At 40.2% G+C, this 54,810-nt stretch overlaps 3 protein-coding genes across 4 annotated transcripts; 2 read left to right on the top strand and 1 right to left on the bottom strand.

The window, feature by feature from the left end:
• The first annotated feature begins 7,177 nt into the window (after positions 1-7,177).
• Positions 7,178-22,755, top strand: LOC124060506 (tetraspanin-1). Its single transcript, XM_046391569.1, has 7 exons — positions 7,178-8,210; positions 12,854-13,060; positions 14,591-14,665; positions 19,835-19,933; positions 21,420-21,563; positions 22,035-22,118; positions 22,493-22,755. Exons 1-7 carry the CDS (start codon positions 8,154-8,156, stop codon positions 22,550-22,552), a joined length of 726 nt encoding a protein of 241 aa, XP_046247525.1. The 5' UTR covers positions 7,178-8,153; the 3' UTR covers positions 22,553-22,755.
• Positions 22,756-26,604: 3,849 nt separating this feature from the next.
• On the bottom strand, positions 26,605-43,205 carry pomgnt1 (protein O-linked mannose N-acetylglucosaminyltransferase 1 (beta 1,2-)). 2 transcript variants are annotated; one of them, XM_046391567.1, is made up of 22 exons: positions 43,066-43,205; positions 42,668-42,885; positions 41,692-41,794; positions 39,380-39,495; positions 38,769-38,834; positions 38,399-38,512; positions 38,164-38,281; positions 37,255-37,353; positions 37,006-37,133; positions 36,249-36,319; positions 35,712-35,787; positions 34,366-34,449; positions 34,169-34,210; positions 33,876-33,934; positions 32,716-32,788; positions 32,100-32,228; positions 30,750-30,875; positions 30,323-30,387; positions 30,195-30,239; positions 29,970-30,105; positions 29,424-29,533; positions 26,605-27,622 (listed from the first exon to the last, which is right to left on the bottom strand). In XM_046391567.1, exons 2-22 carry the CDS (start codon positions 42,785-42,787, stop codon positions 27,541-27,543), a joined length of 1,962 nt encoding a protein of 653 aa, XP_046247523.1. In that variant the 5' UTR covers positions 42,788-42,885; positions 43,066-43,205; the 3' UTR covers positions 26,605-27,540. The 2 variants fall into 2 exon arrangements, with proteins under 2 accessions (XP_046247523.1, XP_046247524.1); XM_046391568.1 differs by having other exon boundaries at positions 42,971-43,093.
• Positions 43,206-48,360: 5,155 nt separating this feature from the next.
• Positions 48,361-51,656, top strand: LOC124060665 (interferon-induced protein with tetratricopeptide repeats 5-like; the record flags this gene model as incomplete). Its single annotated transcript, XM_046391899.1, has 1 exon — positions 48,361-51,656. A coding segment is annotated over one exon (1,332 nt), but the record flags the coding sequence as incomplete, so codon positions are not given.
• Between the last annotated feature and the right edge of the window lie 3,154 nt (positions 51,657-54,810).

The raw sequence follows: 54,810 nt of genomic DNA, 5'->3' as shown, positions 1-54,810 counted from the left end.
GGCAGTGAGAGCTGTGGTGTTGTGTCATTTCAGATCCCTGTTGTATAGTTATAGCAGGCTGCATTTGGTTTCCTATTCAGTTTCCATACATTTAATAAATAAACCTGCAGAGCTAATGGTCGTGCAAGGAAATATCATCTCAAGAGTCCAAAATGAATTCTCACCAGGCACCTCTGAAGACATGTATGACTTCACAGTCATTCTAAATGGATTGCTGTGGGGGTTTATGAGCACTGTGATAAATATCCAAGTAGGTGATGAATGAGACGGCTGATACCAATCCCTCTGCTGAACTAACAACATACTCCAGAACATACTGATGGTGCTGACTTTTGATGGAATGAGTCACATAGTCCACAGTGGAGAAAATTGTACCATTTCATTTTAAATAACCGTGCATGTCTTTGGTCAGTTATGAAACAGGACTTATCTTTTGAACTGTGGGGATTTGTATTGTCTTGTTCTATTAATGGCCAACCTGCCAGATCAACAAACAGTCCTGCAAATGTCACAATGACATCAAGCTTCAGTCAGCCTGCTTCAAGAGGACACACATGAATTTCTTTTTGCCACTTTCTGATTTCTGCAAGATTAACACACAGTTTTGTTGTCAGACCATCCTGCCTTTGGAAATAGCAATGACCACTAAGGGTATTCCAACATGAACAACAAAGCAGATGAGTTTTTCTCTAAGCTTGCTCGATATTATTGCCAAAGGTTAGTTGACTTCTGGCTCTTTGTACTGCATTGCTTATATGAGAATGTTCTGTCATGTCAAATTTTTAAAGTAATCTATTGCTTTGAAATACATATTTATATAAATATAGAAATAAAATCTTTTATATACGTATGAGTTCCTTGCTTATTTTGTCCTCTCTGTTCGGCTGTCCTCATTTTTAGCTGTATGACAGTTTCCTCTTGTAAGTTGTTCTGTGTAGTAAGCTGCTAGTTAGCTACAGTCACTAATGGGTGTTGTACTCAGCCATCGTGTCGGGTTTGGGGTCAATGATTGAACATGAAAAGACTTGATAAATAAGTCAAACAGCTGCCAAAGCAAGAGGCCTTAACCTTTCACCTTTGTGTCAACAAAATCAGGTATTTTAATCCAAAACGTGATCTTTTCCTAATCAAATGATTTTGTGCCCAAACCTAACCAGACCTGAAGCACACTGTAATTTCTTTAGTTCCCTGTAAATGGAAAGAAACATTAAGTTTTGACATGTCCATGGTTTGAAGAAATGCTAACATTTGGTCATTTGGTCTTGTATCTGGGTTTCTAATAATCTTGTCAGAGAAGGCAATACAGAACACTGTCTGTCCAAAACCAGCCGGCACAAACACAGCTTCTTTCCTCAAGCAGTCACTCTGTTGAACACTCTGAAATAGCCCCCCATCCTTACACTGGACTATGACAATCACAAATGTCCTGCTCATCTATCTCATTTATTTAACCATTGTTGGGATCTCTGGCCATGCGCTCTGGAGAACAATAGAGAGGCCTACATGTAACCCATAAAGCCTGAGTTGTCTGAGACTGTTATTTCCTGTTAATTAATTTGGCTATTGGTCCCTGGTGACAGGGTGGTGTGTATAAAGCATACACTGATTTTTGCTTTAATGATTATTTCCCATAATCATTGTCTCTTTTGCCAATAACCAAATTGCTCCTACTAGTGCAGAACACCATAGAATATCATTATTGTCTGTCTATTGCACTGCATTGCCTTTCACTTTAACTTATTTATTTGTTTTTAAAATCTTAGTCTATCTACACTGTCTTTGCACTATTCCACAGATTCACTATTATTGTATATAGTATTTTTTATGTTTATCTTTATCTTATTCTATATAGTAACTTTTATGTTTCTTACTGCCCTTGTGTACTGTTTAACTGCCCTGAGAGCAAAGACTAACCGGGGTCAAATTCCTTGTTTGTATATGTAAACTTGGCCAATAAAGCTGATTCTGATTGTGATTCTGAACAAACCTTCACTCCAGTTCAGAGAAACAGAAACGTTGGCCCCAGAACCACCCAGATGTCACCAGTCTTATTGGTCTGGGTTTTGAGGGGTCATTGCTGTATGGAGGGAAACATGAAGATGCTGTCTTCTCCAGCCGGGACTTATGATGTCCATGAAAGCACATGAGAGCCATTCTTCTCTCCTTTGGCCAGCCAAGAGGATTTACCACTGTAGTCCCAGCTGTAAACTGTGGTAGAACATATAGAGAGAGGGAGTTTCTTGAAACCTCTCCCCAATGTAGGACAAAACCTTAGAGGACACAAGGAGGAGATTTCAGTATCATCACCTCTGAACTCATGTTTGGGTAATAAAAGGGAAAAGTGCAAAATGAATATAAAATGAACTGCAGAGGCGAAGGGGGACTGAAAAAACGAGGACAGCAGAGATGGAAAGAAAAAGAAAATTAGAATGATTGAAGTAAGTGACAGGGGATGCTCCAGATGAGAGAGGTGGAGGAGGAAGAGGAGGGAGGCAGCCGATCAAATTTTATGGTTGACTTGTCCCTTTCACAGCCCCCTGAAATGGCCAAACAATTTACAATCATCCAAAGCATTAACCTTTCATGAGCCAGAGGGACTCAGTGTCCATGAGGCCATGATGAGACGCTTTACATGCCTGATGAAATGATGCAGGGAAATAACTCGTTCAGCCTGCAAAACAAAGAAATAGAGAGGCAGGGAAAGGGAGACAAAACAAAAGAGAGGTAGATTAGAGGAGAAGGTGAAAAAGAGAAGAGGAGGGAGAACAAGGAATGATGTTGAGGAGAGCCTTTTGTTGGGGGTGGCACATTGGCTTGTGCATCAGGGTGAAGGATGGCAGGGAGGCTTTGCAGTGGCTTCACTGCCCTCCATATTTACAGTTTTTTCAAATGAAGAAGAGGAGGTGGGAGGAGGTTGACAGTTACAGTGAAAGAGGGGAGAAGAGGGGAGGTAAGAGCACAAGAAGCAGGCTTTATTCCCATTTCCTGGCAGGGGGCCAATGTCCCCGCTATTTACTGCATGACAGCCCCCCATATCTCCATCAATCCCCTGCACAAGGCAGGACACAGAAAGGGGGAGGCTGAAGGACTCAGAGGGGCCAAGTGTGTTTATTGGTGTATATAAAAAAGGGAAAGGGAAAGAAAGGAGGGGAAAAAAAGAAAACACAAAATGAAGTAGTCTAAAAACCCTCTCAAACCTATGGTGCACAGGTTTGGGTTTGAATCTGTTTTTATTAAAAGAGTTAGACTTATCCTGACTTCGGTCCCAGGTCAAGTCTTAGTTGCTAGGAGCTGAGTGAACCTAAAGCACCTGTGTATAGTAACTTAAGAAATATGTGTGTGTGTGTGTGTGTGTGTAGAAACTTAAGAGGCACTAAAATGATTAAATCATGTCTGTGTATTTCTGTAAGTACTTTAGAATCACTGAGGGAGAGGAAATGAAAGTTTCTCTGATCTGTTAGCACTAATAGCCAACTTATAAAATTTGAGTAACACTAATCATTAGAGCAGACATTACAATTACATTACAGTTGCAGAGACAAAATGAGAGAAGGATGGGGGGGTGATTGATAACTGAGAGAGAAACAGAGAAAGAGCAGGCGGTAAAGAGAAGCTGCATGCAAATGACCCCTTTTAGGTAATTAGCAGCACTGCTAAGAGTCCTGAGAGAGTTGGCCCCGTATGCTGTGGCTGCAAGGTGGCCCTAAAGGTGGTAAAATTGGACCCATAAGCCTGAGGGCCCGTAAGCAAAATGTGTCCACAGTTATATAGCATCAGTTACAGAACAAAGGAGGCACATGGGTCAAAGGCTGTTGCTTGGCTTCTCTTCCTCCTCTTTTTTCTGTCCTTGAGTTAATTTTCCATTAACTCCTTCCTCCTCATCGCCTGTTTCCCCATGCCCACCCCACCCCTCCTCCTGTCTCCTCTCACCTTTCTTAAGATGTCCTGTTCCTTTGTGTGTGAGTCAATTAGCCAGCCTTTTAGTTTTGATTTATAGACTGTGGACCTCCTCTGGTCTAATGGATTGCTGTGAATTAATATGCAATGCTTATGCGTGTATGTGTGTGTGTTTGTGTGGTGTGTGATAAATTAAAGAGCAGGAGACACAATAGAGGTCACAGAGGTAAGACATTCTATAGTGATGGTGTTGAAATTGGTGCAATTTTCATTCCTCACTTGAAAAAAAGATGCTCAATTTATAATGTTAAGAAAATGGATTAAAAACAATAATAAAGCAACTGTGCTGCTCGTTTAGACAAAGACTCTCAATATTGTTTGCCATGTGGAAATAATTAATTATTTCAAGACTGGGGCCCGCAATTGCTTTTTGTGAACAAAAGGTATTTTTGGATGTCAGAGTAAAGCATTTAGAGGTGATTCATCAGCTCACATTTTCTGTCCTTTGGTTGACTGAGAACAACAACACGGAGATTAGAGACACAACGTGCCGGGGGAACGTGCAGAGAGAGGTCAGGACAGGTGCATGTATACATCATCACCATCATAATCATCATTATCTTCATCTGACTTGTGTGACAAACACACTCTGTGACCAGAGGTCCTGTACTGGTGGTCTATGGTTCACAGGGTCATGAACTCTGTGGTCTCTTTCAGAAACCATCTGACTGAGTGCAAACACACACACACACACCCACACACACACACAGTCATGTTTCCATCACATTTGAGGACATTACATAGACTTCTATTCATTTCCTGAAGGCTTATCTCCTATCTTTGATGAGCTGCAGCATCAAATTCATAATTTCTGCTTTCAAAAAATCTAGAGAATGAACCATTAAAATTTAATTTGATTAAAAAATAAATATAATTTTCCCTGAACATAACCAGTGTTTTTCGTATCTTAAACACAGAGACTCACAAATGTTTCTTTATGTGACCCCTTAATGTCTGTGGTGCCAGCAGTTCACTAATATTCCCTTCTCAGAGTCACACAGTGTTGTTTTTCTGAGTTAATCTTTTTCTTATTTCTTACCTGTTAATAATTTTGTAACCCTAACTCCCCAAACCTAACTACATGTGGGTGTTAAAGTCCTGTGCTTCATACACCCACCGTCCAGTCTCAGTGACTTCCTGTTACTTGTGTTTGACCCAATCCAACTTGACCCAGAAATTGTAAACTGTAAAACAAAAGAAACATAAAATATGCAGCATTTAGATTCCATCTAAATTGTACAAGTCAGAACCAGTCAGAAGAACATAAACATTTTAAGGAGACAGGAGAGAGAGACAAGTCTGACATAAAATCACCACTAGCACTCAGGTTAAAGTAGTCATGATGTGTGGTCTCCATCCATGCACTTTAGCTAAAGGATGTAACCGTGGACTACAGCTTTGCCCTGTGTCCTTCTCCATCTCTGTGCTACTGACACTTCTAAATAATAACAATAAATTAACAATACTTGAAAATTCAAAGACACTAATCTTGAAGGATGAAATTGGAGAATGTACTGTTTGCACAGTTTGGGAATTTGAGGGTATTATATAGACTTTTTGTGTATGAATTAAAGTGCTGAATAATTATTTTATCACAAATGTTTTATTGACATTTCCCAAAACTTTATTGTCAGTAAAGTTCTGGTCAAATGGAGTGCAGTGAACAAAAACAATCAGTTATTTTCATGTGCCAAAAACAAAATATAGCTGCTGAGTTATGAACTAAAATGATTCCTCATTTCCAGGCTGATTACCACAAGTTGCAGAATGTAACCATTAAAACTGCTGGGCACACACTGGTTGATCTTATATCAACCTTAAAATCAAGTTCAAGAATGAATCAATGCTCACATGGGATTTACAAGATATACACATAGTGGCAACAGCCCAGCAGTAGTAGATGTATAACTGTGGCAGCTTCCTTGGAGGGCCACTGATACTCAATACTCAATCTAACAGACCTCATTAAGGGACCCTTGTTTTTTACCTCCTCCATCTCACCAGAGATCTCCATGACCTGTCAAAGCTTTCATCAAAGGTGATGAAAAAGCACCCGTCTAATCATTTCTTTTTCCATGCGTTGTGGCCGCTGCGCTTATGCATGTGCGCACATGTGCACGCGTGCAGAGATTATTAACGTTTAATGGCTAACGAAGCCTGACAGGTGGTCCTCTTGCTGAGATTAAGAACCAGTGGGTTAATGACGGTGTGGGAGAGATTGTCATAACTCACAATCAGGCCATTAAAGTGATATTACTGAGAAAGACTTCAGCTGATATGGGCTCAACTATCCAACAAGGTGGCAATGGACGGAGGGCTTCTGCCATTTTTCAATTTTTTTTTTCTTTCCCTTTTGCCTGCAGCTCATTGTAAGTCAGAATCAGAATCAGAATTAATAAATGGGCTTTAACTCAAAAAGAATCAAGAAGAAACAAGTGAAAACAATGTGGACTCCCACTGCTCGATTCACCCATAAAATACTGTCAAGATCAGTTTTTGCTTCATTTCTATCCTTTGCTCCTGGACAAAGAGGACCACATTCCAGCAGCCAGAGTGACACTGATCACCAGTTGAAGGTGCATGACAACAATGAAGACAGTAAATTCTGACAGCCATCCATGCAGTACACTACTACCCCCTGGTGGGCAGCCGGGGCCACTGCAGTAAAGGAAACAAAGGAACAAAGGACGATGAACAATAGGAGTGACTGCAGAAAGACGCAAAGGTCTGCTCTGTTCTTGTGAGCAGATTTAAGGGCATAAATTTGTTTTACAGAAATCTTGGTTGGCTCTTATGTTTATCCTCCTAAGCTGCAGTTATTGTTGTTATATCTCCATGGAGTACCTCAAACATTTCAGTCAACATTTGTTGTTCCTTTTGTAACTTAACATAAAACATGAGACACTAAGGATGCCTAAGACCTGTGGTCAAACTTCAATACATTATATACATTTATGATTATATCAAGTATCTAATATCAAGTAAACTGAAGGAATCAGCAAAAGACCATATGTGACAATAATCTGTTGTATTTTATATCTCAGTAATCAACAAAACACTTAAGATGTTATTTATATTACAGGTCTAAATAAATAATAAATGGAAAAACATGCAGTATACAGAATATAATTAAATTTTTTTATGTTAATGTAAATTTTTTTTATTATTTTTTTTATTTATTTTATTTATTTTATTATTATTATTATAATTAAAATTTTTTTTTATTTGAACATGGTGTTTGTTATGGCCAGCCCATAACTACAGATGTCTAAAAAAAAAAAAAAACACACCACTCAGGTTCAGGTCAGGCCAGCTGTTCCTCCCAATCACCCCCATGCAGGTTCCTTGAAGACCTACAATGAAGACTTATTGTTGTGTTTATGACACCACTGTAAGACATGACAAACTTGGCTGACTCAAGCTAAGAAGCTGTGACAACATCTTTACAGATACTGTGCGACATATTGTATCACCTCTCAGTCTTCAGGTGACTCTCCCATCTCATGTTTTGAGCATTATTTTTTGTCTTTTCAGTGTCTCACAGCTCCATAGCGGAGACACCATAGACGTCCTAAAGAGATGATCTTATGCTGTGAATCTGTGTCACTAAGTACCTGCAGGGGTCAGAAATGCCATTCAACCCTCTGTACCTGAACAGCATTCACCTGAATCCTCCAGGACCACACCCAGTCCTAAGCTCACTCCACCAGCAAGCCTGAGGAAAAGCATTCATCAAATTTATGATCGTTGCTATCACATTGGCTCACCTGGAAACACTTGAACCACAGGAATAGAAAACTACTGCATCTTTATTTATTTTTGTTTAAGTGTTGTCTTGCTTGTTTTAGATCAGTTTTACTTTCCAAAAGCCAGGACACAAGCTGCTCATCTGGTTTAAATAGGCTCTGTTTTGGATATAAAGAAATATTAGCACATTAAAGAGGTAAGACTTGTATTCTCTCCCACATGTAAATACTCAGCTGCTATGGAGCTCACATTAACAGAAATCTTTACTGTTTCTCACAGCTGTGTGTCTTATCATTAGGACTCATTGTGATAGCACAGCATGAATGAGAAGACTGGTCAGACTTCATAGCCCTGTGTGTGTGTGTGTGTGTGTGAATAAGAGATAGAAGGTTCCTGTTGATGAAAGGAGAAATGCCATAATTTATCTTCTCCTTTTATTACAGATTAAAATGGGCTGCTTCACATTCATCAAATTGATGATGGTCGTGTTCAACTTGCTTATCTTTGTGAGTATGTTTCCCCCTTGGTTTCATATATGAGGAGGAGGTTGGGTAGGCGAGAGGAGAGGATTTTCACTTTTTTGTGTTAACAAGAAAAGTCATATTTCAGACAACTGAGCCAGAAGACCAAAGTATTGCTCTTTTCACTTCTACTTTCTCTCCACAGCTGCATTTTTCATCTCATTAATTTCAAAAGCTTTAATTTTGCCACCTACATCTTCAGCTAAATGTTGATAACTAAATGTGGTTTGTGAAATGAACGGAAACTTTGGCATAGTAAGTTGAATTTGTGGGTGATTTGGACCCACCTGGGCTCCCACTGTCACAGATGAAGCTCCCAGCCCAAGTCATCATTTTCCTCACATTTCCCATTTCTGCCTGAGTGCTGCTGCTTGATAAATCTGGAATGGCTGCTCTAAAAGTCACAGCAACACATTGATTATGATGTCCTCTCTTTGAAATATTAGCCAGCAGAGTAGAATGATGAAATGATTCTCTTAATCTCATAAAAATTATGCTTTACTGTGAATACTAAAAGACTTTAGAAACTTTATCGTGTTCTCTTCATCAGTCAACAATCATCTCTGGTGGAGATCTGTGTTTAGACAATTTAACTTTCGAGTAAATATATTTTTAGATATATTTATGTAAGAATCAAATCTGAGTCAATTCCTTGTCATGGTTTGTGTGCCAATAGAACAAAAGAAAATGTAGCTGCTAACTGTGATGTCTGAGTAGTTTCCTGGTGCATCAGTTTTTCATTTCCCATCAATTTGTGATGTTTTTTTCCTTATATTAAATGTACTCATAAGCAAAAGGTTCAGATGTTTTCATGTCTAACAATAGCTTAGTAAAATAATGTTGAAAAATCTCTTGTAAACCCAGCTTTGTCCAAACCTCCAACCACAGTTTATCACAAAACCAGAGAATTTACTCATGAGGAGACCACATGTAAGTAACTTAAATTAGAAGAAGCCACGAGAGGGTGACAGATTGTCCGACTGCAACAGACTGTGTTGCAGTCAAACCAGGTGAGCTGAATTCTCCCTCATGACTACAGACTGGAGTTTTAGCCTTCTGCATTTTGAGACCAAAATGTTACGTTGAAATCCCTTATACACTGTGTGACTTTAGACTGTCCCAAAAGTTGACAAAAAAGTTGATCTTTAATTATCAATCGAAGATGAGTCCCCAATGTGATGCTCACCTTAAAGTTCATTAAACAGCCCACAACAAAATTCCACAGGTCAAAAAATTGGGACTAAATTCTACTGCTGCTACAACCCAAATCGACAAATCGTAATATAAAATGAAACAATGCAACAATAATGTTACTGCAAAGAAAATTGTTAATCTACAATTTTGCAAAGTCAGTATTTTAAATTGCCCCTTTTCCCTGGATGTGTGTTCACAATCCTCTGTCTCTTTTAAAGATTTATGATGCACTTTACTCGTACAGCCAAAGCTTGTTTATTGTGTTGCTTCATTTTCATTTTTTCTTGGTCATTGTTTGAAACACTAACAAATAAAGCAAAAAAGCATGCACATTCCATCCAAACAAGTTGAGGAAGCTGTGGTTATTTACTACATGTACTGTTAGCATTGGCACAAATTGTACAGTACTCTGATTCTCTGACTGAAAAACAATTTTGAGACATATGGAAAGTGAATATATCTCAGTAGAGACTAGGCAGCATTTTGTTGACAGGCTTTAGTTTTCTGTTTCCTTAGAACCAGTCTAAATCCATTTGAAATTAGAAGTGTCTCTGTGGGTGCAGATCCATATTCGATTGTGAGGACTTAATCAACAGTAATATGACCAATGAAGATGGGTTTTATACTCAGCTGACATATTTTTCCTTTTCAGAGAGGACCAGTTCCATTTCAGCTGGGGTTGTTCTCTTTTCTGTTTTCTCTGTTTCCACCATTTCTTCCCATTCACCTCCCCCTCTCTAGCGGCTGTGGCCTCCTTTTCTGTAGCACAATTATTCATTCACTCTCCTCAAACCATAATAGGTTATCTTTCCCTTCTCCAAAGAGGAGGCATACTTTCTTCTTTCACCCCTACTAGTTTAAAAACCTGATTTACTTCCAGTCCTTGTTCCATGTGGATGTTCACTGACATTCACCTGCACATGGCACACCATCAAAAGGATTAGCCATCTTTAAAAAAGGTGTAATTATACCTGGTAAGGGATGATGGTGGCTCAGATGGAGTTAGAAAGGGAATATGCTTGTCGTATCACATTTAGCTAATGCTTCAATGACAGCACTGAATTGGTTCAAGACACAAGAAAAGAAACCCTGCAGTGAAAGGTGGATAGAGGCAGAAAGAATGAGGAAGAGTGGTAAAATAGACAGGAAAAGAGGGGGCAGATGATTCCCATGAGGGAGATGTCATTGTCTGACAGGAGACGTGGAGTGTTGGGGCCCGATGGGGAGCAAAGGGCATGTTTTTTGAAGAGAAGCAGGAAAGAAGAAATCACTCAATGTGAGTTTGGGTGAAATAAACAGATGAGACAGAGGAGGAGGAGAAGGTCGAAGGTAGACAGATGAGGAGGGAGTTGAAGGCAGAGAGAGAAGAGAGATAATAATAGTGGGGTTATCTGATATCTGGTTCTTTGAGCAGGTTTTAAATATTTATATTGATTATATTGGAGAACAATCTTTAACTTTACTTTACATTTCTGCTGCACTAATTCAGTCAACAGTGAGGTCACCTCTATGCAAACATATGTGATATTAAAACTATTGTGTGGCACAGTTCTTTTCCTTAAACTTTAAGTTCTGCATTAAAATATATGACTAGGCGCTTGCTCTGTTTTGTTGAGTTGTGTACTTACATTAACCCAAATGTTTAATACAGTGTCAGCTTCACCAAGAATTAAGAACTAATTCAATAAAACTTTAGAACATCACCTCATCTGTCTGAGAAATGTCAGATAGGGTTGATCAGCAAGAGTGAAGACAACATCTCCCTGATCCCATGCTACTTCAATTCATCATCAAACTACATTTATAGTTTTCATTGTTTAAAAAAAAAAAAACAGTAAAAAACAAATGTCACCAGCTGTATCATTACAACAGTATTGCACACATCTCATGAAAAAACATTCCACATACCACATATTGCACATACCTCAGAGTGGAAACAAATAGTAAAACCGTAGCAGAGTTTACAGTAGGAAACTGCCACAGGGCCAGAGCTCATATTCTGTGTGGAGAATATAGGTCAGTCACTATCCTCTGAGCTTGTCCAAGAGCACTTTGCTCATAGATGGACTGGAGGGTCTGGTAATCACTCTTCCCCATCATCTCTCATACAGCTTGATCAAATGAAAACATTATACCATGGTCATTCCAGCTGAACATGAATGAATTCCAAGATACTTGACGGGTGTGTCGTGTATGTCCACGAGACTGTGATTCTCCACTGTTCTCAGGTTCAGGACAACGTCTAGTTTTCTTAACATTTAAGATGAGACCACACCACTGCACAAAAAAATTCTATTTCAGAGAAATAGGCTGAAGGGCCTGTGTCTTTGTGCAGTAGGCAGAGGACGTATGGCGAGAGCTTACACAGCTATGCAGGACACTTGTGCTTATTGATCTGCATTCTTAGAAGGTGTTATTAACTCTTACCTGCTGACTTTCAATGGTTAAAAAGAAAAGTACCACTTAATTAAAAAAGGGTTGATGCTCATCTGCTTCAGTTTTGAACAGAACATACCTTTAAGACTAGTGGAGAAATGCCATTTGGGACAATAGATTTTTTGGTACTCAACCAAAAAACAAAGATAAAGAGCTTGTTGTGATAAAGAGCTGGTTGACAGGGTCAGTTCTCCTATTCACACCTTCCCTGCTCACCCTACCTACAATGCCAGTATGTCTGGCGGTGACATCTTCTGGTGAACAGCTCATTTGAGAATGAGGGGGTCATTGATCCGGGTTTTCCCGGTAGTGCCCAGTTAATTTATCTTGATTAGCGAGCTTTATTCAATTATTGAATAATTAATAATTATCCTTGATAAGTAGTAATTATTTGTGGTGACCAAAAATGCTCTTACACTACACAACACATTTATTTCATAATAAAACAATCTGTCTCTATTACCTCCTGAATGAAAGAAAGACTCCTGTGTTCTTAGAGAAAGGTAGATAGATAGATAGATAGATAGATAGATAGATAGATAGATAGATATACTTTATTGATCCCAGGCTGGGAAATTGTAGTGCAGCAGCAGCAATACACACAACAAGCTATACAAAAGTTAAAAAGTTAAAATAACAATAGAACAATATAAAAAAAGTGGCAATATGAAATATGAAAAAAAGAAGTAAAGCTTTAGGCAACACCTCTCTATCTCACAAAGGAATCCTCCTTTGAATGGTCTGAACAATAATGAGGTGTCATACTGTTATAAAGAGGTAACAGTAAGAGAGGGTTAGTGATGTAAGATGACCTCTAATTTCCACAACCTATCACCACCTCAAAAACTATAGTCAAAAACATGATTGATGTATGTAACATGTATCGCCATACTGGGTGTTCATGACATGCTATGAAAGGCTAACTGGTCAGTGTGAAACTTTCATATGTGACTTGCAGAGACTGTGTGTTGATCTTGTTTTCCTGGATCCTCCTGCAGCTGAGCGGCCTCACCCTGCTAGTCATGGGTATCTGGGTGAGCATAGATGGGAGCTCCTTTCTCCAGCTGCTGGGCCCTTTCTCCAGCCAAGGCATGCAGTTTGTCAATGTGGGATTTTTCTCCATCACCATTGGCACCTTGCTGGTGCTGTTGGGGCTCCTTGGCTGTTGTGGTGCCCACAAGGAGAGCAAGTGTCTGCTGCTCACGGTAGGTGAGGCAAGGTGATGGTGTAGTGAAGGTTGACTTCAGCAACCCTCCCTAAACAGCAGAAAAGCGCTATTGTTTACTTCCTGTTTTTTTCACACAGCAGGTTTGGTCATGTTGTACTGCTCTGACAAATCTGCAACTAAACAGCCTTTCCTTTCCTCCAGTCCCTTTCAGGTAAAATTACAGCCATGATCTCATTGGATGTTTAAAGGCCACAACAATCTCTTAAAAGTTGAACTTGAATGAACATTGACATAAAGTGAATTTTAGAGACCAACTTCCATGGGCAGTCTTATTGAATCCTTTCAAGAGAGACAAACAAAACCTGAGCAAATGATTTTCTTCAGGTGGCAGTAGAGACCAAGGTGCAGCTGAATGGAGAGTGAATACTGAGCCCTGTCTCATTCCCAGTTTTGTCACAGCTCTTAGAGTGGACTTTAACATACCTCCACTGCAAATGCGCATATTATATCTATATAATATTTCAGTTATCTCCTCATTGTGTCTCACTCAGTTCAAGTGGTGACAAATCATCATGTATGGGTTCATTTATGCATTTGTGCATTCATTTTGGGTGCTTTTACATTCAGTTTCTCAACACTCAGTGTCTCATTCGTTACTGCATTTACACTGACCCAGTTGATATCTACATCTACCCCTCCCGCCTCATTCATATCAGCATCGGCACAGTGTACACTGTTATGCTCATTAACCACAGGGCTAAATGCCTCTTAGCCCACTGCAGTGGGCCCACAGCAGGCGGCTCATTTTCCCCCACTGAGGCTGTCGTGTGACTGACAGTACAGCACGCTCACCTGAGAGGGAGCTTTAACGGACTAAATAAAAAGAAAGGATGAGCTTATAGAACAGACCATTCTGGCTCTATGTCTCCTTATTGTCCCTGTGTGTAATTTTGCATTGTCTTTGTTACATACACCAGTAGCTGTTTGACTGGACTCTGGATTATTTATTTATTTATTTTGTACTCTTTGTTTTTTGCATACGATATCTTGTAAAACTTTTCTCCCATGGACTTCCATTATTTTGCCAGTACTGACACTAATAATCAATGATCAGTAAACAGTTACAGCCTTAATGTTATCATCACTGAGGGAAATGATGACCAACATTCATAAATTAAAACCCAAGCTGTAATAGAGTTAGTGTGTGTGTTAGAGTTATGTTGTCTAAATAATCTAATCTAATCTAATCTAAATGTTTTTTCGAATTGAGTATTCTGCTGACTATTATCTCCACCTGTGATGAATTGTTGTCAGAAAAAAGTGAAATGGAGGACAATATTGAAAAATTGCCAAATATTATGTATTAAAATTAAAATTGATAAAATAGTCCAAAAGCCAAAGATATTCAGTTTACTGTTGGGTATGATGAATAAGAAAGCATCAACTCTCCACCTTTATTTATTTATTTGATCAGCTAATCAATCAACAAATTGTCATAATTTTTCTAGTTTTGGAAATTAGAAAGAAACAAATTACACCCTTGTCTCCTCTTTTTCCCTCCCTACAGTTCTTCTCTGTCATCCTCATCATCTTCATTGCTGAAGTGGCAGCTGGAGTCGTGGCTCTGGCCTACTCATCATTAGTAAGTTCCCTTCTTCACCTCTTCCTTTTTCTTTCCATTCATTCCACCCTCCCTTCTCCTCTTCACTTCCTTTGTCTCTTCATGCTTCTCAGCCCTCCCTGTATTCTTCTGTCACCCTCTCACCTCCTCGTGCCACTCTCTGGGTTTTATCTCCATGTAAATTCTCCATTATGGCTGCAGCTATCATTGAATTACTGGCTTTATGTCCGCCTCACTACATTCAGCAACTTAATGACTATGGGATCGCCCAGGGCCATGTGCGCTGTCTCCAACTTTGAGCAATTTATTATTCTGGAATGTTGAAGCTAAAGCATTTTATATGCAAAACAGGCTATTTACATATGTGACCCTCCCCTACACACACACACGCACACACACACACACACACACACACAGACACACAGACACACACATCCACAGAAGTCCCCCACTTCCATTTAATGCCACATATAATAATTACAAGGATTTCAAATGAGCTAAAAGCAGGTTAGGGAAGGCTTGGATCTTAATAAGGAAAAAAAGTGGAGATTTTTTTTATGCAATTCGGGAGTAAGGAGCAGGAGAGGTAATCTAAAAACATCCATCTGCTGGGAGGAGCTGATCACAGGAGGAGAGTTGACTGACTGGTAATGTTATTTGTCTCTGTTGGTAATGTCAGTATTGAGCAATTTTAAAAATCTAACACATCTGTGAAAGCTTTTAAGGTTCACCTGGCTTGCTTCATCACGATCCAGTTCATTCAAGTCCCTCTTTCTTGTGGATGTTAGGATAACAGTTGAATCAGACGAAACTGAAGAAGCAGGTGATGCTGAAGGGTCAGGCAATACTGATGAAGACAATTCATCTGCTACTATCTGAATGTCCAGATCTTCAAAATGGTCCACAGAGAAATAAAAAATACCACAACATACTAATCAGTGAAAGCTGAATACAAATAAACATGACAAATTAAATCATTTATAAGCATCTTTAGTAAAAACATCTAAAAGTAATTCTCATAAAATTAATATTAATATATCTTAATGACTCAAAATTATGGAAAAATACACCAGCCCTGGAATATCAGCCATGTACCAATAGTAATAGTTATGCATAGCACATTAGCTAATACACATATGCCTTTAGTATCTTTACCTGCTACTGGACACCGGCCGCTTATAACTTTGAAGTTCAGGACACCAGACTTAACCAGCTCATCAAATATGTCTGCATCGACTTCAGTGCCCGCTTCATCAGTTAAGACGAGCTCATCTGTACTCAAGCCACTGGCTTGCAGACTAAATTTTTCTGTTACTGGAAGGAAAAAAAGCCAAATAAAACCTTAGCACATGTGATACAACATCCCATTTTTCTCCTTTGTTAATTTGTTATTGAAGACAAAACACAGAAAGAAATTGTTTAGCACAGTTCAAATATTTACAATATTTATGCTGATAATTTGGTGTATCAGTGTATACAAACCCTCATGAAGAAATTGGAGGTAATCACAGTTTTCATTTCTCTGTGGAACTTTGATGTACTTCTGGACTCCTCCGTATTGCACCTTTGCCACCATTTTCTGTATAAATCATAATATATATATATATATATATATATATATATATATATATATATATATATATATATATACGTTATATATACGTTGGAAATATTGCAACACCGCATTTATGACAAAAAACGTGATAGAATACTGTAGCTACAACAAAACGTGACCCCTGAGATTTCAACTTGAGACAACAGCAGGAGACTAGAAGTTGTTTTACGTCAGCAGTCATACACTGGCGATGTTTACTATCTGCTACAGAATGCATATAATACTTTGTGTAGTACAACAAACAGAGGAGAGCAGTGTAGCTGCAGTACAGGAGCTAACTTGAACCGGCGGGCGGCAACACATAGCGCTAACTGTTCATCGTCTTGCTAGCGCCACTAGTCTATGCCAGCTTTGCCAATGTCCTGTATTTCCCCATAAAATAAAGCTTATATGAACCCATAGCATCTCAATTTTATCGCGGGCTGGTGGAAACTCTTGCTTTTCGTTTATTTAGACAGGTACTGGGAAGGCTAAATTAACACGGTTTAGCTAACGCTAACACACATCAAATTTGCAGCTAATGCCCACTAATCTTAATAAAATATCTGTGAAATGGTTAGCGGCAATATTTACATTGACTGTGAAATTGTGCATGAATTAGCATTAACTAAATTTCGGATAGCTGAGTAAATCGTTAGCGTTAGCTTGGCGTGTGCGTACAGCGCTGTACTTAGTCTTCACAAAGCATACAGAGTGCGAGTTAATGAGGCACATTAACGTTAAACATAAGGTTATACACATATTCATCACATTTACTTACCAAACAACATCATCTCAGCTGGAGAAAAGTTCAATCTGCAGCTCCCAGAATGAAAGACTACGTTAGTAGTCTACTACCGAAGCATGTATGAGGGGGCGGGGTTGATGAGTTAACACCTGAGGAGTCATTTCCATGTACGGAGTTCATCGTTTAAAATAAGAGAGTAAAATGTCATTCACTGACACTTACAGAGTTAATTCACAAACACTCCGTTCTGACACTCCATACTAACACCAACTATTTGTCCCCAGAGAGTAAAACTTAAAATATTTGACTCTGTTAAGAGTTTAATTAACTCTACTCCTAACTAAATTTTGCCAACACCAGAAATTTAACTCTTCTGCTTTTGCTGTGTACACTTTGACTTTGACTTTTGACTTTAAAGCTGCACCAATCAATACCACAAACAATAAAAATAAAAAAAAATTATCACCAACCTACCGTTCTTTCCCCTTAGCGCCAGAAAGCATTTTAGTTTCTTTTAGCTCATTGTTTTGGTTTCACTGTTTTATTTCAGTCATGTTTCTGATAAATTCTCTGTGCATTACTACCAGCTGGTGAAAATAGTTTAACATTTAACAGCTAAAGAGAGGGACATTCTTATCAGGATATGATGATGGAGACCAAAAACAGAGCTGAAAGAGCAACGAACAGGGAACAATGAACACTAATGCTGCTTTGAGTGTATGGGTGTCATTATGGATCCTACTGCTTTTTTTTTTAAATGACTCATCCTGCTCTGCCTCTGATTGGCTAAAGAATCTGTGATGACTTTTCATTCTGAAGCAGAGTAGGCTACCAGAGCTTTTTCACAGCAAATGAAGTGATTATGTCTGCTGAGTTTGTTTGTTTGTTTGTTTTGTCCTTAGTTTAATTTTCAAATATAAGCAAACAGGAGGAAAAGTAAGAGTGACCAGCAACTAGCGAGCCACTGCAATAAACAATAACAATAATTATTTCAAAAACAGTAGTACACAAGAGATCAATCAGACATGATCATGTGTGTAGAAGGGGTTCACTCTCTGTTTTTGATAGATTTGTTATTTTCTCACTGTGCTGTGTGTTGCTTTCAGTATGTAAGCGTGTGTGTGTGTGAGACAGGATGTGGTGAGGCACAGGACCGAGTGACAGTGATGAATTGTCCAGCTGGTAATAACCCTCTTTGATCTTAGCCGCTCTTTGGGGGGGGGGGGACTTTTAATTGTGGTATGTATCGTAGTATCCCCTCAGGCATCTCGTATGCTTGCCCCAACTCCACTCCCCCACGCACACACACACACACACACACACACACACAAAAACAACACACTTCAGGACAAATAAACCCGATAGCCCCTCATCAGTTGGGTCTCTGTGTGACTGCACAGATGGGAATATTAGTCAAAATGGAATAAAAAAACAGACTGAAGAGGGAGGAGGGAAAGAACGCAGTTTGCAAAGAAATTCTTTCACAACAAGACTCCCAACCTGTCTGCTTTTTGTCTGAATAGACAAGGACAATATGTCCTGATCAAAGCCATCAAATGCATCACTATATATGTAGAAACATCCTTGTTTACAACCATAAGAAGGAGAAGAAGAATGGAAAATAACGGCTCAGTCATTTGTCATTTATTTTCATTTTTTCATTTCATTTTTCTGGTGCCAGTCTGGGGCTTTGTGTAATTTCTGATGAATGCGTGACGCCAGAAGAATTACCTTTCCTGTCTGTGAAATGAGCTGCAGTGTTTTATTTTCAGGGGCTTTCATAGTGTGCTGTGTGTGCACATGTGTGACAGCTTGATGGTTAAAGCTCTGCACTGCAACTGTTGTATTTGCATGTTCAGACCTCACTGGACTCTATTTTTGTCAAAGTTAGGACATTTTGAAAACTGGGACAAACATTCAGAGAAGGTGCATTGAGATATATTGGAAAATTCGAAGGAATTATGGCATTTTCAGAATCAGAATCAGAATTCCTTTATTTATCCCTGAAGGGAAAATCTTTTTCATACAGACATTGCACTTACAGTTTTCCCAACCAAGAAAGAAAAGTGAAAGATATAAAAATAGGATAAACAACAAAATAAGTATAAATCTAAAAAAAATAGAGGTATTCACATGTGTAGTAAAATAAATCTAAAAATACAGATATATATGTACATATATATATATATATATATATATATATATATACATATATACATTGTATACCTAAAAGTATGTGTGTCCGTCACAGGAGTTTAACAGTTTGATGGCGACAGGCAGGAATGATTTCCTGTGTCGCTCTGTGGTGCATCATGGGAGTCAGAGTCTGTGACTGAACGAGCTCCTGTAGCTGATCAGCACATTGTGGAGAGGGTGAGAGGGAAAGTCCAGTATAGTTCTTATTTTGGACAACATCCTCCTCTCAGACACCACTGTCAGAGAGTCCAGTTCCTCTCCCACAACATGGTGGCCTTCTTAATGATTCTATTGAGTCTGTTAGTGTCCCTCACCCTCAGGCAGCTGCCCCAGCAGACAGCAGCATATGTGATGGCACTGGACACCACCGACTCATAGAACATCCTCAGCATCGTCCTGCAGATGTTGAAGGACCTCAGCCGCCTCAGAAAACAGAGGCGGCTCTGGCCCTTTCTGTAAAAAAAAGAGACTTTAGAAGGTCAGGACATTTTTGGCCAGTGAGGACAAAGTTGGCAAGTGGAACATTTTTCATTTGTAATCGTTATTTCACATGTGTTTAGGGGGATGAGGACTTTATTGCATGACTAAAGTTGGAAATGACTACAGATTAATATTTGAGGCTAAGTAAGGTGTGTGTGTGTGTTTTCCTCAGGCGGAGGGGATCCTCAGAGCGTGGGCAACCCCGGCTTTACAAAAAGATTACGGCAGCGATCCTGTGGTCACCAAGATCTGGAACACCACTATGACAGAGGTGCCTGCAATCATACTGTTTGATTTCAGTGTGTGTATGTTTAACTTGTACTGCTCTTGCATGTCTCATCTCTTAACTACTAAATCTATACATATGTGTTATGTTTTATCAGTTCAAATAAGACCCAAATGCAAGACACCCAGCAGGCAGGCTAAAACTGATTAAAAAAATGATTAGTCAATAAGACCAGAAGATAAGGACTGGGGTAAATCCTAAAACCTTAACTGAAGAGAAACCAGTAAAGCACAGGGAGTACAGGCAGCAATGCTGGAAGAAAACAGAGCAGTAAACATAATCACTTCCTTCCATCCATCCATCTTCTACCGCTTTATCAGCTACGGGGCCCAGGGGCATCAGCTTGAGCAGGGATGCCCAGACTTCCCTATCCCCAGAAGCTTCCTCCAGCTCTTCCGGGTGGACCTCAAGATGTTCCCAGGCAAGCCGAGTGACATAGCCCCTCCAGCGCGTCCTGGGTCTATCTCAGGGACATAAATCACTTGAAAACTGAAAGTGGGAAATGCAGACTGAATAGACAAGGATTTACTGATTTACTGATAAAAAAAAAGACAGGTAAAAAGCAAGGACAGTAAATAAAACAACATGACATGTAAGAAGATAAGAATATCTTTCAACATAAAACAGGAAATGACTAAACTAAAACCATAAACAAATGTATCATGCTTTACCAAAACATTATCAGATTCTAAAGTTGTTTTACACCTTCTTGCAGCCATTGCTTACAGTCCCTCTCCAGGAAAATCAACTTACTGAATGTCAAAATCTGCTGCTTTATCTATTACAATTATACTTATTTCATTTTACATCATTTATATGAAAAAGTATTTTAGAATTTAGTTTATTGTGCTTAAAACCTCTAAATGTGACATTTGTAAAACCCAAACAGTGTGGTGGCATCATGATTAATTACTGCTGAACACTTTCTGTGCACACAATCTGTAAATGCAATACAATAAAATACTGATCTGAGGTGTTGCTCAAAAAAAAAAAAAAGACAAATACGTAAAGGTGAAGAAGACTCGTGTTTGTACCTTACACATCTGTGATCAATAAATATCAGATCAACTTAAACTGATGGTGCCTGCCTTGTGATTGCTTCTAATGTAATGCCAGTAAAAATGAGGGTTTAGTCAGGAACATTTATGGACCATCAGAGAAAATCAGACATTTTGGTGAGACTGAAACCTGACTGAAACACGTATTATTCAGCGGACTGAACAGACAAAGACAAAGTGCAAGAGTGTGTCACTGCTGTTAGTGCATAAAGTTACAACTGTGGCTCAGTTTAAAAAGAAATGTTCCTGCAGAAGACATCAATATAAAAAGATAGAGGCATGCAGTGTGTAAAAAAAAAAAAAAACATAAATAATGATTGTAGGTCTGTTTATTCCTCACATCTTTAAGTGATAATTCCTATCACATTCATTCATGAAGCTAATCCAGAGCTGTGATTTCCTTCATCTCCTAGCTGAAATGCTGCGGTTTCACCGACTATACTGACTTTGTGGACTCTAACTTTGAAAAGGAGAATGAAGGCAGTCTGCCGCCCAGCTGCTGCTGGACCAACAGCACCCCCTGCAGCCTGGGTGAGGCAAAGCGCAGCGCTATGCAGGTGAGGTGACGCACACAAGTTGAGATTAATAATTAAATGTCTAGTGTAGCCTCAATGGTACTAATTGAGGCTGGGGGCAGCTGTGGCTTAGAGGTTCGAGAAGCAGCTTGTGACCGGAGGGTTGCCGGTTTGACCCCCCCCAGACCAACAGGAAAAAACTTGGGTGGAGTGATTAATCAACTCTTGTCCACCCTCCATTAACAATGGCTGACGTGCGCTTAAGCAAGGCACTTAACCGCCCCATACTGAGTGCTACTTTTTTAAGTGATTTGTCTAAGATTCTCTTCAAGAGGCACTGAGTTCTAATACTAATGCTAAAATCAGCATGCTGACATGCTCATGCTAACAATGCTAACATGCTGATGGAAAGCACGTAAAAGCTTTGGTGCTGCACTATCAAATGCAGGTTGTATAATGTGTTGTCCAACTTGGTGTCAGCACTCTGACATTTCAACAAACACTTCTTCTCAGGGTTGTTTTGAGCACATCCTGGAGAACCTCAAAGAGCATGCCAACATCGTGGGAGGCATTGCTGCAGGAGTAGGAGTCTTAGAGGTAAAATAACATGAACAGAGAATGCCATATGAATACGACTTACCATTTTGGCTGAAAGGCAAATCAACAAATTCCAGCTGTGAGGCCACTGCCTTGGTTAAAGTCAGAAGTAATATCTTCATTATCCAGCATGCACAAGGGATTTGACTTTTTTGATATCACGGAAGCAGCAGAGAAGAGCCAAACACACCATGTGAGCTGGTATAAGATATGCATGTGAGAATGTGTTTAAGTACTGTGTGAGTTAACTTTGCAGAAACTGTTTTCCTATTTTCTTACTGTGAACTTCTATGACATCTGATCAACCAAACAGTCTGGTTTTAGTACATATGATGCAGAAACAGATGAACATTTGGATTATCTTGTTTTCTCAGATTGCTGCCATGATAGTGTCCATGTACCTGTACTGCCACCTGGACAACAGAGTCGGTTGAGACTTCTTCAGTGAAAACATGACAGGAATCACAAAGATAGACCACATGTCATTTAACTTTCTAATTTGCATTATTTACCTATCTATGATTTCTGTAAGTGAATCCCATTTTTTTTAGAGAGATATCATACTTTACTAACCCTAAGTCATGTTCATGACAAAAATAATTATATTTTATATAGTGAAAAGGTTAAAAGAACCTGCAGAGTGTAAATATTTAAATATATCAAATGGCACTGACTGAGTGATGAGTAAATTTCCCTCATGGGTCTCATTTCAACCATCAACAGATTTTTTTTCTTTCTATTAATAACAGATCGGGTTAGGGTGAAATCTGTTACTTGTAGATCTGAGCACAATAAAAGTTATCACCTTTGGTTTTGTGTCTGATTGAAGACAGTTTTTCAGATTACAGACAAAAGCCTCACATTAGAGGCAAAACTGTGTTCACTTGGTCTTCGATCACTATATATGAACTGATCAAAGATGAAATTGCACAAAGCTCACAGATGCACAAATCAGGCTAACTGTCAGCAGCAAAAGAAAGCAGATGGAAGATCTACAGCAACCGCCAGAAACCACATGCAACGCAAATGCAACACAGAAGAAAAGTTCTGCTGAATTCAACTCACCAGTCATGTAGTTTTACCAACAGAGTGGAACATCTAGTCAGATATATTTCTTAGGAGTTGGTGGAGAACAAACCAGAGATTAAGGTGGAGTGAATACTGGACTTACATTCATCAGCCATAGAATATAATAAAGTAGTAATTATTTTGTGCATCATACACTGCTTTTACAATCGTTTCTACTACCTTTAGCTCAGTTATCTATTTGCTATTAATTATGTCATTAAATGGTTGAAATACAGTAAAAAAAAACAAAAACAAAAAAAACCTCACTGTTGGGAATCACTCTCAATAATTACTAGTTATTAAAACAAATAACAGTGAGGTTAATGATGATATTGACACAATAGGATTTGTGTATGTGCACATGTGAGGGTGTGAAAGAAATTTCCACAAAAGAGAAAAGTGAATGTATTCTTACATTAGGATAAATAAGGTCAACATTCCTACAAATTCAAGTTCTACCAAGGATGAGTTCCCACAAGTCTTGAAATATGAAACATCCGCAGCAACCTTTCTGCCTTGGATCATTTCATTTTAGCTTTTCTATATATATTTATATTATGTGTTTACTTATGCAATAATATCAAATAACTTTTTTGTATTAAATATTCAACACAGTACACTAATGTGTGTCATTACAACAAGGTTTGTTGAAATGAAGGGGATCAAGAATACAAAAAACCATGTATGTTTTTCCATCCAATGATAAATCTCCAAGATATTTAGTTAAATTCAAATCAGTTCACTTTATTTACATAGCACCAAATCACAACAACAGTTGTCTCATGACACTTTCCGATTAGAGCAGGTCTACACCAAACTCTTTAATTTGATCTTTACAGAAACCCAACAAAGCCCCCATGAGCAAACATTTAGCGACAGCAGTAAGGAAAAACTTCCTTTTAAAAGACAGAAAGAGAGACGGACAGAGAGAGAGACAGACAGACAGAGAGAGAGGGAAAGAGACAGGGCAAGAGAGTGTGTGTATGTGTGTGTGTGTGACAATGACAGTGTTATCAATTATGATTTTGATAGTTGTAGTAGTAATAGTAATAATAATAATAATAATGCAGATGTAACAGGTGGTATTAACAGTCCTCCATGTCAAGCAGGACTGCAGCAGGAGGTCCAACCACGATCCATAGGAACCTGCGATACGAGAAAGCACAAATACTCCGGAGAAGAAGTTGAGTTAGTAACATGCATAAATGTGTGCAGAAGAAGAGTTAGAGGAGGAGAGAGAAGCTCAGTACATTATGGGAGATCCCCAGCAGTCTAAGCCTATAGCAGCACAACTAGGGGCCAGCCTAGGCCAGCCCTAACGATTTATCTAAACTTTATCAAAGAAGAAAGTTTTAAGTCTACTCTTACATGTAGAGAGTGTATCTACCTCCTGGAATGAAACTGAAAGATGGTTCCAAAGGAAGGGAGTTTGATAACTAAAGGCTCTGGCTGTCGATCTAATTTTGCTCACTCTAGGAACCACAAGTAACCCTGCATTCTGGAAGTGTAGAGTTCTGGTTGGATAATAAGGTACTATGAGCTCTTTGAGATAAGATGGTGCTCGACCATTTAAGGCTTTGAATGTGAGGAGGAGTATTTTTCAAGATTCAAAGATTTTTATTGTCAAATCACTGTATGCGCTGGACAGGAGAACCGAAATACTGTTTCTCTCACCTTAGTACTAATGTCATGCAATTATCTAATGAAATACAGGAGCTCCAGAGTCAACTCCTTCCTGCTTTTATGATATCATGGGTTATGAAAGTCAGAGCTCAAAGGACAACAAACCACGTTTGTCCTTGGTGGACCACAGTGGCTGCAGAAATCCACAGTGCCCAGAGGTTTTGCATTTCCCTCACTGCATATGTTCCCTCTGAGGCTTTTCCTGGAACTCTCCCAGAAAATCTGCAGGCAGCACAAGGCCACACAAATAAAAAAAAAATCTGAGCTACAAATAAATGCAAGCTTATTCATGAATAACATGCATGAATAATAATAAATGTATGAGTTATTACAACTGCAGAAAAGGCCCCAAAACAGAAAACAAGGAAATGAATATTCAGAAAAAAACAACTTTATTCATTTCCATGACAAAACAAAGTCAGATGTGTCAAACTGCATGAGAAAATCACAGTATGTTCACAGATCCTAACATACATGACGTACCTTCCAGTGTTTTCCAAATTCTCACAATAACTCTCAAAGAGAAACACACACAACTAAACAAACTAAAGATGAAAAGACCAAAATGAAGCAGCTTCAGAAATGGACAGATTCTACTTGATTTTCTTAAAACCAAATTGATTTCTACAACATGACTTTTAGTTCTTTCTATTTCAATACCTGCTTAGTGTCTGGCAGCTTCAGCATTCAATGCTGCATTCGTTCATCATTACAGGCGCCACAGGGGTTAGCTGGTGTGTTTCTCTGATTCAGGTCTGAATGAGGTGACAACAAACTGGTGAGACCTCAGCTTGCTGTGTGATCATGTGAGTGCATGACACAATCACAGCACAGAGTCACTAAGGCAGAATGAGCCCACAGCCTCTGAGTGTGAATTAGGATGAACATTCATGCCTCCTGGAGAACACTGAGAATCTGTTAATAATCAGCTGCTGCACTGTGCCCTCCAGCATTAATTCTGTTACCAGTTACAGATGCTTCATTAGGATTTCTGTTTACCGACATACATCAATAAAGGCTAAAATTATCCTCAAGTTTGCCTTCAGCAATATATGGGCGTTTTAAAATATTTCAAACAATATTCAAGTTGATTTTGAAATGGTGGACCTTGTAGCTTCTGTGTAAAGGTTTTCACCATTTCAATGTCACATGCTGACAACTGGCTGAAGACATGAGAACACAACAAAAAATTAGGCCCATAGCAGAACAAATGCCCTGATCACATTATTAGCGTTAACAAAGACGATTTACTGACGTCTCGCTGACGTCAGGAGTCTCGCGTCATAAAACAAAAGCAGAGTTTAATTATCTGAGTGCAGCCTCTGATGCTCCTGAAGATTTCAGTCAAGTCATCTGACAGTTAGCCCAGAAGGCCTCTGTGTCTGTCCAACAAGCATTTGACCTGCTTTTCTGTTCCAGCCTCTGTGGTGGCTAAGGAAGGCCAAAACTTTGCACACTGAAAGAACAAGCAAATTTTCTGCAGATTTCACACAAGCTGCATTTAGGAAGAAGCAGGAAATATGACGCTGCAGTACAAAGAAATTAGCAAGACTGACAGACAAAAGCAAGAAAATGAGACGACAACTTGGGAGTGAAAATTGTAAAATCAATTTGATACGCAGCTGAAATTTCTGAATTTTTATAAATTCACACTTATTTTGTTGTGTAAACATTTGTGCTACACGTTGATCGAAAAGTCGCAGTGCCGATGACAGATTTTCAGTCCTAACCCCAAAACAATTTCCTGGTGCAGGTTTTTTTTTGTTTGTTTTACATTACATTGAGTTAAAATTCAATCAAAGATGTAAAAAAAAAAAAAAAATTAACAGGAAATGTCTCTTCTCTTTGTACTTTTTTCCCTCTATCAGTGGAAATCAGAATACATATAAAGTATTGGTGTTTTTGCCGTTTCTAACTGTATGTTACTAAATATTTAATATATTTGTTTTCTCTTTCAGCTACCATCGAGTTTTTCCAAATCAACTGACCCAAACTGTCAACAATAGAAAAAAAAACAACCGCAACAAAAACGCTCAAACTCAATCCTGAAAAATACACTGATCCCCTATTGTCTTTCATCAAAAAATATATAGGCATGTATATACATTATATGGGTATACTCATTATCTGTTAGGCTCTTATAAATGAGTTTATCTTGATAAAAGTGGATCTTTTGAAAAAATGTAAACAAACCACAAAAGTGATCTTTGACTAGCAGATGTAAAATAAATAGAGATAAGTTAAAACGTATGTACACAAAGTGGTCAAAGTGAAAACAACCTACATGGAAACTGGCTGTGGTGAGCGTCAGTTGTTTGCTGCTTGAACTGAAATTCAACAGACCCTAAATCATCCTGTAGTTGTCATGGAAAAAGAAAGACAGCTGCTGACAATGAAATATTGTTTTGGTTGTGGAGTCACATTTAACAGACACTGGATTTAGCATCATGCCCTCCTCAGGCTGTTGGACAGATTTCGCAGAGCAGTTTGTCAATCCCTTTTTCATTGAAAAAAGGAAGAGAAAGAAAATTAGGACTTCAATTCCCAGCTGTCCCCTAGTTCAACATGGAGAAAGAGTCAGGTTTGTAGTGTTTGTCTGCCTCAGACTGGACTGCTGGACACAGAGAAGACTCAAGGCCTGGTTGAAGTGTGGTTAAGTGTAACATCCAGTCTACATCTGCTCCACCACTGCTCCCTCCTCTTTGGGTGGAGGCTCTAAGTGAATGGGAATAACACTGACTGGTTTCTTCACCCTGGTTGTGTGACACAGAGACAGACAGGAGGACAGAGAGAAGAACAGACAGGAATAAATGAAAAGAAAGATAGATATTTATGTCATGTTAGGCCATCTTCTGTGAAATGAGGATGTGCTCTGTTGAGAGGACAACACCGGGACTTCACTCACACAATCCCCCCTTTCACTTGCTGCTTTCACTAAATGGAAGGTGCAGACCAGGTTTTAGTCTGGCCCTCCACCTGCAGCCAAGAGGCCACAGAACTCAATGCTGCAGATTAGACCTTAAGGCTGAACAGAGCAACACACGATGCAAGTTCTTCACTGCAGACATAAATGTATTCAAAATTTTATGTCCGAAATGTGCTCAGGCATCAGGAAAACAACACAGGCTCAACAAAAGCTTCTTCTAACACATGGCACACAAACCAGAACCAGCTACTACAAGTTTCTGGCACCAAGAACCAAACTGGTTTCATCAGCTTCCTCTGTCTATCTCCTTTTATTCTGGATATTCAGCTACGGTTGTCTTTCCACCAGTGGTGGAATTCAACTATATACATTTACTTATGTGCTGTACTTAAGTAGAAATTCAAGGTAATTGTACTTTATGAGAGTATTTGCATTTTATGCTACTTTATATTTGTACTCCAGTACACCTTAGAGGTGAGTATGTTTACTGCACTCCATCAGTGTGTCAGCTTAAAATGAAAACCAGTGTCCGGATGAGGTGATGCTGAATGTCTGTGATAAACTGACAGAAGATGATGAAGATGAAAGTTCTCCTTCTCCTCCTTCAGCTAAATCAACTCTCCCAGGACAGAGGGGCTCCAAACACATGAGGATCGGATACAACACAATGTTCTGCTGGGGATTAAGCTCAAAAGGGGACGATATCTGTGAATTAACTTCAGCCTAGCAAACAGGAGGTTACAGGGAAGATGGATGACAGCTTCGATTCACTTCAGAAAGGCAAGAACACAAATGTATTCGTTTCTAAATATGAAAAAACTTCACTCCACCAAAAAACAGCTCGAGATGCACAGCAGGGCACAGATCCTACACATTATTTTTACGACATCTTATACCATCCATTTGCCAAAATGCACAAGCCTACAACGGACATTTGTTTGTGCTACCCTACATAGACAAAAGTATTGGGACACCTGACAATCACACTAACAGGGACTTTAATGACGTCTCATTGTAAACACACAGACAGCTTTGCAGCTCTAACAGCTTCCACTCTTCTGTGAGGGCTTTCCACAACATGTTGGAGTGTTTCTGTGGGAATTTGTGTCCATTCAAGCAGTAGAGCATTTGTGAGGTCACACACTGATGTTGGACCAAAAGGCCTGGCTCACAATCTCCGTTCCAGTTCATCCCAAAGGTGCTGGATGGGGTTGAGGTCAGGGCTCTGTGTGGGCCAGTCAAGTTCTTCCACACCATCTCCACACCACATCAACTCATCCAACCATGTCTTTAGGGAGCTTTGCTTTGCTAAGTATGCACCATTCACCAATACAAATTCCTAGTAATGTGAAACCTCTTCCCTTACATGGCAATAAAGACGATTCTGATTCTGATTTGTGCACTGGGGCACAGTCATGCTGGAATAGAAAAGGGCCTTCAACAAACTGTTGCCACAAAGTTGGAAGCACAGCATTGTCCAAAATGTCTGAAGCATTCAGATTTCCCTTCACTGGAAGTCAGGGGCCGAGCCCAAACCTTAATAAACAGCCCCATAAAGAGGTCTGTCTGGATACTTTTGTCTATATAGTCTATATTTGTGTCTGTGTAGCTGGAAGAGCTTTACTCACGAGTACGGAGAGATAGGCACAGCTACCACCAAGACATGATTCCTTTTTCTGAAGAGTCGCCACAGGCCCCTGTGGTATCCCCGAACATCCAGGTCCCAGACATGGAGGCACTGAGCACACAACAGAGACAAACAAGAATGACATGAATAGCAGGCAGGTCAAGATTTCTTTCCTGTGGAAAAGACAGAATATTTAAGAGACAACAATGGAAGGACCACGGCAAACGTCATATTAAATGGACCAATGGAAAAACAGCTCTAACTTTAAATTGTAGTGCCTCACAACCATAACATATCTATGGCAAAATATGAAGTCAACAACAGGTTTACAGTGAAGGGTTAACCCAGATTAACAGCAAGTTACAAGTTGATTCTTTTTGAGATGAACCAAATTCAACATCATCAGCAGAGTCAGTCAGTCAGACAACTGATGGATGGATGTGGAAAACAAAACCTCAGTTAGCAGTTAGTGGGATAATATACACACAACCTCTGACATGGACCTCTTTGAAGTCCAACGACCAGTGCTCCCGCTCTGAACAAGTACCTTGGCGAGTTCAGTCCAGGTGGATATGTCCGTCTCTGACTCCATCTTAATAAACATGACATAGGTCTTTCCCTCAGAGTCTGGCAGAAATGAGTCCTCACACGGATTCTTAGTGTGGTCCAGCACCTCCGCTTCCCTGCCATCACACCGTCAAGTATGTTACACCAATCAGAACTTCCTAAATGAAGTACAGGCTCAGTGTCTTATCATCTGACTATCACTCACTTCAGCAGGTTCTGGATCTCCACTTCATAAGAATCTTTCTTTAAGCTGTGAAGAACAAACACCAGAGAAAGACAGTCACTGTGTTTCCACACACAGTTCAAGAAACTCAGTAACCTGAGTACACATACCTGTCAACGCTTCTCAGTTGCACATTGGGAACAGTGTTGAACTTGTGTTTCTTGAAATAGACCTCCTATGAGAAAGAAAAGATGGGCTGACAATACAATCAGAAATGACTCAGCCCCTTTACCACTGGGAAAGACTGCAGTCAGTCTGTCATTTCAACTGAAAGTGTCAAATGCATTCCACCTGGAAAATTAAAAAAAAAAAACCCCAAAAAAAACATAACATAATATTTTATCTGCCACAAGAACGATAAAGACACAAGACAAAATTATGGTTGTCCGGCTGCTTCCAGCTTCATGGTTTAACAGATTGTGTTTAATCACCAAGACTTCAAAAACAAAGAGTTGTTTGTTTTAAATCTTAGGCTTCGCAAGACTAATGAAGGTTTTAATGCTGAATTTGTCGCTCTCATTTAAGGTTTTAACTCACGTGAAAATAGCCATTCATATTGAGGCCGATGATGCCGAAGTGGTAAGATCGCGACACGTCGGGTATAACACATTCTCGGTCTTTCCTCTGCTCCGGCATTCGCATCCACATGTCCCAGTCCCACAGCTGCAAGACACAGACAGACACACACACACACACACACACACACACACACACACACTTTGTAACACCTTCAATCTCACACACATGTTCAAAGGAACATGCAGCTGATTTTCACATTTTAACCCCCCTCTTACAACTTTGTGCATACTTTATGAATACACTGTTGACCACCTCCCAAATTACACCATCAATTTTCTGATTTCCTTTCTTTCAGGAAGCAGCTGGTTTTGTTCATTTTATTAAAATCAACTAGCAACAAGATATTATTCACTCAGATGGTTTTTGTCAATGTTTTACCATCAGTTTTCACAACATCTTGACTGCTGTTTTACCTCTAATAATACAGCTCATACTACACTCACAACTACAGTAACACACGATACACTTCAAGCCACATTCTGTTTTGTTTTTTATGTAGTCACTTGGAGGGGCCACAATAAGCTGTACAAACAACATTCAACAAATTATCACCTCATAAATGTCTCCTCTGAAAATGTTTGTGTCCACCAATATTCACTCTCTTTTAGCTTTGGTTTGGTCCACCAGCTCGTAAAGCCAATGTCGTTTCATTACACACAAGGAGAAATTTGATAAATTTTCCTTTCTTTATCTCAAACCTGCACGCACTACAAGCAAAATAACGATGCATCACAAAGAATATCATTAAGACTATTGTGTTGGTCTCATAGGGAAGCAGATATAAAAATGGAGATTGATGATTAGACAACATGCTGAATTAATGCTCTACAGAGATGAGAGCAGGATGCTAAACATGTCTGGTTGACACTCGGGCAACATTGAGAGTTGGAGGTCAGATTTTAACTCAGGTTCTGTCAACAGCAGCACACTAGCTAATGTTAGCCTCAAGGGCTGTGACCTTCTCACATTACCAGTTACTCTGGGCTGACATCATTACCAACAAAGGTCCCAGATTCTCTCCTCCAGCTGTCAGGAGGGGCGAATCTGGAGTAAATCTTCCCAAAACTCCTGTAGGCTTTAAAAAAATATCTGGCTTTTTAAATGCTGGATGTTCGACTTTCTTCAACAGGTAGTGTGTAACCTACCTGTTCTCTAAACAAAAGATAATACATGAACAAATACACAGCAAAAGATGACTAAATGGTTGTGGTGTGATTTGGAAAATGGCCAGCAGGGAAACGTCCAACAAGAGAACATCCAAATGGACTGGTTTGGGTTCTTTAAATACAAGATGAATAAATCCTGCACCTTCTCAGGTGTTGGCCACTTTGGCTCCAGTTCGTCCTTGTAGAGGCTCTTCTTCAGCACCCAGCCCAGTCCGGGCATACTCTCCACTCTGTAGAGCAGGGCTGGGTCCTCTGCGGTGTGTTCATAGCCCTGCACAAAAAAAAACAAAACAAAACATCTTTTAGTAACATATACAGCTCTACTGTAGATGTCAAGCTTTCCTGCAGGTCACCCAGTGGGCAATAAATGAAGGAGGCCACATCAATCAGGGCAGGAGGACAATGAAATGAGGACAGAAACCAGTGTGGGACATTTGTTCAGCTGTTCCATGTTTAGGAACATAGAGCAAGGTGAACCGATCCTTAAGTGTTCCCACCCGTGAAAAGTGTCATATTTCATTCTCAGAATAAAAGAAAACTGATGGATATTAGTAATGTCAACTCAAAGAAGCCTTCAGAGATGTTCACACATTGAAACATCACCTATGAACCATTAAACACACACACACTCCAGCTGTAACAGAATCGCCATGCTTGTTGTCTGAACTCGGCTACATGGGTACTGAGAGCTGGACAGAAGGACCGTGGAGGCTTTAGGAATGGACAGGCGCAGTATGAGCAGCAGTCAGACCAATCACCTGATCGTTCCAGGCTGAGATACAGTACAGGCTGTCATCCTCATCCAGCAGGTGGATGGTCTGACTCAGAAAACTGCAGAAAACAGAAAAGCAGTAGCAACATTAGTGCAGTCACCTTACTGTTAGTAAGCTCACTATTGTCTAAAATATGGACGAATGGTTTAACATTTCTGTTCTGTTCATTTCTGTTCACTTGGACCCTGCAGGTCACAATAAAGCCAGGAAATTACTTTTTGTGAAAGAAGCATACATTATGTTGGGTAAAGGAATTTCTTTCCGCCAAACAAATTGAACAAATAATAAAACAATAAATAAACTAGTCTGATTTTTGTACAACTGCATTCAGGTCTTTTTAAGACATTTCAGAGAGCACACTGACATTACAGCTGAGCAACGGTCACTCAGCTCAGATGTTGCTTCAGTTCAAAGCCATAAGTTCAGTGAAGGAAGGCTGCAGTTTCTATCAGTGCCCAGAGCAGCTTCATCATTTTGGATCTACTGCCACCTAGTGGTCATTCTGGCAGCTCAGCTACCTGTTTATTATAGCCCATGTAAAAAAAAAATGCTAAAAATGCTTCTCGTCATGTCTCGTTTGTCAGCATCTTTATGTGTGTTCAACAGGATGGACAATTTAAAATGTATTAATTTTTTTGTGACCAGCTTTATTTTATTTTCTCATTTAATTTGGTGAGGGTAAAGAAACATAACACAAATGAGACTGAACACCCTTGTAAATATATCAGACTCCATCACACTCCTGAGAGTCACTGTAGCGTGCGCCAAAGGATGGTCACACTGACAATGGCTCCACGTTCAGTACATCAATGAATACGCTGACACTGTCTCAGCCTGAATCTCTTGCTACACAGACACTGTAATTTCAAGAGTCACCATTAGGACATTCCCAAACCAGAAGCCCTGGATTAATGGTAGTGCCTCTGACAAACCCCATGCATGTACATCTGCTTTTAATATCAAGGGGGTCATTGAGGAGGTAGTGGAGGAGAACAAGTACTTAGCAGTGTATTTGGATCACAAACTAGACTCTTGCAAGAATGTGGACACTGTTTACAGAGAGGGCTCCGTAACCTTATATCGTTCACACATTTTACATTTACTCAGTTCTCTTTACTACTGGCTCTTCATTCTGGGGGACGTACCTGAAAAAGTCGATGGAGATATCCAAGTCTTCTTCTAGGACAATGGCAAAGTTTGCCTCCTAAAATAACAAAACAACAGTGCCGTTGTGACCATTACTGTATTCAGTGCATCTCAAGAGCCAAAGTTAGTCTTTTAGATAAAAGCTGATAAACTGACCAATAATTCAGTAACTGAAGTATGAAAGCTATTGTTTTAATCAATCAGTGAATCATCTTTATTGCTCATTCATCAGTGACATGACGGAGAAATCTGATCATGTTTGTCTTGATATGAAGGGAAAAAAAGCACTCACTGGGTGGAGGTTGAAGGTTGCAGTCAGACTGGCCTTGTAGTGCTGTGACAGAACACAGACAGACTGAAGAGGCCTTACTCACTTTACTGACTTGAAATGACGTTCAAAACATTTTCATCATTTGCCTCAGCTCAGAGTGAGACATAAAATCCAGGTGAAAATATTTACAAAAAAATCTTAATTATTCTGATATGCACCTGAGACACTCTGGCATTCTTGATGCTGATAGGCGTGTGCTGAACTCCTTTCAGACCGAACAGCTCTACCACGTCCATGGGCTCCTGGGTCAAAGACATATACAAAAAGATATGGGCAATTGTGACAGAAAACAGTCAGAGATAGGCGTAACTCTCACTTTCTGTTCCACGAAAAGGAACTAAACTTGGTCTCAGTAACATGCCGTGTGAACCTGCCCTGCTCTCACCCTGACAGGTTTTTTTAATCCTCCCCTCCTGAAGCAGTCGATATCAAAGGTCAGATCAGAAATTTGAAAAAGTTTACATCCTTAGATCAAAATCCTGGTTTGATTTAAGTTCATTACCCAAGGACGATCTTTAACACGACCACATCAATTTGTCAATAATGTTAGGACAGAGACAGCAACCTGTGGACATCATGGATTTATTGATCCCAATAAGATCTACATTGTTGCTCTTTGTAACACAGTGACTGTGTGGATGTTAATGCAGCTGTCGCACTGTCAACCACCTCTCCTGCACTGAAATGTTTATGTCACATTACTGTAAGAATCACTAACTCAAAGTGATCTATATATCTATATGGCTGATCACACTGATCCGTCATGGGATTGGTCACACGAATGAACTCTCGTGTTACAGTCATCATATTTGTGAGTGCAACTGAAATGAAGATTCTAAAAATTGACTAAATGAAGTTTAAAGGGACTTTTTGAACATAGGCTGCATATACGAAATCTTCACAGCATTTCAGTTTAAGTTCACTGAAATATAAATGCTGTTGATTTTAAACACTTATATGACTAAACTTTAACAGTCAGGTTCGACTTTAATCTGCTTGATCCATATTTTTATTCCAGTCAGCCTCTATGTGAATACATTTAAAATTAGATTCAATCAGGCCAATAGAAGGACTTTACCATCCACTAATGAAGTTTAGGTCAGTAACTGATGAATGAGTGGACCGCATTGGATAATAGGTTTGGGTTCTGGTCAGACTGTGCCTCTTACGCCAGCACATGATAGCAACAGTTTATGGCGGTAATGCACCTGTGTTACATCTCTATTGTTCACATTAAGAGCCTTACGCTTCTCCTGTCTTATAGCATTTTGACACCAAAATTAGTGCATATATGCAGTTTTTATATGTGGAGTTACCTGCTAAACCTCACCACTGCCAGTGTTTGTTCACTGGTGTGTCAGGACAAAGCTAACAAGGTGCTGACAGAAAAAGATGTCAGAGTCTGAGGACTGAGTGCGCATTCTGAGCATCTTTCTGAAGAAATGTTAATATAAGTGGAGTATTGACTGATATGAAAAAAAAAAAAAAACAGAAAATCTGGTACCTCATAATATCCATCAATAAAGACTGTGATCATCTGTGGGTTGACACCATGAGCTGAAAGAAGTGACCTCAGCATCCTAAAAACAAATATCAGACACAAGATTTCACTTTCTGCACAAGAGATGAAAAGTGAGTTTTAACTTCCATCATACTGAGACCAAAAGTATTTCTGAGGGAGGGGCTGCCGTCTTTCTTCATCCTGTAGTCACTCTGTTTAAAAAGTTTGGTTATTTCCTGTATAAACAATTTAAAATGTCAAAGAAAGCACAAAGTAATTCACTTCTAAATATTTACTGTCTGTACAGCTCATTTAATCTTTCATCATCTTTATCAAATATTCCTAGAGGGGACAAGAAAAACTGAAAGACCTCCCATCTATTTACTAAAAAACTGAGTAAACAAAAGAAATATAAATTTTTAAATTAAATAAGACTTTCTGGATCAGTGTCTAAATAGTGTTATTTCAGCTTAATTTCAAAGAACAAGACCAAAAAAGCTTCAGAGTTTCTCAGATACAACATTAGTGTTTAGATCTAACCTGTAGAGATAGTTGGGTCTGTTCCCTGCTATGACGGCCACTGGGACACTGAAGACATTATTCACAGGCAGCTGGAGAACAAAAACAGATTGAGTTAAACAAGCTGTCAGAGTGACGCGTTGATGGGAGCGTTATTTTGATGAGAAAGTGACCGGTTTATGTTCAAAGCGACAACCTCTGATTTCTACACAGACATACGTATGTATATATGTGTATGTGTCCATTATTTTAAAAACCCACATTCCAGAAACGGTCCAACATTTTGGTAAACTTTACTGTGAATATGAAGCAGCTAGTTGGCTCAGCTGAGCAAAAAGTCTATGAACTGCTTCACATGTTATATCTGGTTTGTTTAAAAGACACAGTTTTCCCAAGTCTTAGACAACACTGAGGTGCTCATATGAACACTGGAACAGCTTCAACTTCCTGTAATCCCTTCATTATACATGTCCAATAAGTGGTGGGAAACAAAATCCACAATCCTTTTTCTGGTCAAAAACACCATCTGACAGCCTTCTGCCAAAAAGTGAAAGTATTCATTTAAACTTTCAACTGAGTTTATTGTGGAGATATAAAACATCAGATACCAACATTTCGAAAAGTGGCAAAAAAAAAAAAAAAAAAGTCATGTAATTATGTTCAAAATTAATAGAAGACCAAAAAATAAAACATGCATCAGGATTAGCTCCCTACTTAATTTTTACATTCTCAAATGGTGTGAAACCAGTGCAGCACTGAGTGCCAATGTGTGTCTTACAGGGTCAGGGTTGAATTCAATGGGTGCCGGGTCTTTGCAGCTGCAGATGCTGCCGTATCCTTCCACTTTGCTGCAGAAGATCTTCCTCCTCCTATTCAGCTCTGTGTCGGCCCAGTGACACTCTGCCTCTGCAGGACAGAACACCACATCCAGTTGTTAGACGTTTACAGGAAACCTTCATAGAATGCTTTGATTTTGACATTTTGATGTATTTCATACTAGTCCAAGCATAGCGGGGCAGCAGGTTACCTTCAGAGGCGGTGAGCTGTACCTCGGTCTTCAGCAGCACTGGGTCCCCCCAGGTGGACAGAGCTGGAGACTTGGAGTGTTTCTCTCCATACACCTGACCTGAAAACCCACACAGGCAGCAGGTCAAAGCATAAAGCAAGCTTTTAGTTTAGTGAAATTATTCTAAATTCTTACTTATTCCTAGTATCCCCTCCTTATTGACCTTCTTCTGCTGACTACATGTGCTGTGGTAAACTGGAGAAGAGAGTGTGTTTGTAGACAGAAAACAGCACTGCTTTGAAAAAGGAGCTGCAGTGATGTGGGTGTGTTGCTAACAGCACCAGTAAGTTGATGAAATGCCTGAAAAATTAAAAAAATGAAATCCTGTTGGTGACACAAAGTCATCCACCAGATGTGTGTGCTTGGTTTGTACACTGATCATTTTTACTGAACTGCATTATCAGCCGACACTCTCTGAACACTTTCTTTCCTCTGGATTTCTGCAGTGTGCTTAAATGCAAATCAGTGATCAATAACAAATCACTAAATACAACTATGTAACAAAATGCATCTGAAGGCTCTACTGAAGCACAACTGCAGTAAGACAGATATCTGAACCACAAATAAATTTCTATGAAAAAAATGATTCAGTCACTGAAAATTCCTCCTCTTACTCAACCATGGTTTTAGAATTAACTGCCTGGAGGTTTTCTGGATGACGTGATTTTGATAAAACTGAACACACAGGTAATCTAAAACAAACTCTGATTGACTCTTGTATCATCAAGAGTTTATCAACCCGTGTGGCCAGTAATAGAATCAACTGTGGGTTAAGAAAGCTTTTCTGTATCTGGTGCTGCTGTGTTTGTCAGAAGTTGCTGTTCAAGAAGAAATGATATCTATTTGAAAGTGAAAGTTTTTTTCCTGTACCTCCTTTCTTCACCACCAGAGTCCACATATCCCTCCAGCTGAGGCTGAGGGACACCTGGCTTCCCAGACTCTTCAGCAGGTTCTTCGCAGCATCCTTCAGGTGGAACGTTCCCTCATCCTGCAGGACAACAACAGAACGCTTCTCCACTGACTCATTCAGACTTTGCTTTTGTTTGTGTCACATGAAAATAACATGAATATCAATAAAATCACAGAGAATGTAGCAAAGATGGACCTTTATGGTGAAGATGAGGACTCGACCCCGCGTCACCATGTTGAGGAAGAGGATCATGGCTTCATCCTCATGAGGAGAGTAGGTGTCAAATATCCTCTTAGCCATCACATGACCCTGACACACACAGAAAGAAAGACAGACACAAACACATTTACCTGACCTTTCTGATTTGACCCCATTTAATTAAAAAAGATGATTTTATTCCAAAAGATGACCCAGTGTTTTTATTTCCCTGACATTACAGAACAAAATCCTCATCAGTTTGGTGCCTGCCCAATAACTACTGTACAATCAAATAAAATCTACAAAACAAAGTGAACTGTTTACTGTGTACTGTATTAAACATAAATAATATACAATAAAAGCTTACAGTCGCCTGGTTGAGAACAATCACGTGGATGCCTCTTCCCTGCTCCCGCATGTCATCCTCCAACACCTGCACAAGAAAATAAAAATACGAACGTTACCTCTACAATGCATTTCATAGTGTGTTCAGAGGGACCAACTCAGCCCATTTTACCTCAAACTTTCGGGTGGAAGTATAAGTGCTTCCAGTCATCATAACCATGATTGGATGTTAGCTGCTAGATATCTGGCAGAGTGATGTGATACATTCCTCTCATCATAGGCCCCACCCATATACTTCATATACTTCTTATACCAGAAAAAGTAGCAGGTACCAGACACTGTCTACAACTTCTGCCAATGGTTTCAAGCAAGACGAGCCCTACCATACAAATCAAAGGAAGCACAAGTCAGCGATGGACTTTTCAGTCATCATTTCAAATACAAGCGTATAACGGCATTTCTTTGTGTGGCTTACTTTGAACAAAATATGACATTACAGAACAAAATCTGTAAATAAATGACAATGCCTCATCAAATTTCTTTTAGGCAATGTTGTTGCATTTCCAGATGTCAGAAATGAAGTTGGCGAGTAAAAGCCTTATTATTACTGATTAAAATGACAGTTAAACTCACCGTGGTGCCGTCCACTGCTACGTAGACTTTGGAGCGGCTTGAGTACACCTCAATGTCCAGCACCTTGCGACCATTAGCGGCCCTGCGTGGTGTCTCCATGTTGGGTATTGCGTCTTCTGTTGGGGCACAAGACCAATAAGACCGCCACAGTAAAGCCACGCTGAAATTTTCACATATGCATCTCAAATGCTTAGAAAATACATGTTATATTTTAATGAACAGTTCACAAAGCAGATCACATCTATTTAAACAGGCTCAAACAAAGACTTGGAGAATAGCTTGGAGACAATAGCTCCACTTTTACAACTCACATAGAAACCAGTCATTGTTCAGACTTAACTTTTAGAAACACAGTCCAGTGGATGTCCTGAACGTTATAAAGGTAGCACACGTTTATAGCAGAGTTTTGTGAAAATTCTGCAAAATCTATATAATCGTGGTTTGAACTGTTTCACTCTGTAAATAATAACACTTCATTAAGAACCTGGAACCAGCAGAAAATGAAAAATTAGATATTGTAAATTTTTCTATGTTCAATCTTAAAGGGTAAAAGTCAAGTCAAGTAGTTTTTTTATTGTAATTTCAGCTGTTTACAGTAGTACAGTGAACAGTGAAATGAGACATCATTCCTTCACTTAAAAAGAGGTTAAGTACAACCTGTATATAACTGTACAAAGTGGAAACCACCCAAGACTACACATATTGCACAAAGATTATACACAGTGCAAGAGAGGATAGTGAACATAAAGGGAGCAGCACAGACCAGAACCTGGTTCTGTAAGGAGTGCAGGTTAAACAGTCATTGTAAACAGTGTGATGGGTGTGCAGGGTCATCCACAATGCTGATGGTTTTACAGATGCAGCATGTGGTGTAGATGTCCTTGATGGAGGGAAGAGAGACCCTGGTGACCTTTTCAGCTGTTCTCACTACCCGCTTTGAGAGTCCTTTTGATGCGCTATGGTGCAGTTACCATGCCAGGCAGTGACGCAGCCCCACAGGAAGCTCTCAGGGGTCCTCCCGTAAAATGCGGTGAGCTTATCTCAACTTCCTCAAAAAGTGGTGCCACTGCTGGGCTTTCTAAACAGTGGAGCTGGTGTTCAGGGCGAGGTTCCCCTCCAGTTGGACACCAAGGAATTTGGTGATTTTGACATGGTGGAGCCATGTCCACAACCATCTCTTTGGTTTTGTCGACGTTCAGGGACAAGCAATTTACTTTGCACCAGTTCATTAGAGGTTGCACCTCCTCTCTGTGGGCTGACTCACTGTTCTCGCTGACAAGACCCAACACAGTCGTGTCAACAGCAAACTTGGATGATGTTATTGGTGCTGTGTGTTACCTCACAGTCATGAGACAGTAGTATGAACAGCAGCAGGCTGAACACACAGCCATGTTGGCTCCAGTGTTCAGTGTGGCAGTTCAGTTGTTGCTGATCTGGACTCTCACAGGTTTCTCGCTTAAAAAGTGTTCAGGCCCAAAGGGCTCCGCTTACCAACCAGCTACTGAGCGATGATGATGGTGTTGAATGCTGAGCTGAAACCTATGAACAGCATTTGAACATAAGTGTCCTTATAGTCCAAGTGTGCGAGAGCCAGGTGGAGCACAGTGGTGACAGCGTCATCTGCTGAGCGGTTGGGATGATACGCAAACTGCATGGGGTCCAGTGTGGGGGGCAGCAGGACCTTGATGTGTCTCATGACCAGTCTCTCAAAGCACTTCATAATGGTGGGCGTGGTCGATAGTTGCTGAGGCAGAATGGCAGTTTGGCTCTGACTGTACTCAGCAGCACCTTGTCGCCAGCTCTGAAGGCTCTGTCTCAGGTCCTCAACAGTGTGTGCACTTCCGTAGTCATCCATGTCTTCTGGTTTGCAGGTGTGGTGATGGCCAGTGACATCACTGGTGCACTTGCAAATATAGCTAGTAAATGATGACGCATGATTCTCCAGGTTGGTGCGGTCGCCATGACAAAAGGTGACAAGAGATTAAGCGGGTTAAAATTTTACTCTGGAGTCCTCACCTACCCAATACTGCTGTCATTTTTCATGTCTGCACTAATCTTGGAATGTCAAATGTTACACAGAAAACTGTGACCAAAAAAAAAAAAAATTCAATTTTCCTGAAGAGTCAACTTGAAACGAAAGCTTTACGGACAAACCAAATAATGAGGGATGAGATATTATCTTTTCAGAGAAGACTCAGTCAACATTTTTTCATAACCCTTAACAAAACATGTGACTTAATAATCGTCACAGAGTCATATTGTAGCAGCGGTGGTGTTAGCCTGATCGAACAAGTACTGGACATGTTTCTCACCATATTCCTGAGCTGCTGCTTCTTCATTAGCTACTCGTCTCGTGTCCAAGATGAGTTTAATGTTCACTATGACAGTTATCAGCAGAAACAGCACAGCACCAGCCTAGGGAAGGAGGAAAACACAGTTCTCACTTTGAAATGTGTACTCATGTCATTCATAGTTCTGTCTGACTTGTGAGTTAATATTACACACCAGCACGGGCTGCAGGTTTTAAGGCAAGCGAGTGGATGTCTGTGGATATTCTCATTTATCCAGGTCATAGCTATCTCATGGAGCCTGAGTCGAATGCATTCGATTCAACGATTCGATTCAAATGGGTGAGTCCATGTGTTTGTTTGACTGTTTGTGATGTGGTTTGTTTATATTGAGTGTGTTTTATGCTCAGCTCTACTAAATGTCCACTCCCATCATAGTTTGAGAAACCATGATGCCCATTTTGTACATCAATTTCTAACACTACCAGAAATGAGCAAATGCAACCAGAGAGAACTGCCATTATATCAAGTGTATCAACAACACAGTGAGATCAGCTTACTTATTTGAATTATTTTAGGAGATCAGTTTATAATAATTAATTAATTAATTCCTCCTGGAAAAACACAATCAAACAAAAGCTGAAAATATGCAGTTGGGAGTGGTATTGCGCCTTATAATCTTTGAAAAGACTAAGGACCATTTTTTGAGGAGAGTTTCCATTTTCGGACAGTTGAACCCATAAAAATGCAAGCTTAAATCGTTTGGGGAATCCAAAACCATGTGGGGCAAAAAAGTACTACTAGTAACTACTCTCTATAAACTATATGTGAGTACTAAGGTTTGTGTAATATTAAAATGCAAGTTCAGGATGTGTAGATTTGCAGACAAGTCAATCTGATTTTCCTAAGCTGAGTTAACATAAATCAACGACGGATATTAGCTATAGCTTCAGCAGCAATTTTTATTTTTTTTATTAGATTACTTATTTATTTATAGTACCTGACAGAACCGACGAATTGTCCTCTTGTTGGTTAGTTTGTACTTCCAGGTGAGGTACCAGCTTCTTTGTTGGCGGGGGATGAAAGGCTTGGCTCGGGGATTGGGGGTCCAGGTCTCCATCCCGAACAACGAATGCCGCCGACCGCGAGCTCCGAAACCTCCGCCTGCCCTCCTGCTCCGAAAGTTCACCGACACCGGCCTGGCTGTCACATTGTCATCTGAAAAATACAAACGACACACTTCACGGGTGAGAAATAAAGTTAGTTAATCACCAAGTTCACATCATGTTAGCTTGCTCACTACCAGCGAAGTAACGGACGATTTCTAGCTCAGTCTGCCTGTCTTCTTTCTGTGGAGATATGATCGTTACTAATCACAGAGTACTCAGTAAAACTCACATTGATGTTTCAATCTCGCAGCCAGCAATACGAGCCAACAAAGTATCTGTGCTACGTGCTACATGCACGGTGTTTATGTCGCAGAGCATATTACGTCAGCTTTTCTTCTTCTGTATTTTTCTTCGGTAATCAGCTCTTTACTGCCTCAACAGGACAATTAATAAATTACCTCAGTGTGTGCCCCTCAGTTCTCATTGTATATTCTCATTATGCTTGAAGTCCAGCATCCGTGCACCTCAGGGAGCTTGGAACGAATACATGCAAGTCTTAAATGCAAGATGGCTAATTGCAGTTTTAAAATAGGAAGGTGTGAAGTAACTTGTCCTGAGCTGGATATGAACTCACTGAAAAGGAAATATCTTGGTGAGAAAAAGAGACTAAAGAGAGCAGAGATGAACTACGTTTCAGGAGCTTTTTAATGAGGCAAAGAAGAAGAACATGTATTTTTTGTGTCGTTCCAGGAGCAGAAGACTTCAGAGAGTGACGGCCTGCTGTATTTTGTGAAATTGAGGTTACTGAATTCATAAACCCTTAAAATATCACATAACTTAGTGGATGGACATAGGGGAGGACTCAAATCATGTGACTTGGTCATAAATCTGATAATTTTTGACTTGATTAAATCATATCTTGACTTTAACACCTGACTCATAACTTCACTTGAACTTTAGCCTTTTGATTTTTATGATTGCTAAATACTCACATACAAATGTTGTTGTCAAATGTTGCTCTGATTAAAAAGTATGCAGTGAATTAACTCTATAGCCTGTCATGTTGCTCAAGCAGAGATAATGCTATTTTGTCAGTGCAGGTCATGAAACAGCAACATGCAAAACATTTAGCTCAAAATTTACATATAACTAACCGTGTCACAGAAGGACACAAAGTATAGCTGAATATTAAGCCTTTAAATTATATAGATAGAGAGATAGATACTTTATTGATCCCGGGGGAAATTCAAGCACCAGTAGCCCATTACAGCAGTGTAGGTCAGTCAGAAGTAAGCAAACAAACAACCAAGGCCTAACTGTTAGTGTAAAAAAATAGAAAAATAGACTAAACATACTAAATAAACTAAATAAACTAACATATGCTACATAAAGTACAACAGAGTGCAGACAAAGCAGGTGGACCAGACTGACTGTGTGTGTAAAACCAGAGACTAAAAAGCCACAGTGTAAACACATGTAAACAGATTGCTACTCAGAAAGTGAGTTATAAAGTGCAGGTTAATTGTGCAAAACAATATAAGGTAAGGTGCATAATGGAATAAATGTCCAATAAATAAATGTGATTTTTTACGCCTGGTGTGACTCAGGTACAGACTGTCGCTTGGATCGTGACCCCTGAACACCCAGAGATGTGTTGTAGAGTCTAATGGCCAGGAGGACAAACGAGTTCCTGAGTCTGTTTGTGGAGCAGGTCAGAGACAGCAGCCTGGTGCTGAACTGTTGTGCACTAGTAGGAGCAATTTGGTTATTGGCAAAAGAGTCAATGATTATGGGAAATAATCATCACCAGGGACCAATAGCCAAATTAATTAATAGGAAAACAGTCTCTTGAAATTATGAAGGATGATTCCGAGCACTGACTGTCATGAATTCAGCTGTTATTACAAGTACATTCACAATAACCACAGACAACGACAGGTTAAACTATAACAGGATTTATTAACCAGCAACAACCATTCATAGATAAGTATCACTTTGTAATAAACACTATTATAATCTAAGTTTTATCAACACACATTAACTATTAACTAGGGATAACACAGGTATAGCAGCAAGAGTATACATAGGTGTGCATATATACAGGAGTGTGTGTGTGTGTGTGTGTGTGTGTGTGTGTGTGTGTATGGGTGTGTGTGTGAGAGAGAGAGAGACAGAGAGAGATGACAACAAACAAGATGGAGGCTAACAAGCTAGCGAGATGGCGGCTAACAAGCTAGCGGCTAAAAACAAACAAGATGGCAGCTAAGAAGGTAGCGGCTAAGAAGATAGCAGCTAACAAGATAGCGGCTAAAAACAAACCAAATGGTAGCTGACTACAACTAAGATAGCGGATGGCCACATGAGGGGAGAAACTACAACCAAGATGGCGAATGGGGAAACTACAACCAAAATGGCAGCAGATTACAACCAGGGTGGTAGCAGACCACAACTAAAATTGTGAATGACGACATAGGGGGGAACCAGCACACAAAATGAACAACCACATAAAGGATGATTCAGCACGACCCAAATGGCTACAGAAGAACATGCCGGCCGTATTAGTCAGAGCCAAGTTGGTGATAATCCAACATTTCATAACGTGACATTGCTTATGTGGTCACAGAAGAGAACAATGGGCGAAAGACTTTGGGCGCCACGTACCCCTTGGTTACGGTTCGTGATTGTGTGCTCGGACTTTCGCCACACCGTTCAGAAAGAAGAGTGTAAGGAAGAAAGATAGAAATGGAAAGAGCAGGAAGCACAACCCAATAAAAAGAATCCACTCCAATTCTTTGGAGTCTCGCGTATCACCACACAATAGCGGAGTCAGTAAACCGGAGCTTATCTGCTCAGCTATTGGTCCTTTAACCGGTGACGCGCGGTCTCGCTGAAACGGCAGAAATGACCGACTGGAAACAAAAATCAACAAATGCAGCGCTTACAAGTTACAGGAAATCATGTGTAAACAACCCTACTTTACACTGTCTCTGCCCAGACATAAGCCTCTTACTTTGCGTTGCTCCGATCTTTCGGAGTTTGAAATAATAATCCGCTTAAACGTTCGCAGCGTCGTCCTCGGCAGGATGCTCGCGGTCCGTTATTCTGATGATGCGGAGTGTTGATCTCTCGGCGGCAGCGGAGAAAATCACCGGTGAAGAAATTAACAAACTTTGTTTCGTCCTTAACAAAGTCGGCGCGCGGCTCGTTAACGTACGATCAGTTGATTGCCCAGCGATCCACGATGAGATGATGATAATCAAACGTCTGATTGTTGCTCCCTTTCGGCGATTTGGACACCTGGAGAGCCTGGAGCAGCTCTCACTGTCACAGCACGCATGGGAAAAAGCCGGGACTGATGGTCGCAGTGACCTTTTATTAGCTGCATGACGTCACTTTGGATCCTTGGAGATGGCTGGCACGCAGCCAATGTTCGTGCCGGTTCAGAGTTTGAACTCAGGACTTAATGACTAGGTGTACGCCATGAATGGGGGTCTGTAACGGTTAGTCACACTAATTCAGGCTTTATGGGTTACATGTAGGCCGTTCTATTCTTCTCCATAGCGCATGGCCAGAGATCCCAACAGAACACATTCCTCTGACTGATCAGAGTCCTGTGCAGAGGGTGGGAGGCGTTGTCCAATTTGGACAGGATCTCATCCAGGGTCCGTTTTTTTGCTGCTGACACTACAGAGTCCAGCTCTGGGCCCACCACAGATCCTGCCCTCCACACCAGTCTGTCCAGCCATGTTGCGTCCCTATTCTTGATGCTGCCTCCCCAGCACACCACAGCATAGAAAAGGGCACTGGCCACCACAGTCTGGTAGAACATCAGCAGCAGTTTTTTGCAGATGTTAAAGGACGCCAGCCTCCTCAGGAAATACAGACGACTCTGTGTTTTCCTGTGTATGGTGTCCGTGTTCACTGACCAGTCCAGTCTGTCATCCAACTGGAGACCCAGGTACTTGTACGTCCTGACCACTCCACCTCCATGCCCTCGATGGAGACCGATGTGGGATGGAGTCTGTTCCTCCTAAAGTCAACCACTAGCTCCTTGGGTTTGGATGTGTTGAGCTGCAGCTTGTTAGCCCTGCACCATACGGCGAAGTCCCCCAACAGGCTCCAGTACTCCCCTTCCTGTCCGTCCTCAATGCATCCCATTATCACAGTATCATCTGAGTGCTTCTGCATGTGGCAGAGCTCCAACTGGTACTGGAAATTAGATGTATAGAATGTGAACAGGACCGGGGAGCCCTGAGGTGCTCCAGTGCTGCTCAGCAGGGTGTCAGATGTGCAGTCACCCAGCTTAACAAAGTGTGGTCTCTCTGAGAGGTAATGTATATATATATAAAGTATATGTATACTATGTATACAGACTTTCTGCATTATTTAGCATTTTTATTCTATTTTCTTGTGTATGTCTGCTGCACCAGATGCCAAAACTAATTCCTCGTAGGTGGAACCTACCTGGCAATAAAAGTTTTTCTGATTCTGATAAAGCTGATCTAAGAGTAACAATGGGAATGTTGGGCTCTCTCTACAATTTAATTAAAGAGTTTGGTCTAGACCTGCTCAAATTGGAAAGTGTCATGAGATAACTTTTGTTGTGAATTGGCGCTATATAAATAAACTGAATTGAATTGAATTAACAACCATAATCTAAAAAAGACACTCATCATTTCTCTATTATAACACTTTTAATGGTCAGGGGTGTGTGATAGACTCTGGTGTCCTCCCACATTCCTAAAAACATGGTCATTAGGCTACTTTACATTGTTCCTAAGTGTAAGCTTAAGTGATTGTCAGTCTATGGGTGTCAGCTTTGCGATTGACCAATGACCAGTCCAGGGTCTACCCTGCCTCTCACCCATTTTCAGCTGGGATAGGCTCCAACCCCTCACCCCACCCAAAAGGATAAGTCATATAGAAAATTGATGGATGAATGAGTATGTAATAGTTTATTTAGGTTTTAAAAAACAAAGTACATCACTTGACTTGGGATTTGTTAGTCTTGAGCAAAGACTTCTAGTTAAATGATAATGTGAGATTCCTGCAGACCTGTAGTGTCTTTTTCAGTATTGCAGACATGCATTTGGGGGTTTCTATCAGCAATAAAAGAAAGTCCACCGGGTCCAAATGCAGTGTGCAGCATGATGTCATTTATAATGCTGCAGAAGTTAAACATTACTGATTTTATGGTGCTGCACCCAAAGCAGCAGTGTACATAAAGAGCACAGAGACTTATTTCAAAAACTACAGTTAACAGCTGGATGATGAAGTGAGTGTCTGCTTCTGCATGTAATAATCAATGAGATTAATACATTCAAATTTATGGATTACACTTTTGTCCCTGCTTCCTTTAGTACTTGCCTCTTTCTTCTTACTTTTATGCCTTTCCTTCTGACTTTATTCCCTTTTCCCCAATCCACGTCTAATGTATTCTTATTTCCTCCCCTCACATACTCTTTTCCATGTATCCATGCATGCATTGTTCCTTCCTTCCTCCACATGAGATGAACAGTGGTTATCCAAACCTTTCACACAACAGAGCCCATTAAATTACTGTACTACATAAGTGATTTAATATTTGTCATTTTTGTTCCCCACAAGCGCCACTCAGAGTCAAACAACACTGGAGTCCAAACTGGGCACTCTGGAGTGCCACTTCACCTGGGATCTGGACCTCACCAGGTGTGAACTTTTCCTTCTCAGGGACAAGCTGGAGGACATTGGTACTAAGGAGGGATACAGCTGGTTGGGTCACATTTACAACCTGCAGGGGTACATCCAATGCCAGCTAGGGTTTACCAGTGATGCCTGGCGTTTCTTCAGCCGGGCTGCAGAGGCCTTCCGCCAGATGAGAAACACCGTCTCTGATGAGGGACCCTGGTTAGTGGTCAACAATGGGAACCTGGCATGGCTGCACTACCACCTTGGTGAAGAAGCTGAGAGTCAGGCTTACCTGTCAAAGATCAGCATCTTGATGGACGATTATCCATCTCCATCTCAGGACGAGCTCCATCCAGAGATCTATGCTGAAAAAGCCTGGACACTGATGAAGTTCAGCACAGACAAACAGCTGTTGGCTGCAGATTACTTCCAGAGAGCCATCAGGATGCAGCCGGATATGGTGGAGTGGCGCACCAGCCATGTCTTAGCATTATTCAGTGCTTTTAAGCACAGTGACACAGGGCTGGAGGGTGACATCTTAGAGAAAATGAAGATCGCCAAGGAACATGATCCAGAGAACTTGTACCTTGCTGCTCTTTACCTTGAGGCATGTGCTCAGAAAGGAAAAAAAATACAAGATGAAGCATGTCAGTTGGCCAGGAGGGTTTTAAGAAAGCCTGTCAGCAGCTATAGCGGCATAAAACCATTGCTAAGACTGTACATAATCCATGTATCTATGGATGAGGCCATTGATTTGGCAGAGGAGGTTCTTGAAAGACATCCAGATGAACGTTATCTGAAGAGCTGTGCTGCAAACTGCTACAAGATGAGAATCCTTTTACAGAAAGACAATCCTCTGGAGCACAGCATGATCAACAGAGCGATCAGCCTCTACAGGGAAGTGATTTGTTTTTACCCCTTTTCTTCATTTAAAAGGAAAATAACTCTTGCAAACATATACGCACAGCTGAATTACCAAAGTGAAGCTGACCAGACATACAAGGAACTTCTAGAAAGTGCTACGGATCCTGATGGGGCACAGATGCTTTATAACTACTATGCAAAGTATGTACATTTTATTCAAAAGGAGCGTTACAAGTCAATAGAATATCATATGAGGGCAGCAGCAATACCAATACAAACTTTCTATCGGGAGAACAGCATCAGAACTCTGGAGAGGATTAAAGAAAGAAACAGAAACCGAATGTGTGGAGAAATAGAAAAGTTTCTGGCTAGCCTGCAAGGCTAAGAAACATGTAATAAAGAGGCAACCTCTACTGCACCAGCTTAATGACAGTACAAGGTCTAAACCCAGAATAAAAGTAAGGTCAGAGAGAGTAGGACAATCTGTTTGTAAGGAAGAAACATTTTTTGCCCAATTTATGGTAATTTTCACACATAATGTCTGCACCTCTGGTTTGATTTTGTAGACCAGAATCTCTCCAGGTTCACTTCACCTTCTTTTCACTGTATTTTGCCATTTAAGCTTGCTGTAGGTAGATCACATGACATTGATAAATATACATATATATGAATATACCTGATGAAAAGATGGCAAGTGGAGAAGAAAGATGAGGTGTTGTGGTACTTTTTGTGTTCACATGAAATCTGAACAATTCTATTTTGGTTTTCTTTTTATTTGTGGGTCAATTTACCTACAGGCCACATCAACATGGATAAAGAAATTATTGAAGTTGCCATCTTGTTCCAAGTGACAGTTACTCATAATTGAAAGCAGTAAAGGTCTGACAGTTCCAGAGGAACTACAGTATGGACAGAAAGAGGACTGAGGCCTCATAAGAGCTGAAGACCAGAAAGAGAACTAAGCCTGCTTTCAAATCAACCTGCAAAGTGAAAGCAAAAAGAACTGAGTCTCTTTTCTGTTGTTTCACTTTTTGGCCCACTTTAATGGGACCCTTGTTTAAAAGGACTATATGAAAATGCACTTAGTTGCACAAGGAAAATAACTCAGTTTCCTGAGCACAAAATGCAGCCAATTGAGAGCTACCACTTATCAAGTAGAATAATCTGGCACCAAGTGGAGGTTGAGTGAGAGAGAATAAAAAGAAGAGTCTAATGAACAGATAGGGAACAGATGTGGAGAAATGCCAGGTGCTGAGGATATTTAAGACAAACCCACAAAACACACATGCACACACATACACACCAGGGAGAAGAAGACACAACAGAAAGAGGAAGGAGGAAAAATAAGTAGTGTCATGACTTGAACTGTTATTGAGCTGTTATTGAAACTTATTTGAGGCTTCTTCTGAAAAACTTCCTCTGTTCCTTGTAAATACTGCCCATTCAATCTCCCTATGAATAAGAATTACATATCAAACACACCTGCCCCAAGATCTAAATAGTTAAATACTAACGAGTCTGTAACTAGAGCTCTTGGTCAGTGTGTTTGCTTTCACATTTACTGTTCTTATATTTTAGATTTAACTTTTGTCAAATCATATCTGTTGATTTACATTTTTCTTGTGAGTGACAGTTTATAGTATTTATCATTCTTATGCTGCTCTCTTACATTAAACTCAATGAGACCTTTACCAAATTTGATTGAAAAAGGGAAAATTATGCCTTCTCTTTGTGTTGAACATTATGCTTTACTGCTGGTTTGCTCAGTTACATTACCACAAATCAGATGACACACTTTGTGGCCAGTTAAAAGCCCAGCCTTAGTCTTAATGTGAATGTAAATGTGGTCTAAATAATGTAATTAGTAAAAGCAAGAGAAGCTGCTGTCATCTGGAGGTGGAAATGGCGAGGAGTGATGGCAGTGAGAAGAAGGAAGGAGAATGGAGTAGAGTCAAGAGGATAGTGAGGGTTAAGGAGAAGAGTGAGAAAGACGGAACAGGGACGAGTTGTTCGGATCGCTATCTTGTTTTGTTGTTGTTCTTTGTCTTTTCCTAGTTTTCCAGTGATTCGTCTGTTTCCTGTTTGTGTGAGTTACCAGTTCAACTTGGAGTGGAGTGGGGCAGAGCAGGCTGTTCCCCCTATCACTCGCCTTCCCACACCAATTTCCTCATCAGCCACGGCACTATTTAAGACCGACTTTCCCAGTCTACCATCGCCAGATTTTACCGTCTCCCAAGTGGTATTCAGTCAGTCCTTCTGCATTTTTGCTGCGTTATTTTTCATGTTGCTGAATCTATACTATTTTTTCTGTATCCAGGTTCACCTGCCTGCCTCTGCCCACTCTACTCCGTTGATAGATTTCTGTTTCTGATTAGTTTGCTCTTTTGTGTTTTGGAATTTTTGCACTCACCAGACCTGGGTTGTTTTATTGTTGGACATTTTGGATATATTCATTCATTTCTGTTTGTATGTGGAACTCATTTTGTAAAGTAAAGTCTTCTTTATCTTAATTCTGCCTTGTTCGTCTGCTGGTTTGGTGTCCATCTTTACTTTAAAACCTAACAGGAGTATGGAGAACAGCGAGAAGGAGGAAGAGAATAGGAAGGTGAGAACATACGGTTCCGGAGATACAGCAAACCCCGTGGTTTGTTTATATGTCTGAGTGTGTGTGTGAGTGTGCATGTCTGTGTGAGTGTGTGTGTCTGTGTGCGTCTGTGTGTGTGTGAGTGTGTGTCTCTGTGTGACTGTGCGTCTTTGTGTGTGTGTGTGTGTGAGTGTGCGTCTGTGTCTGTGTTAGGGTTTAGGACTAAGGGGATAAAAGCAGGATTGCAAAATTTGCCATCTTTTATTGGAATAACTTGGGCTAGGAAGGTGGTAGAGAGATGAAACCAGGTCCTACAGAAATGTGGCCACGCCCTTTCCAACGGTACCACCCCCGAGTTTGTACGACATACGATTCCAGAGATACGGCATATTCCAAATCGTGGTTTGTTTCTGTTTCTGTGTGTGAGTGTGTGTCTCTGTGTGAGTGTGCGTCTGTGAGTGTGTGTCTCTGTGTGTGTGCGTCTTTGTGTGTGTGTTTGAGAGTGTGTGTCTGTGTGCGTCTCTGTGTGTGTATGTGTCTGTGTGAGTGTGTGTGTGTCTGTGTGTGAGTGTGTGTCTCTGCGTGAGTGTGCGTCTGTGTCTGTGTGTGTGAGTGTGTGTCTGTGTGTGTGTGTGTGTCTGCGCGTCTGTGTGTGTGTGTGTGTGAGTATATGTCTCTGTGTGAGTGTGCGTCTCTGTGTGTGTGTGTGAGTGTGTGTCTGTGTGTGTGTGTGTCTGTGCGTCTGTGTGTGAGTATATGTCTCTGTGTGAGTGTGCGTCTCTGTGTGTGTGTGTGTGTGTGTGTCTGTGTGTGTGTGTGTCTGTGCGTCTGTGTGTGTGTGTGTTTATATGTCTCTGTGTGAGTGTGCGTCTCTGTGTGTGTGTGTGAGTGTGTGTCTGTGTGTGTGTGAGTGTGCGTCTCTGTGTGTGTGTGTGTGTGTCTCTTTGTGAGTGTGCGTCTTTGTGTGTGTGTGAGTCTGTGTGTGAGTGTGTCTGTGTGCGTCTGTGTGTGTGTTAGGGTTAGGGTTAGCATGCTGTTTTGCACTTGGTTCTTAAAGGATGCTCCATTAGGGTTAGTGTTAGTGCGGGTGAAAATATGCCACTTAGGGTTAGGGTTGTGTGTGTGGGTTGTTACCTTCACCACAGGGTAAGGGTTAGGTTTAGGAGAGCAGACTGCCTCCCAACTGGGAGACAGGAAATGCACGGTCCATCACTCGGATGATCACAGTCCCGGCCCCCATCAAGCTGTAGTTTCGCCTTTGGTATATCAAGTATCAATTATTTTGTCTCTTTTCTTCCTTAATCTTTCCCTGACTTCCCCCTGTGTTCCCTTCTTCTTTTGCTCTACCCTACTTGGGGAGCTTTCTTTTCTTTCCCTTTGTTTCCCTTTAGGTTTCCCTGTGTGCACCATGTCGACAACGTTTCGAGGGCTACTTGCTCTTCATCAGGTCAGATGCACACCCCCAATGGCACCCCCTGGACATCCTTCTTCTCCGACGAGCGAGACTGGAATGAGCCTTCAGGTAAGTATTTTCCTTTTTATACTGTGGTAAGTTTTAACTGTGTCGTCTTTTAACTTTTTCTTTATTTAGGTTTTTTTATTTTTCGTCGCCGTTCCCGGGATTGGGGATAAGGTAAGTCAGAGGGGATTGGATATTAGGGTTAGGGGTAGGGTTGAGGGTTAGGGTTAGGGAGAGAAAACTGAACCCTCCTCTGAAAAGAGGAGGGAGGTGCTCGGTCCATCCACCCAGAAGACCCTCCATAACCCCGATCCCTTTGGGGTGGGTCAGTGCGTTGGCGCCTACGGCCATACCGCACCGTTGTCCACCCCTGATCCATTTTTAGATTATTTATTTATTTATTTATTTATTTTTTATCAAATATATTTATTGTTGTTTTTAATAAAAGTTATTTATGTTTTTAAACAACTAAGGAAGGCTTTCCCCAAAGTTTGGGAAAGTGAAAAATGTTTTTAATTGTTCTTTTTAATAAAATAAAATGAAATGAAATTGTTTTTATCCAAAATGTAAACTTAAAGTGCTTTCCAAAAAATAGGAAAGAAAAAAATGAAATTAAATATGTGCCAATAAACAAAACAAAAGCGACGTTTCGACCTCCGTAGGTCTTCCTCAGGCTGTGGCACAAGAGAGGCAATGTTGCTGAAGTAGTGCGTGATGTTGCCTCTTCGCTCTCCAAACTCAAAGTGAGGAAAATTACCCTGCGCTCCAATATATCCTGCTCCTTTTTAACTTTTTAAATGAACTCAAAAAAGCCAGACAGGGTTTGTTATCATTCCTTTTTAACAGTTTTAAATCAAACCAAAGAAAATGAACTATAAAGAACTTATAATATATGTATATTTTTAAGTATTTATTTATTTAATAATAGTAAGTATGTATTTATTTGTTATAAATTATTTTCAATGTTTAAGTGAACAAAATGAAATTACTATTTCTAGTACATCAAGTAATAACTGAAGTTATCACTTATCTTAATTAATTTATTCTTTTTAAGTCATGCAATCTCTATATTAATGTTATTTATTTATTTATTTATTTATTTATTTATTAATATTAGGGTTAATGTTAAGGGTTACAATTAGGGTTACAATTAGGACTGGATAGAGGTAAAGTTAGGGTTAGGGCCAAAAATAAGGATAGGGTTAACATACTGGTAATACAAAGACTTAGGGTTGGGGTTATAACATAAGGTTAGGATTAGGGGTATGACTGAATATTGGGTTAGGGTAGGGTTAGGGTTAGGGTTAGGGTTAGGATTTAAGGTGAAGCTGCCTCCCACTTGGGAGACAGAAATGCACGGTCCTTCACAAGGGGACATACCAGTGTCCCAGCCCCCTCCGTCCTTCAGTTTCGCCTTTGTTATATCAAGTATCATTTGTTCTTTCTTGTCTTCAGTTAGT

This window comes from Scatophagus argus, chromosome 6 (assembly GCF_020382885.2).
Source record: "Scatophagus argus isolate fScaArg1 chromosome 6, fScaArg1.pri, whole genome shotgun sequence".
Taxonomy (NCBI): domain Eukaryota; kingdom Metazoa; phylum Chordata; class Actinopteri; family Scatophagidae; genus Scatophagus; species Scatophagus argus.
This window is presented reverse-complemented; position numbering and strand designations above follow the sequence as displayed.

Excerpts from the sequence above, each read along its gene's own strand:
- LOC124060506 (XM_046391569.1), top strand. The coding sequence starts at position 8,154 with ATGGGCTGCTTCACATTCATCAAATTGATGATGGTCGTGTTCAACTTG. Across the intron at positions 13,061-14,590 it reads GCAAGTGTCTGCTGCTCACG|TTCTTCTCTGTCATCCTCAT; the intron begins GTAGGTGAGGCA and ends CCCTCCCTACAG. Across the intron at positions 19,934-21,419 it reads GGAACACCACTATGACAGAG|CTGAAATGCTGCGGTTTCAC; the intron begins GTGCCTGCAATC and ends TTCATCTCCTAG.
- pomgnt1 (XM_046391567.1), bottom strand. The coding sequence starts at position 42,787 with ATGGAGACCTGGACCCCCAATCCCCGAGCCAAGCCTTTCATCCCCCGC. Across the intron at positions 39,496-41,691 it reads AGCAGCAGCTCAGGAATATG|AAGACGCAATACCCAACATG; the intron begins GTGAGAAACATG and ends GTGCCCCAACAG. Across the intron at positions 30,240-30,322 it reads CAACTGAGAAGCGTTGACAG|CTTAAAGAAAGATTCTTATG; the intron begins GTATGTGTACTC and ends TGTTCTTCACAG.